This window comes from Phytophthora cinnamomi, assembly GCF_018691715.1.
Source record: "Phytophthora cinnamomi strain GKB4 chromosome Unknown Contig63, whole genome shotgun sequence".
NCBI lineage: Eukaryota > Oomycota > Peronosporomycetes > Peronosporales > Peronosporaceae > Phytophthora > Phytophthora cinnamomi.
The window spans coordinates 194,405-262,961 of record NW_027150996.1 but is presented as its reverse complement, the minus strand read 5'-3'; the positions used below and the strand labels follow the sequence as shown (position 1 = coordinate 262,961).

Genomic DNA, 68,557 nt, shown 5'->3' with positions numbered 1-68,557 from the left:
TCATTTGCTAGTTTTGTAATTCCGTTGCAAGTCCCTTCGTTCTTGAGATCTTCGTCGCTTTATCAATCATTTTGTACAGCTTAGCGTCGCCATAGTAAACGGTCAGTCTCGAGATCGCGGACGTTCCCTTTGCAGGGTTCTTGGCACGCAAATCATCGACGTACTTGAGCCACTGAGTGAAGTCGTCATAGTAGAGCAGATAGTTTCCGGCCTTGGTAAGACTCATGCGAGCGAAAACTACGTCAGCAGATTTCCCCTCGTCCAACCATTTCTGGAGACGCTCTGGGGTCACTTTCGACGACGAGAAGAAGCTTTTGAACTTTTCGGCGACAGGCAAGGACGGTCCCGCTCTCTCCTCAACGTCACTGTCGTCGTCGGTAGCGCTAGTTCTTAACAACCTCGTCCCGGAGACACTGGTTCTGCGTCGATAGGCCGGACGAAAGCGAACAGTATCGCACCGATTTAGTAGGTGGGCGCGCAACGTTCGGCTTGAAGGCGGATGTGCGTGAAGAGCGAGTTGAAAACTGCGAGCGACGTGAACTGCTACATGATGAATTTGATAATAAGCGTAGGCAGTGGTGCACTGCACCGTGCAGCGCAGGGAGGCAGGGAGGCTAACATACAGACAACGACACAGAAATTCGACAGCAGTGAATGCCATTCCCATAGTATTCTCCATAGTAAAATAAAGATGTTTCGCCGTCCACCACCACTGCAAAAGCACTTTAACATCACCTGAAACACACAGGATGTGTCAAAAACCACACGGAAGTTCATAAAGTATACAAAGACCAAGTTAGCTGATCAGTTCTGATTGGCTGGATAGGCCTTGCTGTACATTGCACGACTCTGTCTGCCGGAGTTTCGGATTTCTACGTCGTTGTCTGCGTACAGCACGCACATCATGCAGTGCAATTATTAAAACCACGGCACAATCATGATGAGGCATATCATTATGACTGACGATGGGGAAGGAGGGAGACAAAACATGCCAGCGAGCATCCCATGCAGCCAAGCCCTTCATAAATCGCAGACAAAACCACGAAGTGAACTCAGGGGAGGTTGGGAAAACTGAGTGTGCAGTGCAGCTTTGGCAACGTCGCGGCAAAGACAAGCACCACAGCAGGCAAAGTAATATGTGTACTGGATGTAATATGGGGAATATGATATTCGATCTCTACATATATGCGATAGTTGCACAGGTACACTATGTCGAAGGTTCGTGATATATCCCAGGATTTTCTACAAGGTCGGCTAGTTGAAGGTAGGGACTGGGCCTTTGGTATGCCAATTCAAAATATAAGATAAAAATGTTGAAGATGATAACAGGATCAAACTCCAAATGCAAACCCACCGTCTTTTAGACCAAATCATCAATGGTGCATGGCGTAATCGCGCGATGCTTATGCCATACACCATTGGAGATTTGTCCTAATATACATGTTGGGTGGATTTGCTGTTGGAGTTTGGTAAAAGGGCGAAAAATGCGCCCTTTCGTAGCGAAAGGGTTCATTAAATGAATAAAAACACAAATTTTGTGTTCGCCCTCCACAATAAGGGAGCATTGATTTGAGAGAGAAGTAAAGCTTGATTGTTCATTCTTAGCAAATCACACATACGGATATGTCGGGGTATACCATACGCACATCTCTTCATCGATAGCATCATCGTTATGGAGCCATGCTAGGTTAAGACTCCAGAAACTACCCGTACCACAGCCGATTGACTGTGAATCAAAGAATGCACCGTATGTATCCATTGCCACACCAGGAATTCACCGCAAGCCTCTTCACTTCTGGTCTTCGGTTCTCGACTAGAACGATGCGCCTCCGCTCGCTAGTGGGAGCGACTCTCTTGGCGTTTGCGTTTATCGTGCCTATTGGCGCAGATTTGTCGGCACGAGGATCCCCAGCACTAGCTACTGACTTGTCTAACGAGGATGGTGCTCACACTGCCAGCGAAACTGGTATATCCACAACGATGTTCTTAAGAGTTCTCGCTGCTGACGGCGTTAGTGACGACGAGGAGAGAGCAGGACTGTCCGTCCCTGTGAGCGATAGGATAAAGGCGTTGTTCTCATCTTCAGAAGTAACTCCAGGCACGCTTCAGGAATGGCTCGGCGAGGGTAAATCTGCAGATACGGTGTTCTCTCGCTTGCGTCCGACTAAGGCTGGAGCTTATCTGTTCTTACCAAGTTCCTACGACAAGTTAGTTCAGTGGCTCAAGTACACCGACGACTTCAATGTCAAGAATCCCACGAAGAAAATGTCCGCGATCTCGACCCTGTCGCGTTGGGCCCGAAGAGTGTTTGTCGTTGAAGTGGGTGCGAGTGTTGGTCCTGTCGAGAAGCGCGGTAGTTGTGGTCGATGTGCGGGGTAGACGGTTTATTTAATACTGAATTGCTACTGCTAGCCTAACATGCATGCCTCGCTGTGCTCCTACGCGAGCACAGGGCTCTCTTTGCGTATTTCTAGGGTTTTCCTTGAATATGTACTACTCTGCGCCTTTTTGTTTTCTTTTCATTTCTTTTCTACTAAATGCATGTTCCATGTTTCTTTTTCATGTTTTTCCTACAAAATGCATGTTCACTGTGACGGCTGACCCTCTCGGGTAGCTGCCACAGGAACTTCAAGCCTCTGGCCGCGAGCAAGCAAGCCAGAGCCTTTGCGCCGCATCGCTCTGGCTTGCTTGCTTAGCAGGCCAGAGGTGGGCCTGACATCTCCCCCGGGTTGACTTCGCGTTGGCGGAGTCGATACTCATCCAGGTGTTGACGCCAATGCGAAACGTGCTTGATCGGCGCTTCGCTTTCCCGGGTTGCCTCATGCTCCGGCAACCCATGCCACTTCACGAGCCATTGACGTTTGCGACGTCAAGTTCGTTTCTTGAGCAGCTTCTCCACAATGTAGAGTTCTTCTCTAGTGTCCTCGTCCAAGATTAGAGGTACAACCTTCGGAATCGGTCGATTCGGGAAATCCTCACGATTAGTTTGGTCATGGGTCAGCAACTCCACGTTGAATGTCGGATTAAGACGTTTCATCGTGCGCGGAAGTATCAACTTCGCCACGTTGTCGTTCACCATACGTTCAATCACGAACGGTCCAACCTTCTTAGTCGCTAATTTCGCTTTCTTCAATTCCGTGTTCTTGTTTACGGTTTTCAGCGGTAAGTTCTTCGTGTCGAGCAGCACTAAATCACCGTTTTTAAAGACAACTTGTCTGTGCTTGCGATCGTAGTACTCCTTTTGTCTTGCTTGAGCTTCTTCCAAATTCTTCTGAGCACGTTCTACGATCTCCTGTCGCTCCTTCGCAAAGTTCTTCGCGAACTCCGCGAGCGTCACATCATTCTCCGATTGCAGCAGGTCTTTCATCTCCTCTGCCACAATGTTTGACACCTTACGTCCTGTGTCAAGTTCGAATGGCGCGAACTTCGTAGACGCGTTGACGAGGGACGAATGCGCATATTCGATAGTCTCCAGGTGCTTAACCCAATCGCCACCGTGATACGAGATCATAAATCTCAATGCATCTTCGAGCACGAGGTTCTGGCGCTCTGTCTGGCCATCTGCCTGAGCTCGGTGCGCAGTTGTCATGCTGAGTTTGATACCCATCAACATCATCAGTGACTTCCAAAAGTCCGAGATGAACTTCGAGTCGCGATCGCTGATGATGACCTTCGGCAATCTGTGATGCCGAACAAATGCATTAAAGAACACTTTAGCCGTGTCCTTCGCGTCAGCTGTCGAAAACGTTGGTGCATACTTCGCTCGCTTGGACAACTTGTCCACTGCAATTAGTATTGCATCAAACCCTTCCGACACTGGCAAAACCGTGATGAAATCCATTGACACCACTTCCCGGCATTCCTTTGGCACTGGTATCGGCATCAGTAGTCCTTTTTTCTTCTGGCTGCTGGACTTCCATCGTGCACAAGTCTCACATGTGCGAACGTATTCCCTTACGTCGCGGTCCATAGTCGGCCAGTAGTATCATTGCGCTGCTTTCAGGTACGTACGTCGACTTCCAGGATGCGCGGACGTCTTTCCATCATGAAATTCGATCATGACATTTGTGCGAAGCTCTCTTACCTTCGGCACACAAAGTCGGTAGACAGTTTCGCCTTTCGTCTGTTTGAAAAACAGAAGCCCATTGTGCTTGACGAATTTCTCCTTTCCTGCTCCATTAGACCACTGTTGCTTGAAAGCAAGGTCTGATTCGTATCCTTCCTGCAACGCACTTTTCGTCTCAGGTGCCAAGTGCGGACTTACAAAATGATAGTCGACGCTGTTGACTTGCTGCTGTGCTACGCCAATCAGGCGACCCTCCCCCCGTAAGTCGACATCGTCGAGTAACAGGTGAGTATCATCCGTTGACAAGTTGCGGAACACTGCAGACTTAATACGGTGGTCATGAACTGGTGCGGCGTTCTTCGCTCATTCGTCGTCGCAGTCATGAACCGTATACGTCACATCCGAAAGAGGTGCTTCTTTCTCCTCTTCGTCATCCAGTCCATCCGGTGGAGGCCGTGAGAGCGCATCCGCTACAACGTTCATCTTACCTCGCACATGATGCAAAGTAAACGTGTATTGCGAAAAGTGCGTCAAAAAGCGAGCCATCTTTGGTGACACTCGTGGGTGATGCAACATCCACGAACACGTTGCTTTATCCGTGTAGACGTCGAATGGGCGTCCATTCAGAAAGTGTCTCCACTTCTCCGTAGCCACTTTGATAGCTAGTAGCTCCTTCTCATGCGTAGGCCATCCACGCTCATGTTTATCCAACTTCTTCGAATGGAAGGCAATCCGATGATCTGCTCCGTCATATTTCTGTGACAGAACTCCACCAATACAATGTCCTGACGCGTCCGTCGTCACGATACACGGTCGCTCAAAGTCCGGCAACTTCAGTGTAGGCGCTTGCTGCAGTGCGAGCTTGCGATGCAATACGCGTCCTCCACAGGCTTCGTCCAATTCCATGGGACATCTCTCTTTGTCAAATCCCTCAACGGACGAGCAATCTCGGCAAAATCACAGATAAATCTGCGTTAATACCCTGCCAAACCCAAGAAACTCAGCAACTCCTTTCGATTCGTCGGAGTCGGATACTTGGCTATCGCTTCCGTTTTACGCGGATCAACGCTTACTCCTGCCTGCGAGAAAACATGTCCTAGGAAAGCCACTTCGGACTGACCAAACGAACACTTTGCCATGTGCGCAAAAAGCTTCTCGCGACGCAGTACCATACAAACTGCACGCAGATGCTCCACATGCTCCTCCATACGCTTCGAGAAGACGCAGATGCCATCGAGATACACGACGACAAATTCGAACTTGTCGAACAGCTTGTGCATGAGCCTGGACCATGTCCCTGGTATTCCGGTCACTCCCATGGGCGCTACATACCACTGATACGTTTCCTGTGTGTTCGAAACGCAGTGTACGGACGACTTGACCTCACCACCAGCATTTGATGATATCCCTGCGCAAGGTCGATCAACGTGTAGATGACACAACCTACCATCTTATCGAACAACTCCTCGATTAATGGCAACGGGATCTTGGCAATGACAGTCACGCTGTTGAGATAGCGGTAGTCGAACACCCAACGCAACGGAATCTTCAAATTGCCGCTACGCAACCATTCAGCCCTTTTCGGCATTTGGCCTGTGACTGGGTCCTTCTTCGGAATAGCGAAGATGTTCGAAACCCACGGCGAGTTCGACACTTCAATCCATCCTTTCTCAACTTGTCTTTGACAAATTCTTCGAAAGCATCCTGTTCCATCTTCGACATGCGGAACGGTGCATGAGAGTTTGGTTGAGCCCCCTTCTTCAACGTCACTTCAAAGTTGACTTCACACATCGGAGACAATCCGTCTGGTAATTGCTCCGGAAACACATCCTTGAACTCCTTACCGACTACGTTGAAGATCGGTATTGGAATTCCTTCCACTTCGGGCACAAGTTGTATCTTCACCCAAAACACCTGCTCATACTCGCCTTCCTTCAAGTTGTGCGAGAACGACGGTGCATCGACGTCGATGAATTGCATCCGGTCAGGTATGACAACCTCCTCCTTTTGCCAATCCACTTGAGGGTTGTAGTCCTTAAACCACGGTTTCCCCAAAATGACGTCGTGCGACTCCGGCAACTTCCATTCCACGAACTCGATCGCTGGAAAGAAGTACCCATCCATGCTCACTGGCGCTTCCACGTGTTTGACATCCGTCGCCGGTGTCAACGTGCCATCAAAGCGCTGAGCTTGAAGTCGTCTTGACAGAAGCACATTACTAGCCAAACCTGGCATAATCATGTTCGTGCTTGCACCTGTGTCCAACAGAATTCGGACATCTCTGCCATTGATGCGACCCTTCCTGATGAAAAGGCTACTCGTACGTTCGGACTTCACTGCGTTCACCTTCAAGGTCTCCGTTGTACTTGTTGATTGCGATCCTTGCTGAACCAACTTCACTGGCTGCTACTCATGCAACTCAGCTTCCTGCTGTGGCGGCGATCCGCACACACCAGACTCCAATTCCGGTTGCATCGCATGCAACCTCGGTTTTTCAACTGGCTGTAGTCTACACGAGCCAGCATCATCCGTCATTTCTGACGCTGCAGTGACAGTATCTTCCACTTGTACACGTGGCTTGTCCATGAATGCCTGTAACTCATCCGCTTGTTCCTGGATGTCAGCCACACTCATAGTCACGCGATCCATGACGACAGTATCCACCTGTTCGTCATCCTCGAGGACCATGTTCATCCTCGGCTTACGCCATTGATTACTGCCCGAGTTGTTGTACTTCGGCGCATTCCGCTTAGCCATGTGCGTCTGCTGCGGCTGTATCGGACATTGGCGAGCCCTATGGGCGCTACTCCCGCACCGGAAACCCCATAAGTTTTGGCGCATCCATTCCTCCTTCCACGGTACCATTACGTTGTCGATCTCCATCGGCACTGGTCCATCGTTGTTGCTCTTCGATCGTCTGTTGTCGTACGATCGGTACCTCGGTCTGTCGCGTGCTCCATCCGAGCGTCCATGATGCGCGTGAGACCGGTCATAGTCGAACGCTACGGTAATAGCGTCGGTCAACGTTGCACTCTTGCGATACCAGACTTCCTCCCGAATACTTGACGGCAGGCCACGCAAGAAATACATGATCTTGTCCAGTTCGCTCATCTCCTTGACTTGAGTAATCAAGTGCCTGAACTTGCTGATATAATCGGGCAAGTCTCGACACTGACGCTCCTTCAAGTCATTCATCTGGTCCCGAAGACGTTCTTGCAGATCTGGAGGCACAACCTCTTTCTCAAGCATCGAAAAGTAGAATTCCACACTCTTCACATCATTCTTCTTGACGATGTACCACTGCGCGGCTCCATACTTCAGCGATCCCGCTAACACAGCCAAAATACGTCCCCTCAACTTACTATCCTTCCAGTCTATGCCCTTAGCTAAAAAAAGTACTGCTCCACCTGCTCCCGGTATAGTTGGAACGATTCCTTGAGCGTCCCCCCGTAGCTGGGTATTTTTATCCCATCCAACTTTAGTTGCGACAGCTGCTTTGACTTGCGCAGCTCGTCGATCAATTCTGTCTGCTTCTCCTTGGCCGCCAACATACTATGCATTAGTTGGGCCGGATCCGCCATCTTGAACACGCGAAAACTTCGTACTTTGTGTGTTCACCCTTGAAACTTGATACCGGTGGGAACAATCTACGTTTAGGGGCACTGACTAAAAGAAAGTAAAAGAGAAAACCTGTTAAAGAAAATAGCCTACGCTACTTCCTAAAATTGGCCGAGTTATGCGCTGTGGGAGGTCTTGGCCTTCTTCGACGCCTTTGAAGATGTCGATGACACGTGAGAGGTCGATGACGCGTGAGAGGTCGAGCGGTGACGGTTGTCGTCCTGGTCTTCGCTTCGCCAAAATTTTGCTGTGTCGGGCTACCAAGAACAAAAACTGACTAACCGGCTTTGAGACGAGAACCAGTGCCTTGCACACTACAGTGCCGCCTTCCCACAACAAAACTGCGTCAGCACACGAAACATGTGTGGACACAACACGCTGTGGTGGCAACACAAAAAGATTGCAGGGTCTGCGCGCGCTGGCCGTTTTCTGAGGCGACGCACAAATAGGACGGAGGTAGGCCTCAGTGGCGCATTTACAGCCAACCAGCGCGCTGTAGATCAGGGTGTCGCAGTTCGCTACCATACGGTCATCACGCGAAGCTCTCCCTCGACGCCGTGAAAGTGAGCGACCATGCCAAAGCGCATTCCCTGGCAGGACGTCGCGATCGGCGCCGCTGCTGCCGGAGGAGGTCCTGAGCGACTTGAAGTCATTCGAAATAACGAAGAGTAACACCATGGCATGCATTATATGCAACGACGACGAGCAGCACAAGATGCGCTACCGTCTCCTGGAGTGCACGTCCCAGGCTTGCGAAGCGTGCTTCCACTGGCGTGCTTCTGGCGGGGGAAGACGCTGTCCTGCCTAGAATACGAGCTAGTCTCGATCTACACTGCGGGGGATCGTGCTACAGCGGTGTCGTCTCCTAAAAAGAAGAAGTTGACGTCGACACAGAAGGCATTTTGCCGCGAGCTGGCCGATCACCACCTCAAGCCCATGCGCATTCGAAACCGGTTGTCGAAGAAGTTTGGCATGCTGCAGCAGGACCTTCCAGAACTCGGCGTCGTCCAGAACTTCGTGAACCACTACACCCGAACGACCCTTGGCCGTAACGACCGTGTCGACGACCTGAGGAAGTGGATTCACGCGAGAGCGTTTTCTGGAGGCGAGGCAATGACGCAGCCCTTTTCGTTTGGATGGGATCTAGACCAAGAGGGTAAGCCGGTGGTGGGCAATGGCTCAGATCAGCGGCCTTTCGGAATTGGGCTCACAACGAAAGCGCTCGTTACACGACTGATGCTTCCCCCCGAAAGTTTCATTTTACACGTAGATGCAACCTACAAGCTAAACTATCGCGAGTACCCAGTGCTTGTCGTCGGCGTGTCGGATCGCTCGCGCGGATTTCATCTGGTGGCTCTGTATACTGTTTCCCAGGAGACCCAAGCGGTCGTCCAGCCTGCACTCATGGCGCTGCGGCGTCTGTACTTTTGGATCACAAGTCGGGAATTGGTTGTTCACTACGCTATGGCCGACGCTGACCAGGCCCAGCACAATGCGCTCAATGCTGTCTTCGGGGGGTCGCCTCAGTTTCGATGCATGATGTGCTTTTCCATGTCATGCAAAAGGTTCATAATGCTATTAAGGGATTTCCCTCGGTTGTAGCGGCTGGGATAGTGCACGACATGTATGATCTTCACTTCGCGCGAAGCGAGAACGACTTTTTCCGCATGCGGGACGGTATCATAAGGAAGTGGATGGGGCAACTGGTGTTGGCGGGGTTTGTACAGTACATGTGTGCCCAGTGGCTGTTTGGACGTTACAGTGCGTGGCAGATCTATTCTACACCGAGTGAATTTGCCTCTACTAACAATCCGGTCGAGACCTTTAATGCGGTATTGAAGAGAGACTATACCCTCCGGTGCCGACTGCGTATGGGGGCACTACTGCAAGAGTTGAGCAACTGCTGCGAGGACAAGTCCTTTAGTGACCGGCCGTTCCGCTTTGACGTCGTTCCGTCGCCAACCCTCACGCGCCGTGTGTCTGAGATGATGCGAGAGAACCTACTGGAGACGTGGAACGATGCTGTTGCGGGTATTGAAGGTGCTGGACAGGTTCGAGTAGTTTCGAGACTAGCAAAGCGGATCTTAGTTGCATCGAACAATCGTTCGGAAGAAGGCATCGCAGTGACGGCTCAAATGGGGGCTAATTACGCCCGGATGGAGGTAGAAGGCCAGCCCTGGGGGGGATGGCAGGTGGATGTAGGACGTCAGTGGTGTGGGTGCAATTACTGCTCTATGCAACACGCCTGCTGGATTATATCGACAGCGCTGGCCGAGAAATCCTTGTGAGCCGGAAAAGGCGGAAACGGGGGACTGAAGGTGGTGGCAACAACTCGAGTAACCCAGGAGGAAGGTCCTTATTAGTGGGACCAGCACTGACCTTTTGACTATCCAGGGCTTCGGCAAGCTCAAATTCACACGATTCCGGTATGTTTCTAATATACAGGAGGTGTGTAGGGACTAGTGCAAGCGAGAGTTTAACTCAAAATCGCCCAGAAGTTTAGGAAGCGCTCGTACGGGTGTTATATTTTGTCAAAGCGCTTCAGATACATCACTGCTCGAACGTTCAAGCGCGGTTAAGCGAGAGAATTGGTACCAATGCATTTCATTTATTGCGCTAAGCGTTTACTTTAATTGTGGATCTGTTGCCACACACGTAACGCTAAACTCTTGGACGTGCCCACTACTTGCCGCTCTACTCCGGCTCGACCCAACACTCATCGCACGCGCATGTGAACCATGTTTGGTCTCCGTAATTCACTGTGAGCTTTGCTCCGGGCTTCACGGTCTTTAGCATCCTAGCCACGACTTTTACAGTAGTGCGGTTCTGCACCTCAACGAACTCCACGTTGGGGTCGCATGCGTGGCTCATGAAACGCGTGATAGACCCGCATTCCAGCGCCTCCACATACACGTACTTACCTCTCACTGACTTTGCGTGTAACAACATAGTGTACCCGCTATTTTCTTTCAGTGCTCGGGCAGGTTGGCCCTCCACAATCGCGTCGTACTCGCATAGCCTGCCCGCGTATTCCCCGACCACGTCGCCGACCTCGAGGTAGGCCGTAGTAGAGACACCCAATCCCACCCGACCTGTGTCGTAGATCCTCAATGCAGAAGGCGTTCGCAATGAGTAAAGCGTTCGCGGCGCGTTGCTGCAGGCGGTGCCCAAGCCGCAGCAATCGGAGGTGCAGAAGATCGCCAACTGTGCGTTGGTACAGCTGTCAATAAAACAGTCACCAAAACATCGGCATTTTTCTCCGTCGCCTATATCGGCAAACTTTATTCCCGCAGGCACTTCGGACTCCTCAATGAATTTCACCGACGCAGGCCACTTGACCTCCGCCATAATCGTAAATCCATCGCTGCTGGGCTACACGAACTCAGGTCGACGCAGGTGCAAAGCCCGAAGCCGCTGTTTCATACCGGGAATCTGCATGAACTCCTTAGTACGCTTCGCTTTGATAGTCCAGGCATGGTAAATTTGTGTGCCACTTCTGGTAATAGCGCACCGCTTCTGGTGGCGGCGCTTTCGTGAGCGCGGCACGTGCCAGTCCGCAGGTCGTTTCGTAGGCTGGTGACGGATTTTTGCTCGCTGCCACCGCGTAGGGATCGTCTTTACATATTCGATGGCTTCCGACAACTGCAAGCTTACGCCCGCGCCAGTATTCTGGGGCTCTGCACAGGCGGTAGGAGGAATATCCTCGGTTTCACCGGCATGCTGTGTCGCCGTCTGGACTGGGTCGCTAGACGTCGGGGTCGAAGTGTTGACAAACACCGGGCTGGACATTATCACAGCACCGGTATCATACTGTACCACCTGTGTGGATACTTGTTCGCCTGTAGAGGGGCTTGACGACAAATCCTCGTTTCTCTCGCCTACATCATCCGTCACTGTATCCGCGTTGGTACTGGGACTTAGCATACGGGGCGATCCTACAACGCTGGACGCGGGCGAAGCGTTTGGACGTGCACTGTGTAGCGTCAATCCGGTCATCGCGCCCAACGCCTCGGTTTCGTCACGTGCAGCATCAGCAGCTGCAGCAACTGCCTTCTGCACTGCCGACTGCAGCCAATTGCAGAACTTGCTCGAGCGCTGTGGGGCGTTGAAGAGCCCCGGCACCAACGTCAGCGTTCGCACCTTGCGCCAGTGCCCTTCGCCATCTCCGACGGGATTTCCGAAGCGGTCCTTGATCCGCTTAACCATCATCGTAAGCTCGATGATCTCACCAGTGTCTACACTTACTGGATGCTCCTCGTCGTCCGTGCCTTCGATGCACAGCACGACGGCCTCCCTATAGCCACGAGGATCTCCACAGACGAAAGCCATTGAGTAATACGCGAGTACGTCGCCAGCATGAATCGTCTCTGGGGTGAGCTGTGAGGCGCGGAGTGGAGCCATGAGGTTGCTGCTGCTTCTGGACGCGCGGAGAGAGGTGAGTGCGCTTGCAGGTCAGGAGGGGGGGTTGATCTGGCTTGCGACGCCGCCGCAGTGTGTGCCACACCGTCATCCCCGCACCATATCGTCACATTCAGATCACCTTCGGAGGACCTCTAGCTGGACGCCTCCTGCATCGTGAATGTGGGCTAGATGCGGGGTAGGTGGACGAGCAGCGAGGCAGAATGGGCGTGTGGTTGCACCGGTAATGTGTTTTTGTGTGATGCTTTTGTTGTGTTGGTCAGATTCCAACGTGTGATTATAACGTTTTCTCTTCGAGACTTATAGTGCTTGACTTAAGTGCGGTGCAGTCTTTTGAGAACAGTAGCTACTTTGGCAAACGGGTTGTCACCGGGGCCAGATGCAAAACAAATTTGCACCACGGCTGCCCTCCAGTTATTTCCCACGGTCAGCGTACAATAGTAGGTTGCCCTATTAATGTACCAAAGTCTCCCCAACAGCTGGGTTGGTCACGCTGACGTGACACTTACACCTCAAGCTGAAAAAGCCTCCCCTTGAGTGCCGTGCAGCAGCGAACCTTCCCCCCGCAAGTTCTACCAGATGTCGCGTTGGGCCCGAAGAGTGTTTGTCGTTGAAGTGGGTGCGAGTGTTGGTCCTGTCGAGAAGCGCGGTAGTTGTGGTCGATGTGCGGGGTAGACGGTTTATTTAATACTGAATTGCTACTGCTAGTCTAACATGCATGCCTCGCTGTGCTCCTACGCGAGCACAGGACTCTCTTTGCGTATTTCTAGGGTTTTCCTTGACTATGTGCTACCCTGCGCCTTTTTGTTTTCTTTTCATTTCTTTTCTACTAAATGCATGTTCCATGTTTCTTTTTCATGTTTTTCCTACAAAATGCATGTTCACTGTGACGGCTGACCCTCTCGGGTAGCTGCCACAGGAACTTCAAGCCTCTGGCCGCGAGCAAGCAAGCCAGAGCCTTTGCGCCGCATCGCTCTAGCTTGCTTGCTTAGCAGGCCAGAGGTGGGCCTGACAGACCCTGACTAAACAGTACGGCAACGCTGCTCTGTACGGCGTGATTAAATCCGGGAAGAGCTACCCGGAAACGAAGGAGATCGCCATGAAGTTGCAAGCTGGGCAACTGGAGCGCTGGGTAACCACAGCAAAAGATCTTGACGATGTTTTTCATCTGATGAAGCTCGTCAAGGTAAAGGAATACATTCTCAGCAACCCCGAACTCAGTGTTTGGGCCAAGTACGTGGGCGAATTCAACGAAAAGTATCCCGAGAAACAAGCGTTAATGATCCCGACGCTCATGAAGTACAATAGTGATGCGACTCTGTTCAAAATGTTCGAGTCGGCGAAGAGCGTGGAAAGAACCAAAAGCATCGCCACGATGACTTGATTCCGTTCTGGCTGAGTACTCGAAAAAACCCGATGACATTCTGGAAGAGCTCCGACTTGGAAAGAACTCGATCACCTATTACACCAGTCCGATCGACACTCTTTTAGAGAATCCACGCTTCAGCAGTTGGGCCAAGTACACTAATGCTTACAGTAGAAGGTACCCCCAAGGCAAGGTGACAGTGATTGAGACTTTAACGCGGACATTCGGCAATGAAGATGTGGCGAAAATGCTTGTGAGAGCAAAGACGAAAGATGAAACGCGAAGTATTGCTACGAAGCTGGAATCGGCGCAGCTGAGATGTGGTTCAGTAGCGGGGAATCCGTCGACGACGTCTACAAACTACTAAAACTACCGCGCGCGCATTTAGTAGATGATCTTGCCCACCAATCGCTCCTCGAGGTGTGGATTTCGTACCTGAATGTCGTCGTCACTGCAAATCCTAGCGAGGCGTCTTCATTGTTCTCAGCGTTGGGGTCTCGCTTCCAGGACAGGCCTCTGATCCAAATCCTTGAGGCAGCCAAGAAGTTCCCCAATATGGAAAGAGTTGCAAATAAACTCCTGACGGAAAAAACTCAAGGGTTATTTGGCAAATAACGAATCTCCCAGAGAGGTCTTTATGCTGCTAGCTCTTGACGACGTGGGGGATAATCTTCTCCTTGATGATCTGTTCACAAAATGGATGAAGTACGTTGAAGACTTCAACAAGAACAATCCAAAGCACCAAGAATCCTGAATCCTGGGCCACAACTGTTCTGCATATATATAACTTTCACCCTGGCAGACGAATGATTAAACGGGCGATACAGAATCCAAGCACCGTGAGAATTGGGGAACGGATGGAGACGGAAGAGATCGAGTACTGGTTACACTTCAAGGAGCCTCCCCAGCGTGCGTTCGCTTCCCTGGGCCTAAAAGAAATGGCCGTCGAAACGGTTCTTGTCAGTCCTGATTTCAAAATATGGGTCAAATATCTGGACGCCTTCAATCTTCGGTATCCCAAGGAGAAAACGACGGTGGTCGATGGTCTCCTCGATAACTACAACGATGCAAACCGCCTGGAGCTGATTGATGCGGCGAAGAAAGACTCCAATTCGAAAGAACTGGCAACGAACTTGGAGAGTGCTTTGATCGGCAAATGGGTAGGTAAAAAGGAACCGCTAAAAAGTCTGAAAGCGAGAATTGGTCATATGTCAATCGCCAAGAGCTTCTCGGTAGATACGTCAAGAAGCTCGATGCTTGGCAGGAAATACCTCATAGAATTAGAGCTGGGTAGTCGAGAAGGACTAGGAGCAGTTATCTATGAAACTCTTGTTATTGCTTCGATACAAAGTCGTTGGACAAACGAGCATGAGTCTATGAGCTCAACACTTCCTGCCCAATCCAGGTTCTTAATAATAAGTGTCCAATTGCACACAGAGCAGCCACCGGGAATGGGAGGAACTCGGCTGTAGCTGAGTGTGCTCGCCACAAGAACACACAAGTCCCGTGCCATCGATTGAGTACAAGTTTCCTTGGTTTCCCTCGTCGACCGCATGAACACGCCTTCTTAACCCAGGTCCCATTAATCCTAGTGACTTTCATACTGATAAACGCGCACAACGGCATTAGACCATGACGATGGCGATGGCGATAACGATAGTGAGGCTGATCGTACCTTGTCATCCAAAAGATCACAACCTCTGTCTTGTCTTCGAAAGTAACCCCAGACCAGCTTCGAAGCTGCCTAGCACTTACCGGTGATAAAGAAGTTCAAGCTCTGCTCGTGTACTTTCAACAATCAAAAAGTACTACGAAAAGAGGGCATTATATCAGTACATTTTGGGTCCGGACAGGTTGGCTTGGTTGTGCCAAATATTATTTGGCGACGATGGACTCGACCGACGCCGACGTCTCCATCTCCAAGGCGAAGCTGCACGAGGTGCGCGCCCCTCGCCTTCTGTAGCCTCACGCCCGCCGACTGATCCTTTACCCTACGCACCGCAGACCTTCGACGTGCTGCCGAACCTCATCGACGTGCTCAAGGACGTGCTGTCCGCCAGCTCCACCCAGGAGACCATGCGCATCGGAGACGTCTCGGCCTCGGTAGGGCGTACTACCACCGGCAGATCTGTAGGAGACAGAGCGCTAACGCTGTGCGACTGGTGGTTGGGCAGGCGGTGTCGGTGAAGCACAAGTACGCGGAGGCGCTGGAGCTGCTGCGCTCGCTGCCGGGCACCGACACGTCGCTGGAGGAGCAGGAGACCGCCATCGCCGACGCCAGGGCCGAGCTCAAGCGCATCTCGTACGTGTCGCCCGCGTGCGTGCGTGTTGGTCGTGCTAATAGGAATTTAATTGTGTTGCGTTGTGTTGCTGGTTGCTGCAGGGACGTCGTGGAGCTCTACAGCAACACGCTGTACCGCGGCACGGACGAGCCCCGTGCCGAGATCAACGACGCCTTCTCTCGCAAGAGCCTGCTCAAGTGAGATCAGCCGCTCGAGTAATATATGAGAAGCTTCCGAGGGGGTTTCCAGGTGCAGGGGGCGCGTTCGTTCGCGTCCTGTGTATTTATCAGGTGCTGTCTTGCTTACGCGAGCTTAGTAGAAACCGAAGAAACTCAGGAACTTCTTGGAGAACTCCACGCCCAGGAAGCAGGCGGCGTTGGCCGGGAACGCGCGCGCCATGGCGGGACCCACGCCGTTGAAAAGGGCACCGGGGCCCTCCTGCTTCATGAGCACCTGGAAGCAGTGCACGATGCCGCGGTACGTGCCCTCCGGCGCCGTCTGGATGCGCGACTTGATGACGTCGGGCGGGATGGCGATGACCCAGTTGATGATACCGGCAAAGCCACCCGCGACGAACACGCGGAAGGCGTTCAGGTCCGACGGGTCCTTGCCCTTGGGCGTCAGGCCGCGCTTGATTGCCTCAAAGCCGCCGAAGTATCCCACAGAGCTAAACAGCACACAGGAAAGCAGTTAGTCCTCCACAATATGCAGCTTGTAGCAGCGGAAAAGAAAAATAACTGCAGAGCTCTTACCCAGGGATATCACGCAGCAGAGTGGCCTCCCAGCCGCGGAAGATGCTCGACAGGCCGCCCGTGCGGTAGAGCTTCTTGGCGCAGTCGATCATGCCGTCGTAAAGCTTGGGCTCGCCGCGCTCCACAGCCTGGGCTTGGATCTGAAGCAGGCACTTGATGCGCTCGCCAGGTGCCATGACCACAGTGGCCGGGATGGCCGAGAAGCCGCCGGCAAACATGATCTGCCCCATGGACAGCGGGGCCGTTGGCGACTGGCCCGACGCCTTGATCTGCAGGTGGAGTGCAACACAACGCAATGGGTTAGTTAGAACACAGCCAAAGCTCCAGAAAGGACGGCAGAAGCTCTGGGAGTTGGGTGCACGCACCGCGATGAGCTTGCCCATGTCGTAGCCCCAGAAGCACGTGGCGAAGATGGGGGTCACGCCCACCAGCGGCGCCGACATGCCGCGGTACAGGCCGCGGAACTGCAAGAGGGCACACAGTTGAGTCAGTCAGCCTCTCATCAACGCTACACAGTACACAGCCAGTGGAATGCTGCACACCCCGTCCTTGGCGACCATCTTGCGCGCGCAGTCGACGGCGTTCGAGTACATGGGCGGCTGGCCGGGCAGCGGCTTGGGCTGCGTCTGCATGTTGACCTTGATGAGGTCGAGCGGGTGGCCCGTGGCCACGAGGCACATGCCTGCAGTGCATATACACCCCCTCTCGTCAGTCAGCCACTCGATCCCAACGTGGCGTAGATGCTACAGACGCGGTGGACGTACCGCCGAAGCCGCCGGTCACGAATGACACCACGCCCGACGTCGCTGTGCGCGCGGTCAACAGAGAGGAGAGGCGTCAGTGAACTGCTGGTATCTACAATAGCGGCCCGTTGCCGTACGTTTGTTGGTCGCTTCCTCGCTCATGCTGGCTGGCGGGGGGTGGGCGTTGGAGTGACTAGGGGCTCTTGGCGCGGATCGAGGAGTGCCGCTGACGCTTCACGTTCGGATGTGCGGGGGGACTCGCCGTTTACGTGTGAAAGCTGAAGCGGCTTCAAGTTGCCGCTCACTGGCGCTCAGTATGCGCTGAAATGCAAGATCGCGCGATCGGGTCTCGCAGGTGCGTACTTGGCGTTTGTATGTGTGTTAAATGATGTGCCCTCGCAGGGTATTGCGTTTCGACTGGCTATTGCGTTTCACGGGCTGCTCGAGGCTATCGTTACCGACTCGCCACATAATTCACGTGCACTGCCCCCGACCACATAAGATGAGGTGACGCAGGGCGAGTGGGTCGGTCGCCTGCAGCACTGTCCCTGCCAATGGTGTCTTCGCTGGTCGCGCGTGACGCGCAAGTTCGGTCTATTGGGGTTTCCTTCGTATAATTTCATATGAACCATGAAATCCATGAACACTTTCCTGGTAGCCGCTAGCAAACTATGGGAGGAGTGTATTAATACCCGTCTGATTAAATTTTAAAGTACGAGGGGCTTTTCCACTTTAAACTATAGCGGCCAAACCAGTAATACATGTCATTCTAAATACAGACGAGGGCGTGAATAAGGAACGGGTGTCATCCTATAACTTCCAAAACCTAATGTTATGCAATTATAGAGGGAAGAGATTGAAGCATTGACATTGGCCTTCGCCATTTGCCAGCTGGGCCTCTGGGTTTTGAATCTGGGCGGGAAATTCGATTTGTCACGAACAAGATGGAGCGGCAAGCACGGAGAATGCGCCTCACCAAGCAGCCCTCTGTGCAATGCGCACCCACGAGCCAACGTGGAGCCTCGCGACGCTAGGAGAATGGGCTCGGGAGAAGTGTGCGCTGGACAAGGCGCCGGGCTAATCGTCCGTCAAGAGGATCCTGGACAACGAGAGCTCGCTCAAGCGCATTGCGGTCGACTTTCGCTGCCGCAAGAAGGTGCCGCGGGCGTCTATGGTGGCCCTGGACTCCTGCGATCCAACCCAAGGACCAAGGTGTGATCGCGTGGACCAAGCGGCGTGTACTGCAAGACTGCGGCGAAGAGGCAGTCTGGAGACTGTGCTGCGAGCTGGACCCCTTTGTAATCGAGACATCGGACGCAGTCACGTGGTGCAGCAACGCGTGGAATGCGCTGGACGCCGACACCATCAAATCTTGTTGGCGCCACGCCAGATTATACGTGGACCAGACACAGATTAGTGACATAATTAACTAAATCAAGTATTTTGTCCACATCAATGGCAATTTATGCCCTCTAATTGGCTCATACCACTTGAAAGTTGTTATATATCAGGCGTTCCTTATTCACGCCCTCGTCTGTACTACCAAAATATGTTTGTTTTTTTCGACGTCCCAACTCCACTCAGGACTCGAATTTGTTTTTACGAGACACTTCCTTTAGCTTCTTGGTATCTCTTGAGCAACTCATCGGCGAATAGCATATGATGAAACTTCCTTTCGAGGTCTGCCAGCGGTCCCTTTTCGCTACCCCTTTGTTGACCAGAGCGCTCTCCAAGTTTTTCGACAGCATGGAGGTGTGCGGGATTCTTGGTGCTGATCAAGGTTGATGGGGGCTATCGGATCTCGCAGGTGTGTACTTGGCGTTTGTATGCGTGTTAAATGATGCGCCCTCGCACTGCGTGCGAGTCGCAGGTACAGTATTGCTGGCTTTTTGCGTTTCACGGGCAGCTCGAGGCTACCATCACCGACTCATCACACACTTCACATACGTAGCCACCGACCGCATAAGTTGAGGTGACGCCGGGCGAGAGGGTCGGTCGCCTCCTACTTAAGTACAGTCAGTCCAAGACGCTGAGCGCCGGCAGTGCCTTGTCATGACGCGCAAGTCCGTCAGTGCTGGTCGGCCGGCATCCATCGGGATCGGTGTCGAGGCTCGTCAGTCCTCGATTTGCCGCCACCACAAGAAGAATCAAGCACGGCCTCGGCCGCGTGGTACTCGATGGTCGTCGTTATGAGCCGGCCTGGCCTGGATTGAAGTATATTAGTGCAGTCAGGCGAGGCAGTTGCCGCCGCCGGGTTCAACATGCTGTCGGAACAAACGGTCACCGCGGCAGCTTCAACCTGCTCGCGCGCATGCCGCGTACTGTTCACTTGTGTGAACGGTAACCACCGGCGCCGCCGCATCCCAGGCCGCTGCTGGCCAGCCAGGCCGCAGGCAGGCAGACCGGGCCCGGGTGCATGAGCGAAAGAACCCGCGGCACTGCACGTGAGCACTAGGCCGCGGCAACTTGACTGGTCCTGGCGCGGACTGGTCGGTTCGAACAGAGACGCCAGCTGCAATCTTGCAGGGCCACCACCAACCAGCTCGTCCTCGCCTGTCGCCGCCGCGCGATTCGCCGAAATGAGTCGCGCGTGGCGCGCCGCATTGGCTGTAAATACGGCCTTGAGGGACCGATTTCGACGAATGCTGTGACGCAGTCACACGTTCTGTCGTGTTTTGGCACTGCGACCCACCGCGAACTGCTGCATACCGGGCGGAATATCGTCGCATACTGCTTGCAACGACGTGGCAAATGTATGGCGTGGGCTCCTTTCCACCGTCTTTTGAAACGTGGAAAGCGGCCTGTTTCTGGGTGGGCTGGCGTTTCGATCCCGAGTGCGTTCTCTGCTCTGCTCTCACTTCTCTTCTGCCGATGGCTCGATCATTGCTGAATTTGCCGGCTAGGGCGCAAGTGCTTCCCTGGCAGCCTTTCAGCGGCAGCGGAAGAAGAGCCTCCGAGGAAGAGCCACGTGAGCGCGGCCACCCACCGAAGCCACCTGCGTAGAGCTCGCTCTGTTGCGCCGCCACCCTGCACCCGCGCCCCCACCCTCCCTCTCCCCGCAACTTCTTTTGCGTCTTCCTGCAGCAGCAGTAGCATCAACTGCCCTGTTTGTACCCGTGCAATCTCACCAAGCAGCGCCGGGCTCACTCACGCAACGCAAGCCGCACTCCACGCTTACACAGCCGCCTGGCCCCGTAATGGAAGTGCAGGTGGACACCATGCCGATCAACCAGACCTCCAAGAAGCGCAAGGGCCTCTTCGCTGCCGCCGCGTCACCCCTCGTGTCGGCCTGCGGCTCCATGCGCTCGCCGTTGACCACACCCATGACCACGGCCCCGGCGTCGCCCTCGGCCGCGTCAGCTGCAGCGTCCGACAGCGTCAACCTGTCGGCGGCGCTGACGGCGCTCAAGGTGTCGCTCAAGCGCGACCTCGAGAGCTTCGCACCGCCCACGCCGGCCGTCTCTCCAGCCCACCGCAACATGAACAAGCGCGCACGCTTCGACTTTGGATCGATCGACGAGGAGACGGAAGCGGACGCCGAGGAGCAGCAGCGAGTCCAGGCGCCCGCCACGCCCACGACCACGAACGCATTGCTGGCCGTCAGCAGCCGCATCAAGTTCGAGCTAGAGAAGCGCCGTCGCCGCGATCGCGAACGGGCGCAGAAGCCGCGCAGACGAAAACAGCTGAGCTACTTCGCCATCGTCGGGGCCTTCCAGCGCGCCGCGCACGAGCGCGAGGTCGCCGTGCAGCTTGAGTGCGTCGTTGAGGCGTCGACGGACTAACAACACATCGCCGAGCACCGGCAGCTGGTCGTCCAACCGCCGGACGGCGGCGCACCGAGAGCTGCTGTTTCATGCCTGTCCGCCACCTCCCGTGGCCTCGAGCATTTTGAGCTATCTATTCGAGCCACATAGTCCTGTGCAAATAACTATCGTACCAATACAGAGAAACATACCTATACGCGCGCGTCCGCCCCGCACTTGATTTGCTCCGCATGCCCAACGCCGGCACCCTGTTGCGACCAAGAAGTCATTTCCGCGGTCGCTGCGAGGCCTCCAGCGTCGCATCACATGTCGCGGCATTGAGCGGACATCGCTCCACATCGCCACCTGGCCGCCCATTACACCCGCCAGCGTGGCGCGACGAGACCCTCACACCCTCCAGCCAGGCGGTGGCGTGTGCTCTCGACACTACGCAGCGTCGAAACCGGCAGCAAGGCGCCGAAAAGCGCGAGGAAACGCCATGGGAAGCAGCCCCCGAGGGCGAGACAGTAGCATGGCGCCTCCAGCTAATAGCCAGCGCTCTCGAGCCTTTCACGTTGTTGTTCCGGTCAAATATTTTGGTGGAAAACGGCCAGCAGTCGCGGCGTACTTAGTCGCGACTTCAACGTACATTCGGGGCACACGCACTTCGGCGAACATTCAAGCGACCTCCTTCCTACTGACCCACCAAAAGCGCGTGTTCAAGCGCCGCCGCTGACCAGCCAAATCCGCCAGTATCAGTTCGTGAGTGTGTCATCGCCGCCGCAGCCATGAGCGCCGCCGCCGCCGTCGCCGAAGCCGAGAAGCGCACGCAGACGTACCTGCCCCAGATCGAGGGCGGGCGCGCGCTCACCGCCACGTCGCTGGCCGCGCTGAGCCAGGAGCTGCCGGCCTTCCGCCAGATCACGGGCAAGGTGCGCGACGTGTACGTGTTCGAGGACCGCGTGCTGCTCGTGTCCACGGACCGGCAGTCGGCCTTCGACCGCGCGCTGGCCTCCGTGCCCTTCAAGAGCCGCGTGCTGACGCTCACGAGCGTCTGGTGGTTCAACCAGACCAAGCACATCGTGGCCAACCACCTGCTGGACGTGCCGCACGCGTCCGCCATGCTCTGCCGCAAGTGCACCGTCTTCCAGGTCGAGTTCGTCGTGCGCGGCTACATCACGGGCTCCACCAGCACCAGCATGTGGACCAACTACAAGAACGGCAGCCGCGACTTCTGCGGCCACAAGCTGCCCGACGGCTTCAAGCAGCACCAGAAGCTGCCCGAGAACCTCGTCACGCCCACCACCAAGGACGACGAGCACGACGAACTGATCTCGGGCGTCGAGGTGGTGCGCAGTGGCCGCATGACGCAGGAGCAGTGGGACTACTGCGAGAAGAAGACGCTCGAGCTGTTCGCCTTCGGCCAGGAGCAGGCCGCCAAGCGCGGGCTCATCCTCGTGGACACCAAGTACGAGTTCGGCTTCGACGAGGCCACGGGCGAGATCCTGCTCATTGACGAGATCCACACGCCCGACTCGAGCCGCTACTGGCTGGCCGACTCGTACGAGCAGCGCATGGCCGAGGGCAAGTCGCCCGAGAACATCGACAAGGAGTTCCTGCGCCTGTGGTTCAAGGAGCACTGCGACCCGTACAACGACGCCGTGCTACCCGAAGCCCCGACGGAGCTCGTGAGCGAGCTCTCGCGCCGCTACATCCTGCTCTACGAGCTTATCACGGGCTCCGAGTTCGAGTTCCCCGCCGCGGACAGCAACCCGGAGGACGAGCTGGTCGAGGGCGTGCGCAAGGCGCTGCTCTCCAACTAGACTGTTGAGTAGCGAAAGCGGTCTCCCTGTGTAGATCAATCCATCCATGTGCATACGTACACACCAAGCTGTCTTTTTGTTACCTCTTTCCCATTGTAGAGACACAACACATACTTGGTGATCATCTAGCAACGTCTCTGCATTGACGCCTAACACTTTGGAAACCACACTTGTTCCAGCATTTCAATAGCATCACCACAAAGTCAGCAGAGCTAGAGGCAGGAATGCAACAACGAAAGCCAAATCGAGGACGACAGACAGCTAGGCAAGCAGTTTGGTGGGACAAAAGATGCGGGCATCTTCGGGAAGAATTTTATTCCTTCATGTGACCTGGGCGGTCACCCAGCCAGCTACTCAAGAGAGGCAGTAGATTACTCCTTCTTGGCGGCGGGGGCGGCGGCCTTCTTGGCCTTGCGCTCGCGGGCCGACTTGGCCTTCTCCTTGCGGGCCTCCGACTGCTCCTTGAGCGTCTTCTCGCGCTGGCGCTCGGCCTTCATCTTGTGGATGGTCTCCATGAGCACGCGCTTGTTCTTGAACTGGTTACCCTTGCTGCGCATGTACAGCTCGTGGTAGATGTGCTTGTCGATCTTCTTGGCCTCGCGGTACTTGCGGAGCAGGCGGCGCAGCACGCGGATGCGGCGCATCCAGATCACCTTGAAGGGCAGGCGCGCGTTGGCCGTACCGCGGCGCTTACCGATGCCCGTGTGGCGGCCCTTGCGCTTGGCCTCGTTGCGCTTGGTGAAGCGCGCGCGCGAGTGGATCACCTGCGGCTTCTTGATGACAAAGCCATCCTTCACGAGCTTGCGGATGTTCTGGCGCGAGTTGGCCAGCGCGATCTCGTTCGACTCGTTCGGGTCAAGCCAGATCTTGCGCTTGCCGCACTTGAGCACGGACGCGGCCAGACTGCAGCAGCAACAGAGCGGGGGGCGTCAGCGGACCTGTAAAACCTGTACACCTGCAGCTACTCCTGCGTGTGTGAGTGCACGCACCGCTTCTGGAGCTTCAAGGACACCATATTCTTTCTTCCGATTTGTCCCAAAGAATAAATGGCCGTCGAGGGCGCGGCGCGGCGGCCGGCGAGCCGCTCCACGCCATACAAACCGCAAGACAGCTGCTGCGCGCCATACAGTTTCCAAGATAAACGGGGGAGCCCGCGACGAATGACTGGCCGACGCGCTGACAATCTGACGAACCGGTCCCGGACCGCGGTCCGGACCGGCCACGACCCCCAACCTCCGAATTGGAATACCGGTATTAATACTGTACAGACGAGGGCGTGAATAAGGAACGCCTGATATATAACAACTTTCAAGTGGTATGAGCCAATTAGAGGGCATAAATTGCCATTGATGTGGACAAAATACTTGATTTAGTTAATTATGCCACTAATCTGTGTCCGGATCACGTATAAGCCGGCGTGGCGCCAACAAGATTTGATGGTGTCGGCGTCCAGCGCATTCCACGCGTTGCTGCACCACGTGACTGCGTCCGATGTCTCGATTACAAAGGGGTACAGCTCGCAGCACAGTCTCCAGACTGCCTCTTCGCCGCAGTCTTGCAGTACACGCCGCTTGATCCACGCGATCACACCTTGGTCCATGGGTTGGATCGCAGGAGTCCAGGGCCACCATAGACGCCCGCGGCACCTTCTTGCGGCAGCGAAAGTCGACCGCAATGCGCTTGAGCGAGCTCTCGTTGTCCAGGATCCTCTTGACGGACGATTTGCCCGGCGCCTTGTCCAGCGCAAACTTCTCCCGAGCGCATTCTCCTAGCGTCGCGAGGCTCCACGTTGGCTCGCGGGTGCGCATTGCACAGAGGGCTGCTTGGTGAGGCGCATTCTCCGTGCTTGCCGCTCCACCTTGTTCGTGACAAATTCGAATTTCCCGCCCAGCAGAGGCCCAGCTGGCCAATTGCGATGGCCAATGTCAGTGCTTCAAGCTCTTCCCTCTACAATTGCATAACATTAGGTTTTGGGGGTTATAGGATGACACCCGTTCCTTATTCACGCCCTCGTCTGTACGTTGAAGAGCGAAGAGCCCACTTCAGCTTCAAGTGCGTTGCAAATGGCTACTTGAGAGCGCAGAGGTGACGTGACGCAAATGATGCAGCTATGCAATGCAGGAGTGACAGCAAGTTGAGTTGGATTTCGGAAGGCGGAGTTCAAAAAGGCTAGAACGCTACTCAACTCGCCCGGTCGAGACGGCTGCGCGGACGAGTGCATACGAATGAAGTGGACTTGAGGAGGATGGAGGGCTGCTAGCACTTGGGTCTTGGAACAAAGTGGAGTGATGCATGCTGCTGGCTAGCGCCTCACGACGCGTTGCTTGGTCCTCCCTCAGCTTGGACGCTTACCATCCCCAGCCCCACGGGTGGCCCCAGCCCCATCCCCACGAGTGGCCCCAGCCACCTCCCCAGCCCCATGGGTGGCCCCAGCCCCAGCCGCCCCAGCCCCACTCCTTCGAGTGGCCCCCTCCGTTCGGCGGTCCGACAGCAGGCTGCGTGTTGGCTTCAGCAGCGGGGGGAGCGTCGGCCAGAGCGCGGAGACCAGGCGTCTCCGCGGCGATGACGCTCGTCGTTGCGACCGCCGCGACGACGGCGAGAGCAGTGAACTTCATGGCCGTTGGTGTTGCAGTGCTTGGGAGACTTGGATCAACTTGGTTTCAAGTTTGCTCGCAGAGGCAAATTGCGTTGTGCGCGATCTGGAAGGCAGCGGCGCTTGGGCTGTCAAGAAATGTTTGATGTCGGGCATCGGAGACCATGCTCTGGGAAGCTGCGTGTTCACTGGCCATGAAGTCAAGTTCGTTGGTTAGTTCAGCTGCAAGGTTAACAGCCTGGAGAGAAGACGGCAAGAAGTGTTCGCGAGGAGAATGGCATATCTTGTTGCATGTGCGCGGTTCAATAGCATGTTTTGCTGCGTGTGCACGCCCCCAACGAGCGAAGTTCAAGGAACTCCTTCAACATGGGCTGCCTTTATTTCGCTGAAGCGTATCGGCTGTATGCTTGGTGACCCTGGGAATCTCATTTACGTTTCAAGACAACACGGGAAATCGAAGCAAACACTGGAGTGACTATGCAAATATCATCAGTATTGCTGCTGTTACGAAGGCGTTGGTGAGCAAGCCCCAACTATTTTATCGAGCGTGCGAATTAAAAGAGATTGCGCCACGCACAACATTAATCAGCAGAAGTAGAGCCCACCGAGAGAAACTCCCAGGCTACAGCTGCTCTCAAAGGACTCAGTGCCAAACAGTGTATAGTAGCCGATCGGATAGGCCCAACCGGGGACGCCGCCGCAGCTGAAGCCGAAGCGGTAGGGTCCGAAGCCGCCCCAGCCTCCCCAGTTTCCCCATCCGCCGAGTCCCCAGCCGTAGCCGGCGCCGAGACCCCAGCCGAAGGATTCGTGGTTGTCGCCGTGCACGTCGTGGTGCTTGGTCTGCAGCGCCTCGATGGATTCCTTGGCGCCGGCAGGCTGCTCGATCTTCTCGACGGACCCCGTGAACTTGACGCCATCGGGTGTGGAGGCGGTCTGGGCCAGCTCGAGCGCCTTGGCTGGCGGCATGACGGCCGGCAGTTGGTCGACACCGGCGCCGGCAACGACGTTGGCCATGGCGACGATGGCGGCGATGGCGATGGCGGCGAGCTTCATCTTTCTGGTCGCGGAGTACGAGTTGAACTGAAGGGTTGGTGTCACTGGTGCGGTGGTGCTTGTAGTGCTGGTTGCAAGTTGCGTTGTGTGGGGTGAGGAGGCAAACGCGATGGAGTGGTCGTAGTCACGCACGGTCTCCGCATGCAGGCAGAACTGCGGGTCGATCTGCATCTTTCGTCGGCGAGGGTCGGCTGGTTTTCACTTTCACTTGCTGGTTGATGGTGACCGTGACAACGCACCGCGGACGATTCGGCTGAACTTCGTTCGTTTCTTTGGTGAGTTTGCTGTCTGTCGGTCGGTTGAGTTGACCATCACGCAACTGGGTGCCTCTCATCGGCCGTTGGTGCGATAGCGTAAGGTATCCGTTTGGACTTCGGGTGTTTGGATTTGTGTGGGAGGTCCTCGATGCGAGGTAGCGTGGCTGACGTTTGGCGCAGCTGTGGTGGCAATGCCACCGTGGCATCTATGACGTGATACTGCTGGCGATACGCCGGTTGTAAAGTGTAATTATTGGTGTGGTGGTGGCCCCAGCCAGGTTGGCACGACTGTGATCGACATTCATTACACACCTTCGGCAGTGCATTCCTGATAACGACACCACTGAGTGACAGACCCCAAGGTCAAGGAAGGTGGAGATACGCAGCGGAATACAGAGCAAACGGCTACAAAATGGCGAAGTGAGTGTGTTCATTTCATTTTTGCTGTTGTTACGAATTACGGAATGAAATGGTGAGCAAGGCCACGTAGGTGGTCGCGAGCACGGGTGGAGCCGAATATCGAGTCAAGATGGCCTTGGCCGACAAAAACGAAGGAATGACCGCGAACTCGCGAGCCAACTCCAAACTTGTAGGAGCGAGGTTTGGGCCATTGCTGACCGGAATCTTCGAGGCTGCGTGACATCGACCCGAGTACCGGCCGGCACGTGAGCTTTGCTCAGCAGTAGTAGAGCCCTCCGAACGGCATGCCGAGACTGCAGCTGCCACCGTAGAGGCCGGCGCCGAACATGTTCCAGTAACCGAGCGGATAGGCCCAACCGGGGACGCCGCCGCAGCTGAAGCCGAAGCGGTAGGGTCCGAAGCCGCCCCAGCCTCCCCAGTTTCCCCATCCGCCGAGTCCCCAGCCGTAGCCGGCGCCGAGACCCCAGCCGAAGGATTCGTGGTTGTCGCCGTGCACGTCGTGGTGCTTGGTCTGCAGCGCCTCGATGGATTCCTTGGCGCCGGCAGGCTGCTCGATCTTCTCGACGGACCCCGTGAACTTGACGCCATCGGGTGTGGAGGCGGTCTGGGCCAGCTCGAGCGCCTTGGCTGGCGGCATGACGGCCGGCAGTTGGTCGACACCGGCGCCGGCAACGACGTTGGCCATGGCGACGATGGCGGCGATGGCGATGGCGGCGAACTTCATCTTTCTGGTCGCGGAGTACGAGTTGAACTGAAGGGTTGGTGTCGCTGGCGCGGTGGTGCTTGTAGTGCTGGTTGCAAGTTGCGTTGTGTGGGGTGAGGAGGCAAACGCGATGGAGTGGTCGTAGTCACGCACGGTCTCCGCATGCAGGCAGAACTGCGGGTCGATCTGCATCTTTCGTCGGCGAGGGTCGGCTGGTTTTCACTTTCACTTGCTGGTTGATGGTGACCGTGACAACGCACCGCGGACGATTCGGCTGAACTTCGTTCGTTTCTTTGGTGAGTTTGCTGTCTGTCGGTCGGTTGAGTTGACCATCACGCAACTGGGTGCCTCTCATCGGCCGTTGGTGCGATAGCGTAAGGTATCCGTTTGGACTTCGGGTGTTTGGATTTGTGTGGGAGGTCCTCGATGCGAGGTAGCGTGGCTGACGTTTGGCGCAGCTGTGGTGGCAATGCCACCGTGGCATCTATGACGTGATACTGCTGGCGATACGCCGGTTGTAAAGTGTAATTATTGGTGTGGTGGTGGCCCCAGCCAGGTTGGCACGACTGTGATCGACATTCATTACACACCTTCGGCAGTGCATTCCTGATAACGACACCACTGAGTGACAGACCCCAAGGTCAAGGAAGGTGGAGATACGCAGCGGAATACAGAGCAAACGGCTACAAAATGGCGAAGTGAGTGTGTTCATTTCATTTTGCTGTTGTTACGAATTACGGAATGAAATGGTGAGCAAGGCCACGTAGGTGGTCGCGAGCACGGGTGGAGCCGAATATCGAGTCAAGATGGCCTTGGCCGACAAAACGAAGGAATGACCGCGAACTCGCGAGCCAACTCAAACTTGTAGGAGCGAGGTTTGGGCCATTGCTGACCGGAATCTTCGAGGCTGCGTGACATCGACCCGAGTACCGGCCGGCACGTGAGCTTTGCTCAGCAGTAGTAGAGCCCTCCGAACGGCATGCCGAGACTGCAGCTGCCACCGTAGAGGCCGGCGCCGAACATGTTCCAGTAACCGAGCGGATAGGCCCAACCGGGGACGCCGCCGCAGCTGAAGCCGAAGCGGTAGGGTCCGAAGCCGCCCCAGCCTCCCCAGTTTCCCCATCCGCCGAGTCCCCAGCCGTAGCCGGCGCCGAGACCCCAGCCGAAGGATTCGTGGTTGTCGCCGTGCACGTCGTGGTGCTTGGTCTGCAGCGCCTCGATGGATTCCTTGGCGCCGGCAGGCTGCTCGATCTTCTCGACGGACCCCGTGAACTTGACGCCATCGGGTGTGGAGGCGGTCTGGGCCAGCTCGAGCGCCTTGGCTGGCGGCATGACGGCCGGCAGTTGGTCGACACCGGCGCCGGCAACGACGTTGGCCATGGCGACGATGGCGGCGATAGCGATGGCGGCGAGCTTCATCTTTCTGGTCGCGGAGTACGAGTTGAACTGAAGGGTTGGTGTCACTGGTGCGGTGGTGCTTGTAGTGCTGGTTGCAAGTTGCGTTGTGTGGGGTGAGGAGGCAAACGCGATGGAGTGGTCGTAGTCACGCACGGTCTCCGCATGCAGGCAGAACTGCGGGTCGATCTGCATCTTTCGTCGGCGAGGGTCGGCTGGTTTTCACTTTCACTTGCTGGTTGATGGTGACCGTGACAACGCACCGCGGACGATTCGGCTGAACTTCGTTCGTTTCTTTGGTGAGTTTGCTGTCTGTCGGTCGGTTGAGTTGACCATCACGCAACTGGGTGCCTCTCATCGGCCGTTGGTGCGATAGCGTAAGGTATCCGTTTGGACTTCGGGTGTTTGGATTTGTGTGGGAGGTCCTCGATGCGAGGTAGCGTGGCTGACGTTTGGCGCAGCTGTGGTGGCAATGCCACCGTGGCATCTATGACGTGATACTGCTGGCGATACGCCGGTTGTAAAGTGTAATTATCGGTGTGGTGGTGGCCCCAGCCAGGTTGGCACGACTGTGATCGACATTCATTACACACCTTCGGCAGTGCATTCCTGATAACGACACCACTGAGTGACAGACCCCAAGGTCAAGGAAGGTGGAGATACGCAGCGGAATACAGAGCAAACGGCTACAAAATGGCGAAGTGAGTGTGTTCATTTCATTTTGCTGTTGTTACGAATTACGGAATGAAATGGTGAGCAAGGCCACGTAGGTGGTCGCGAGCACGGGTGGAGCCGAATATCGAGTCAAGATGGCCTTGGCCGACAAAACGAAGGAATGACCGCGAACTCGCGAGCCAACTCCAAACTTGTAGGAGCGAGGTTTGGGCCATTGCTGACCGGAATCTTCGAGGCTGCGTGACATCGACCCGAGTACCGGCCGGCACGTGAGCTTTGCTCAGCAGTAGTAGAGCCCTCCGAACGGCATGCCGAGACTGCAGCTGCCACCGTAGAGGCCGGCGCCGAACATGTTCCAGTAACCGAGCGGATAGGCCCAACCGGGGACGCCGCCGCAGCTGAAGCCAAAGCGGTAGGGTCCGAAGCCGCCCCAGCCTCCCCAGTTTCCCCATCCGCCGAGTCCCCAGCCGTAGCCGGCGCCGAGACCCCAGCCGAAGGATTCGTGGTTGTCGCCGTGCACGTCGTGGTGCTTGGTCTGCAGCGCCTCGATGGATTCCTTGGCGCCGGCAGGCTGCTCGATCTTCTCGACGGACCCCGTGAACTTGACGCCATCGGGTGTGGAGGCGGTCTGGGCCAGCTCGAGCGCCTTGGCTGGCGGCATGACGGCCGGCAGTTGGTCGACACCGGCGCCGGCAACGACGTTGGCCATGGCGACGATGGCGGCGATGGCGATGGCGGCGAGCTTCATCTTTCTGGTCGCGGAGTACGAGTTGAACTGAAGGGTTGGTGTCACTGGTGCGGTGGTGCTTGTAGTGCTGGTTGCAAGTTGCGTTGTGTGGGGTGAGGAGGCAAACGCGATGGAGTGGTCGTAGTCACGCACGGTCTCCGCATGCAGGCAGAACTGCGGGTCGATCTGCATCTTTCGTCGGCGAGGGTCGGCTGGTTTTCACTTTCACTTGCTGGTTGATGGTGACCGTGACAACGCACCGCGGACGATTCGGCTGAACTTCGTTCGTTTCTTTGGTGAGTTTGCTGTCTGTCGGTCGGTTGAGTTGACCATCACGCAACTGGGTGCCTCTCATCGGCCGTTGGTGCGATAGCGTAAGGTATCCGTTTGGACTTCGGGTGTTTGGATTTGTGTGGGAGGTCCTCGATGCGAGGTAGCGTGGCTGACGTTTGGCGCAGCTGTGGTGGCAATGCCACCGTGGCATCTATGACGTGATACTGCTGGCGATACGCCGGTTGTAAAGTGTAATTATTGGTGTGGTGGTGGCCCCAGCCAGGTTGGCACGACTGTGATCGACATTCATTACACACCTTCGGCAGTGCATTCCTGATAACGACACCACTGAGTGACAGACCCCAAGGTCAAGGAAGGTGGAGATACGCAGCGGAATACAGAGCAAACGGCTACAAAATGGCGAAGTGAGTGTGTTCATTTCATTTTGCTGTTGTTACGAATTACGGAATGAAATGGTGAGCAAGGCCACGTAGGTGGTCGCGAGCACGGGTGGAGCCGAATATCGAGTCAAGATGGCCTTGGCCGACAAAAACGAAGGAATGACCGCGAACTCGCGAGCCAACTCCAAACTTGTAGGAGCGAGGTTTGGGCCATTGCTGACCGGAATCTTCGAGGCTGCGTGACATCGACCCGAGTACCGGCCGGCACGTGAGCTTTGCTCAGCAGTAGTAGAGCCCTCCGAACGGCATGCCGAGACTGCAGCTGCCACCGTAGAGGCCGGCGCCGAACATGTTCCAGTAACCGAGCGGATAGGCCCAACCGGGGACGCCGCCGCAGCTGAAGCCGAAGCGGTAGGGTCCGAAGCCGCCCCAGCCTCCCCAGTTTCCCCATCCGCCGAGTCCCCAGCCGTAGCCGGCGCCGAGACCCCAGCCGAAGGATTCGTGGTTGTCGCCGTGCACGTCGTGGTGCTTGGTCTGCAGCGCCTCGATGGATTCCTTGGCGCCGGCAGGCTGCTCGATCTTCTCGACGGACCCCGTGAACTTGACGCCATCGGGTGTGGAGGCGGTCTGGGCCAGCTCGAGCGCCTTGGCTGGCGGCATGACGGCCGGCAGTTGGTCGACACCGGCGCCGGCAACGACGTTGGCCATGGCGACGATGGCGGCGATGGCGATGGCGGCGAGCTTCATCTTTCTGGTCGCGGAGTACGAGTTGAACTGAAGGGTTGGTGTCACTGGTGCGGTGGTGCTTGTAGTGCTGGTTGCAAGTTGCGTTGTGTGGGGTGAGGAGGCAAACGCGATGGAGTGGTCGTAGTCACGCACGGTCTCCGCATGCAGGCAGAACTGCGGGTCGATCTGCATCTTTCGTCGGCGAGGGTCGGCTGGTTTTCACTTTCACTTGCTGGTTGATGGTGACCGTGACAACGCACCGCGGACGATTCGGCTGAACTTCGTTCGTTTCTTTGGTGAGTTTGCTGTCTGTCGGTCGGTTGAGTTGACCATCACGCAACTGGGTGCCTCTCATCGGCCGTTGGTGCGATAGCGTAAGGTATCCGTTTGGACTTCGGGTGTTTGGATTTGTGTGGGAGGTCCTCGATGCGAGGTAGCGTGGCTGACGTTTGGCGCAGCTGTGGTGGCAATGCCACCGTGGCATCTATGACGTGATACTGCTGGCGATACGCCGGTTGTAAAGTGTAATTATTGGTGTGGTGGTGGCCCCAGCCAGGTTGGCACGACTGTGATCGACATTCATTACACACCTTCGGCAGTGCATTCCTGATAACGACACCACTGAGTGACAGACCCCAAGGTCAAGGAAGGTGGAGATACGCAGCGGAATACAGAGCAAACGGCTACAAAATGGCGAAGTGAGTGTGTTCATTTCATTTTGCTGTTGTTACGAATTACGGAATGAAATGGTGAGCAAGGCCACGTAGGTGGTCGCGAGCACGGGTGGAGCCGAATATCGAGTCAAGATGGCCTTGGCCGACAAAAACGAAGGAATGACCGCGAACTCGCGAGCCAACTCCAAACTTGTAGGAGCGAGGTTTGGGCCATTGCTGACCGGAATCTTCGAGGCTGCGTGACATCGACCCGAGTACCGGCCGGCACGTGAGCTTTGCTCAGCAGTAGTAGAGCCCTCCGAACGGCATGCCGAGACTGCAGCTGCCACCGTAGAGGCCGGCGCCGAACATGTTCCAGTAACCGAGCGGATAGGCCCAACCGGGGACGCCGCCGCAGCTGAAGCCGAAGCGGTAGGGTCCGAAGCCGCCCCAGCCTCCCCAGTTTCCCCATCCGCCGAGTCCCCAGCCGTAGCCGGCGCCGAGACCCCAGCCGAAGGATTCGTGGTTGTCGCCGTGCACGTCGTGGTGCTTGGTCTGCAGCGCCTCGATGGATTCCTTGGCGCCGGCAGGCTGCTCGATCTTCTCGACGGACCCCGTGAACTTGACGCCATCGGGTGTGGAGGCGGTCTGGGCCAGCTCGAGCGCCTTGGCTGGCGGCATGACGGCCGGCAGTTGGTCGACACCGGCGCCGGCAACGACGTTGGCCATGGCGACGATGGCGGCGATGGCGATGGCGGCGAACTTCATCTTTCTGGTCGCGGAGTACGAGTTGAACTGAAGGGTTGGTGTCGCTGGTGCGGTGGTGCTTGTAGTGCTGGTTGCAAGTTGCGTTGTGTGGGGTGAGGAGGCAAACGCGATGGAGTGGTCGTAGTCACGCACGGTCTCCGCATGCAGGCAGAACTGCGGGTCGATCTGCATCTTTCGTCGGCGAGGGTCGGCTGGTTTTCACTTTCACTTGCTGGTTGATGGTGACCGTGACAACGCACCGCGGACGATTCGGCTGAACTTCGTTCGTTTCTTTGGTGAGTTTGCTGTCTGTCGGTCGGTTGAGTTGACCATCACGCAACTGGGTGCCTCTCATCGGCCGTTGGTGCGATAGCGTAAGGTATCCGTTTGGACTTCGGGTGTTTGGATTTGTGTGGGAGGTCCTCGATGCGAGGTAGCGTGGCTGACGTTTGGCGCAGCTGTGGTGGCAATGCCACCGTGGCATCTATGACGTGATACTGCTGGCGATACGCCGGTTGTAAAGTGTAATTATTGGTGTGGTGGTGGCCCCAGCCAGGTTGGCACGACTGTGATCGACATTCATTACACACCTTCGGCAGTGCATTCCTGATAACGACACCACTGAGTGACAGACCCCAAGGTCAAGGAAGGTGGAGATACGCAGCGGAATACAGAGCAAACGGCTACAAAATGGCGAAGTGAGTGTGTTCATTTCATTTTGCTGTTGTTACGAATTACGGAATGAAATGGTGAGCAAGGCCACGTAGGTGGTCGCGAGCACGGGTGGAGCCGAATATCGAGTCAAGATGGCCTTGGCCGACAAAACGAAGGAATGACCGCGAACTCGCGAGCCAACTCCAAACTTGTAGGAGCGAGGTTTGGGCCATTGCTGACCGGAATCTTCGAGGCTGCGTGACATCGACCCGAGTACCGGCCGGCACGTGAGCTTTGCTCAGCAGTAGTAGAGCCCTCCGAACGGCATGCCGAGACTGCAGCTGCCACCGTAGAGGCCGGCGCCGAACATGTTCCAGTAACCGAGCGGATAGGCCCAACCGGGGACGCCGCCGCAGCTGAAGCCGAAGCGGTAGGGTCCGAAGCCGCCCCAGCCTCCCCAGTTTCCCCATCCGCCGAGTCCCCAGCCGTAGCCGGCGCCGAGACCCCAGCCGAAGGATTCGTGGTTGTCGCCGTGCACGTCGTGGTGCTTGGTCTGCAGCGCCTCGATGGATTCCTTGGCGCCGGCAGGCTGCTCGATCTTCTCGACGGACCCCGTGAACTTGACGCCATCGGGTGTGGAGGCGGTCTGGGCCAGCTCGAGCGCCTTGGCTGGCGGCATGACGGCCGGCAGTTGGTCGACACCGGCGCCGGCAACGACGTTGGCCATGGCGACGATGGCGGCGATGGCGATGGCGGCGAACTTCATCTTTCTGGTCGCGGAGTACGAGTTGAACTGAAGGGTTGGTGTCGCTGGTGCGGTGGTGCTTGTAGTGCTGGTTGCAAGTTGCGTTGTGTGGGGTGAGGAGGCAAACGCGATGGAGTGGTCGTAGTCACGCACGGTCTCCGCATGCAGGCAGAACTGCGGGTCGATCTGCATCTTTCGTCGGCGAGGGTCGGCTGGTTTTCACTTTCACTTGCTGGTTGATGGTGACCGTGACAACGCACCGCGGACGATTCGGCTGAACTTCGTTCGTTTCTTTGGTGAGTTTGCTGTCTGTCGGTCGGTTGAGTTGACCATCACGCAACTGGGTGCCTCTCATCGGCCGTTGGTGCGATAGCGTAAGGTATCCGTTTGGACTTCGGGTGTTTGGATTTGTGTGGGAGGTCCTCGATGCGAGGTAGCGTGGCTGACGTTTGGCGCAGCTGTGGTGGCAATGCCACCGTGGCATCTATGACGTGATACTGCTGGCGATACGCCGGTTGTAAAGTGTAATTATTGGTGTGGTGGTGGCCCCAGCCAGGTTGGCACGACTGTGATCGACATTCATTACACACCTTCGGCAGTGCATTCCTGATAACGACACCACTGAGTGACAGACCCCAAGGTCAAGGAAGGTGGAGATACGCAGCGGAATACAGAGCAAACGGCTACAAAATGGCGAAGTGAGTGTGTTCATTTCATTTTGCTGTTGTTACGAATTACGGAATGAAATGGTGAGCAAGGCCACGTAGGTGGTCGCGAGCACGGGTGGAGCCGAATATCGAGTCAAGATGGCCTTGGCCGACAAAAACGAAGGAATGACCGCGAACTCGCGAGCCAACTCCAAACTTGTAGGAGCGAGGTTTGGGCCATTGCTGACCGGAATCTTCGAGGCTGCGTGACATCGACCCGAGTACCGGCCGGCACGTGAGCTTTGCTCAGCAGTAGTAGAGCCCTCCGAACGGCATGCCGAGACTGCAGCTGCCACCGTAGAGGCCGGCGCCGAACATGTTCCAGTAACCGAGCGGATAGGCCCAACCGGGGACGCCGCCGCAGCTGAAGCCGAAGCGGTAGGGTCCGAAGCCGCCCCAGCCTCCCCAGTTTCCCCATCCGCCGAGTCCCCAGCCGTAGCCGGCGCCGAGACCCCAGCCGAAGGATTCGTGGTTGTCGCCGTGCACGTCGTGGTGCTTGGTCTGCAGCGCCTCGATGGATTCCTTGGCGCCGGCAGGCTGCTCGATCTTCTCGACGGACCCCGTGAACTTGACGCCATCGGGTGTGGAGGCGGTCTGGGCCAGCTCGAGCGCCTTGGCTGGCGGCATGACGGCCGGCAGTTGGTCGACACCGGCGCCGGCAACGACGTTGGCCATGGCGACGATGGCGGCGATGGCGATGGCGGCGAACTTCATCTTTCTGGTCGCGGAGTACGAGTTGAACTGAAGGGTTGGTGTCGCTGGTGCGGTGGTGCTTGTAGTGCTGGTTGCAAGTTGCGTTGTGTGGGGTGAGGAGGCAAACGCGATGGAGTGGTCGTAGTCACGCACGGTCTCCGCATGCAGGCAGAACTGCGGGTCGATCTGCATCTTTCGTCGGCGAGGGTCGGCTGGTTTTCACTTTCACTTGCTGGTTGATGGTGACCGTGACAACGCACCGCGGACGATTCGGCTGAACTTCGTTCGTTTCTTTGGTGAGTTTGCTGTCTGTCGGTCGGTTGAGTTGACCATCACGCAACTGGGTGCCTCTCATCGGCCGTTGGTGCGATAGCGTAAGGTATCCGTTTGGACTTCGGGTGTTTGGATTTGTGTGGGAGGTCCTCGATGCGAGGTAGCGTGGCTGACGTTTGGCGCAGCTGTGGTGGCAATGCCACCGTGGCATCTATGACGTGATACTGCTGGCGATACGCCGGTTGTAAAGTGTAATTATTGGTGTGGTGGTGGCCCCAGCCAGGTTGGCACGACTGTGATCGACATTCATTACACACCTTCGGCAGTGCATTCCTGATAACGACACCACTGAGTGACAGACCCCAAGGTCAAGGAAGGTGGAGATACGCAGCGGAATACAGAGCAAACGGCTACAAAATGGCGAAGTGAGTGTGTTCATTTCATTTTGCTGTTGTTACGAATTACGGAATGAAATGGTGAGCAAGGCCACGTAGGTGGTCGCGAGCACGGGTGGAGCCGAATATCGAGTCAAGATGGCCTTGGCCGACAAAAACGAAGGAATGACCGCGAACTCGCGAGCCAACTCCAAACTTGTAGGAGCGAGGTTTGGGCCATTGCTGACCGGAATCTTCGAGGCTGCGTGACATCGACCCGAGTACCGGCCGGCACGTGAGCTTTGCTCAGCAGTAGTAGAGCCCTCCGAACGGCATGCCGAGACTGCAGCTGCCACCGTAGAGGCCGGCGCCGAACATGTTCCAGTAACCGAGCGGATAGGCCCAACCGGGGACGCCGCCGCAGCTGAAGCCGAAGCGGTAGGGTCCGAAGCCGCCCCAGCCTCCCCAGTTTCCCCATCCGCCGAGTCCCCAGCCGTAGCCGGCGCCGAGACCCCAGCCGAAGGATTCGTGGTTGTCGCCGTGCACGTCGTGGTGCTTGGTCTGCAGCGCCTCGATGGATTCCTTGGCGCCGGCAGGCTGCTCGATCTTCTCGACGGACCCCGTGAACTTGACGCCATCGGGTGTGGAGGCGGTCTGGGCCAGCTCGAGCGCCTTGGCTGGCGGCATGACGGCCGGCAGTTGGTCGACACCGGCGCCGGCAACGACGTTGGCCATGGCGACGATGGCGGCGATGGCGATGGCGGCGAACTTCATCTTTCTGGTCGCGGAGTACGAGTTGAACTGAAGGGTTGGTGTCGCTGGTGCGGTGGTGCTTGTAGTGCTGGTTGCAAGTTGCGTTGTGTGGGGTGAGGAGGCAAACGCGATAGAGTGGTCGTAGTCACGCACGGTCTCCGCATGCAGGCAGAACTGCGGGTCGATCTGCATCTTTCGTCGGCGAGGGTCGGCTGGTTTTCACTTTCACTTGCTGGTTGATGGTGACCGTGACAACGCACCGCGGACGATTCGGCTGAACTTCGTTCGTTTCTTTGGTGAGTTTGCTGTCTGTCGGTCGGTTGAGTTGACCATCACGCAACTGGGTGCCTCTCATCGGCCGTTGGTGCGATAGCGTAAGGTATCCGTTTGGACTTCGGGTGTTTGGATTTGTGTGGGAGGTCCTCGATGCGAGGTAGCGTGGCTGACGTTTGGCGCAGCTGTGGTGGCAATGCCACCGTGGCATCTATGACGTGATACTGCTGGCGATACGCCGGTTGTAAAGTGTAATTATTGGTGTGGTGGTGGCCCCAGCCAGGTTGGCACGACTGTGATCGACATTCATTACACACCTTCGGCAGTGCATTCCTGATAACGACACCACTGAGTGACAGACCCCAAGGTCAAGGAAGGTGGAGATACGCAGCGGAATACAGAGCAAACGGCTACAAAATGGCGAAGTGAGTGTGTTCATTTCATTTTGCTGTTGTTACGAATTACGGAATGAAATGGTGAGCAAGGCCACGTAGGTGGTCGCGAGCACGGGTGGAGCCGAATATCGAGTCAAGATGGCCTTGGCCGACAAAACGAAGGAATGACCGCGAACTCGCGAGCCAACTCAAACTTGTAGGAGCGAGGTTTGGGCCATTGCTGACCGGAATCTTCGAGGCTGCGTGACATCGACCCGAGTACCGGCCGGCACGTGAGCTTTGCTCAGCAGTAGTAGAGCCCTCCGAACGGCATGCCGAGACTGCAGCTGCCACCGTAGAGGCCGGCGCCGAACATGTTCCAGTAACCGAGCGGATAGGCCCAACCGGGGACGCCGCCGCAGCTGAAGCCGAAGCGGTAGGGTCCGAAGCCGCCCCAGCCTCCCCAGTTTCCCCATCCGCCGAGTCCCCAGCCGTAGCCGGCGCCGAGACCCCAGCCGAAGGATTCGTGGTTGTCGCCGTGCACGTCGTGGTGCTTGGTCTGCAGCGCCTCGATGGATTCCTTGGCGCCGGCAGGCTGCTCGATCTTCTCGACGGACCCCGTGAACTTGACGCCATCGGGTGTGGAGGCGGTCTGGGCCAGCTCGAGCGCCTTGGCTGGCGGCATGACGGCCGGCAGTTGGTCGACACCGGCGCCGGCAACGACGTTGGCCATGGCGACGATGGCGGCGATGGCGATGGCGGCGAGCTTCATCTTTCTGGTCGCGGAGTACGAGTTGAACTGAAGGGTTGGTGTCGCTGGTGCGGTGGTGCTTGTAGTGCTGGTTGCAAGTTGCGTTGTGTGGGGTGAGGAGGCAAACGCGATGGAGTGGTCGTAGTCACGCACGGTCTCCGCATGCAGGCAGAACTGCGGGTCGATCTGCATCTTTCGTCGGCGAGGGTCGGCTGGTTTTCACTTTCACTTGCTGGTTGATGGTGACCGTGACAACGCACCGCGGACGATTCGGCTGAACTTCGTTCGTTTCTTTGGTGAGTTTGCTGTCTGTCGGTCGGTTGAGTTGACCATCACGCAACTGGGTGCCTCTCATCGGCCGTTGGTGCGATAGCGTAAGGTATCCGTTTGGACTTCGGGCGTTTGGATTTGTGTGGGAGGTCCTCGATGCGAGGTAGCGTGGCTGACGTTTGGCGCAGCTGTGGTGGCAATGCCACCGTGGCATCTATGACGTGATACTGCTGGCGATACGCCGGTTGTAAAGTGTAATTATTGGTGTGGTGGTGGCCCCAGCCAGGTTGGCACGACTGTGATCGACATTCATTACACACCTTCGGCAGTGCATTCCTGATAACGACACCACTGAGTGACAGACCCCAAGGTCAAGGAAGGTGGAGATACGCAGCGGAATACAGAGCAAACGGCTACAAAATGGCGAAGTGAGTGTGTTCATTTCATTTTGCTGTTGTTACGAATTACGGAATGAAATGGTGAGCAAGGCCACGTAGGTGGTCGCGAGCACGGGTGGAGCCGAATATCGAGTCAAGATGGCCTTGGCCGACAAAAAACGAAGGAATGACCGCGAACTCGCGAGCCAACTCAAACTTGTAGGAGCGAGGTTTGGGCCATTGCTGACCGGAATCTTCGAGGCTGCGTGACATCGACCCGAGTACCGGCCGGCACGTGAGCTTTGCTCAGCAGTAGTAGAGCCCTCCGAACGGCATGCCGAGACTGCAGCTGCCACCGTAGAGGCCGGCGCCGAACATGTTCCAGTAACCGAGCGGATAGGCCCAACCGGGGACGCCGCCGCAGCTGAAGCCGAAGCGGTAGGGTCCGAAGCCGCCCCAGCCTCCCCAGTTTCCCCATCCGCCGAGTCCCCAGCCGTAGCCGGCGCCGAGACCCCAGCCGAAGGATTCGTGGTTGTCGCCGTGCACGTCGTGGTGCTTGGTCTGCAGCGCCTCGATGGATTCCTTGGCGCCGGCAGGCTGCTCGATCTTCTCGACGGACCCCGTGAACTTGACGCCATCGGGTGTGGAGGCGGTCTGGGCCAGCTCGAGCGCCTTGGCTGGCGGCATGACGGCCGGCAGTTGGTCGACACCGGCGCCGGCAACGACGTTGGCCATGGCGACGATGGCGGCGATGGCGATGGCGGCGAACTTCATCTTTCTGGTCGCGGAGTACGAGTTGAACTGAAGGGTTGGTGTCGCTGGTGCGGTGGTGCTTGTAGTGCTGGTTGCAAGTTGCGTTGTGTGGGGTGAGGAGGCAAACGCGATGGAGTGGTCGTAGTCACGCACGGTCTCCGCATGCAGGCAGAACTGCGGGTCGATCTGCATCTTTCGTCGGCGAGGGTCGGCTGGTTTTCACTTTCACTTGCTGGTTGATGGTGACCGTGACAACGCACCGCGGACGATTCGGCTGAACTTCGTTCGTTTCTTTGGTGAGTTTGCTGTCTGTCGGTCGGTTGAGTTGACCATCACGCAACTGGGTGCCTCTCATCGGCCGTTGGTGCGATAGCGTAAGGTATCCGTTTGGACTTCGGGTGTTTGGATTTGTGTGGGAGGTCCTCGATGCGAGGTAGCGTGGCTGACGTTTGGCGCAGCTGTGGTGGCAATGCCACCGTGGCATCTATGACGTGATACTGCTGGCGATACGCCGGTTGTAAAGTGTAATTATCGGTGTGGTGGTGGCCCCAGCCAGGTTGGCACGACTGTGATCGACATTCATTACACACCTTCGGCAGTGCATTCCTGATAACGACACCACTGAGTGACAGACCCCAAGGTCAAGGAAGGTGGAGATACGCAGCGGAATACAGAGCAAACGGCTACAAAATGGCGAAGTGAGTGTGTTCATTTCATTTTGCTGTTGTTACGAATTACGGAATGAAATGGTGAGCAAGGCCACGTAGGTGGTCGCGAGCACGGGTGGAGCCGAATATCGAGTCAAGATGGCCTTGGCCGACAAAACGAAGGAATGACCGCGAACTCGCGAGCCAACTCCAAACTTGTAGGAGCGAGGTTTGGGCCATTGCTGACCGGAATCTTCGAGGCTGCGTGACATCGACCCGAGTACCGGCCGGCACGTGAGCTTTGCTCAGCAGTAGTAGAGCCCTCCGAACGGCATGCCGAGACTGCAGCTGCCACCGTAGAGGCCGGCGCCGAACATGTTCCAGTAACCGAGCGGATAGGCCCAACCGGGGACGCCGCCGCAGCTGAAGCCGAAGCGGTAGGGTCCGAAGCCGCCCCAGCCTCCCCAGTTTCCCCATCCGCCGAGTCCCCAGCCGTAGCCGGCGCCGAGACCCCAGCCGAAGGATTCGTGGTTGTCGCCGTGCACGTCGTGGTGCTTGGTCTGCAGCGCCTCGATGGATTCCTTGGCGCCGGCAGGCTGCTCGATCTTCTCGACGGACCCCGTGAACTTGACGCCATCGGGTGTGGAGGCGGTCTGGGCCAGCTCGAGCGCCTTGGCTGGCGGCATGACGGCCGGCAGTTGGTCGACACCGGCGCCGGCAACGACGTTGGCCATGGCGACGATGGCGGCGATGGCGATGGCGGCGAGCTTCATCTTTCTGGTCGCGGAGTACGAGTTGAACTGAAGGGTTGGTGTCGCTGGTGCGGTGGTGCTTGTAGTGCTGGTTGCAAGTTGCGTTGTGTGGGGTGAGGAGGCAAACGCGATGGAGTGGTCGTAGTCACGCACGGTCTCCGCATGCAGGCAGAACTGCGGGTCGATCTGCATCTTTCGTCGGCGAGGGTCGGCTGGTTTTCACTTTCACTTGCTGGTTGATGGTGACCGTGACAACGCACCGCGGACGATTCGGCTGAACTTCGTTCGTTTCTTTGGTGAGTTTGCTGTCTGTCGGTCGGTTGAGTTGACCATCACGCAACTGGGTGCCTCTCATCGGCCGTTGGTGCGATAGCGTAAGGTATCCGTTTGGACTTCGGGTGTTTGGATTTGTGTGGGAGGTCCTCGATGCGAGGTAGCGTGGCTGACGTTTGGCGCAGCTGTGGTGGCAATGCCACCGTGGCATCTATGACGTGATACTGCTGGCGATACGCCGGTTGTAAAGTGTAATTATTGGTGTGGTGGTGGCCCCAGCCAGGTTGGCACGACTGTGATCGACATTCATTACACACCTTCGGCAGTGCATTCCTGATAACGACACCACTGAGTGACAGACCCCAAGGTCAAGGAAGGTGGAGATACGCAGCGGAATACAGAGCAAACGGCTACAAAATGGCGAAGTGAGTGTGTTCATTTCATTTTGCTGTTGTTACGAATTACGGAATGAAATGGTGAGCAAGGCCACGTAGGTGGTCGCGAGCACGGGTGGAGCCGAATATCGAGTCAAGATGGCCTTGGCCGACAAAACGAAGGAATGACCGCGAACTCGCGAGCCAACTCAAACTTGTAGGAGCGAGGTTTGGGCCATTGCTGACCGGAATCTTCGAGGCTGCGTGACATCGACCCGAGTACCGGCCGGCACGTGAGCTTTGCTCAGCAGTAGTAGAGCCCTCCGAACGGCATGTCGAGACTGCAGCTGCCACCGTAGAGGCCGGCGCCGAACATGTTCCAGTAACCGAGCGGATAGGCCCAACCGGGGACGCCGCCGCAGCTGAAGCCGAAGCGGTAGGGTCCGAAGCCGCCCCAGCCTCCCCAGTTTCCCCATCCGCCGAGTCCCCAGCCGTAGCCGGCGCCGAGACCCCAGCCGAAGGATTCGTGGTTGTCGCCGTGCACGTCGTGGTGCTTGGTCTGCAGCGCCTCGATGGATTCCTTGGCGCCGGCAGGCTGCTCGATCTTCTCGACGGACCCCGTGAACTTGACGCCATCGGGTGTGGAGGCGGTCTGGGCCAGCTCGAGCGCCTTGGCTGGCGGCATGACGGCCGGCAGTTGGTCGACACCGGCGCCGGCAACGACGTTGGCCATGGCGACGATGGCGGCGATGGCGATGGCGGCGAACTTCATCTTCTGGTCGCGGAGTACGAGTTGAACTGAAGGGTTGGTGTCGCTGGTGCGGTGGTGCTTGTAGTGCTGGTTGCAAGTTGCGTTGTGTGGGGTGAGGAGGCAAACGCGATGGAGTGGTCGTAGTCACGCACGGTCTCCGCATGCAGGCAGAACTGCGGGTCGATCTGCATCTTTCGTCGGCGAGGGTCGGCTGGTTTTCACTTTCACTTGCTGGTTGATGGTGACCGTGACAACGCACCGCGGACGATTCGGCTGAACTTCGTTCGTTTCTTTGGTGAGTTTGCTGTCTGTCGGTCGGTTGAGTTGACCATCACGCAACTGGGTGCCTCTCATCGGCCGTTGGTGCGATAGCGTAAGGTATCCGTTTGGACTTCGGGTGTTTGGATTTGTGTGGGAGGTCCTCGATGCGAGGTAGCGTGGCTGACGTTTGGCGCAGCTGTGGTGGCAATGCCACCGTGGCATCTATGACGTGATACTGCTGGCGATACGCCGGTTGTAAAGTGTAATTATTGGTGTGGTGGTGGCCCCAGCCAGGTTGGCACGACTGTGATCGACATTCATTACACACCTTCGGCAGTGCATTCCTGATAACGACACCACTGAGTGACAGACCCCAAGGTCAAGGAAGGTGGAGATACGCAGCGGAATACAGAGCAAACGGCTACAAAATGGCGAAGTGAGTGTGTTCATTTCATTTTGCTGTTGTTACGAATTACGGAATGAAATGGTGAGCAAGGCCACGTAGGTGGTCGCGAGCACGGGTGGAGCCGAATATCGAGTCAAGATGGCCTTGGCCGACAAAAACGAAGGAATGACCGCGAACTCGCGAGCCAACTCCAAACTTGTAGGAGCGAGGTTTGGGCCATTGCTGACCGGAATCTTCGAGGCTGCGTGACATCGACCCGAGTACCGGCCGGCACGTGAGCTTTGCTCAGCAGTAGTAGAGCCCTCCGAACGGCATGCCGAGACTGCAGCTGCCACCGTAGAGGCCGGCGCCGAACATGTTCCAGTAACCGAGCGGATAGGCCCAACCGGGGACGCCGCCGCAGCTGAAGCCGAAGCGGTAGGGTCCGAAGCCGCCCCAGCCTCCCCAGTTTCCCCATCCGCCGAGTCCCCAGCCGTAGCCGGCGCCGAGACCCCAGCCGAAGGATTCGTGGTTGTCGCCGTGCACGTCGTGGTGCTTGGTCTGCAGCGCCTCGATGGATTCCTTGGCGCCGGCAGGCTGCTCGATCTTCTCGACGGACCCCGTGAACTTGACGCCATCGGGTGTGGAGGCGGTCTGGGCCAGCTCGAGCGCCTTGGCTGGCGGCATGACGGCCGGCAGTTGGTCGACACCGGCGCCGGCAACGACGTTGGCCATGGCGACGATGGCGGCGATGGCGATGGCGGCGAACTTCATCTTTCTGGTCGCGGAGTACGAGTTGAACTGAAGGGTTGGTGTCGCTGGTGCGGTGGTGCTTGTAGTGCTGGTTGCAAGTTGCGTTGTGTGGGGTGAGGAGGCAAACGCGATGGAGTGGTCGTAGTCACGCACGGTCTCCGCATGCAGGCAGAACTGCGGGTCGATCTGCATCTTTCGTCGGCGAGGGTCGGCTGGTTTTCACTTTCACTTGCTGGTTGATGGTGACCGTGACAACGCACCGCGGACGATTCGGCTGAACTTCGTTCGTTTCTTTGGTGAGTTTGCTGTCTGTCGGTCGGTTGAGTTGACCATCACGCAACTGGGTGCCTCTCATCGGCCGTTGGTGCGATAGCGTAAGGTATCCGTTTGGACTTCGGGTGTTTGGATTTGTGTGGGAGGTCCTCGATGCGAGGTAGCGTGGCTGACGTTTGGCGCAGCTGTGGTGGCAATGCCACCGTGGCATCTATGACGTGATACTGCTGGCGATACGCCGGTTGTAAAGTGTAATTATCGGTGTGGTGGTGGCCCCAGCCAGGTTGGCACGACTGTGATCGACATTCATTACACACCTTCGGCAGTGCATTCCTGATAACGACACCACTGAGTGACAGACCCCAAGGTCAAGGAAGGTGGAGATACGCAGCGGAATACAGAGCAAACGGCTACAAAATGGCGAAGTGAGTGTGTTCATTTCATTTTGCTGTTGTTACGAATTACGGAATGAAATGGTGAGCAAGGCCACGTAGGTGGTCGCGAGCACGGGTGGAGCCGAATATCGAGTCAAGATGGCCTTGGCCGACAAAAACGAAGGAATGACCGCGAACTCGCGAGCCAACTCAAACTTGTAGGAGCGAGGTTTGGGCCATTGCTGACCGGAATCTTCGAGGCTGCGTGACATCGACCCGAGTACCGGCCGGCACGTGAGCTTTGCTCAGCAGTAGTAGAGCCCTCCGAACGGCATGCCGAGACTGCAGCTGCCACCGTAGAGGCCGGCGCCGAACATGTTCCAGTAACCGAGCGGATAGGCCCAACCGGGGACGCCGCCGCAGCTGAAGCCGAAGCGGTAGGGTCCGAAGCCGCCCCAGCCTCCCCAGTTTCCCCATCCGCCGAGTCCCCAGCCGTAGCCGGCGCCGAGACCCCAGCCGAAGGATTCGTGGTTGTCGCCGTGCACGTCGTGGTGCTTGGTCTGCAGCGCCTCGATGGATTCCTTGGCGCCGGCAGGCTGCTCGATCTTCTCGACGGACCCCGTGAACTTGACGCCATCGGGTGTGGAGGCGGTCTGGGCCAGCTCGAGCGCCTTGGCTGGCGGCATGACGGCCGGCAGTTGGTCGACACCGGCGCCGGCAACGACGTTGGCCATGGCGACGATGGCGGCGATGGCGATGGCGGCGAACTTCATCTTTCTGGTCGCGGAGTACGAGTTGAACTGAAGGGTTGGTGTCGCTGGTGCGGTGGTGCTTGTAGTGCTGGTTGCAAGTTGCGTTGTGTGGGGTGAGGAGGCAAACGCGATGGAGTGGTCGTAGTCACGCACGGTCTCCGCATGCAGGCAGAACTGCGGGTCGATCTGCATCTTTCGTCGGCGAGGGTCGGCTGGTTTTCACTTTCACTTGCTGGTTGATGGTGACCGTGACAACGCACCGCGGACGATTCGGCTGAACTTCGTTCGTTTCTTTGGTGAGTTTGCTGTCTGTCGGTCGGTTGAGTTGACCATCACGCAACTGGGTGCCTCTCATCGGCCGTTGGTGCGATAGCGTAAGGTATCCGTTTGGACTTCGGGTGTTTGGATTTGTGTGGGAGGTCCTCGATGCGAGGTAGCGTGGCTGACGTTTGGCGCAGCTGTGGTGGCAATGCCACCGTGGCATCTATGACGTGATACTGCTGGCGATACGCCGGTTGTAAAGTGTAATTATCGGTGTGGTGGTGGCCCCAGCCAGGTTGGCACGACTGTGATCGACATTCATTACACACCTTCGGCAGTGCATTCCTGATAACGACACCACTGAGTGACAGACCCCAAGGTCAAGGAAGGTGGAGATACGCAGCGGAATACAGAGCAAACGGCTACAAAATGGCGAAGTGAGTGTGTTCATTTCATTTTGCTGTTGTTACGAATTACGGAATGAAATGGTGAGCAAGGCCACGTAGGTGGTCGCGAGCACGGGTGGAGCCGAATATCGAGTCAAGATGGCCTTGGCCGACAAAACGAAGGAATGACCGCGAACTCGCGAGCCAACTCAAACTTGTAGGAGCGAGGTTTGGGCCATTGCTGACCGGAATCTTCGAGGCTGCGTGACATCGACCCGAGTACCGGCCGGCACGTGAGCTTTGCTCAGCAGTAGTAGAGCCCTCCGAACGGCATGCCGAGACTGCAGCTGCCACCGTAGAGGCCGGCGCCGAACATGTTCCAGTAACCGAGCGGATAGGCCCAACCGGGGACGCCGCCGCAGCTGAAGCCGAAGCGGTAGGGTCCGAAGCCGCCCCAGCCTCCCCAGTTTCCCCATCCGCCGAGTCCCCAGCCGTAGCCGGCGCCGAGACCCCAGCCGAAGGATTCGTGGTTGTCGCCGTGCACGTCGTGGTGCTTGGTCTGCAGCGCCTCGATGGATTCCTTGGCGCCGGCAGGCTGCTCGATCTTCTCGACGGACCCCGTGAACTTGACGCCATCGGGTGTGGAGGCGGTCTGGGCCAGCTCGAGCGCCTTGGCTGGCGGCATGACGGCCGGCAGTTGGTCGACACCGGCGCCGGCAACGACGTTGGCCATGGCGACGATGGCGGCGATGGCGATGGCGGCGAACTTCATCTTTCTGGTCGCGGAGTACGAGTTGAACTGAAGGGTTGGTGTCGCTGGTGCGGTGGTGCTTGTAGTGCTGGTTGCAAGTTGCGTTGTGTGGGGTGAGGAGGCAAACGCGATGGAGTGGTCGTAGTCACGCACGGTCTCCGCATGCAGGCAGAACTGCGGGTCGATCTGCATCTTTCGTCGGCGAGGGTCGGCTGGTTTTCACTTTCACTTGCTGGTTGATGGTGACCGTGACAACGCACCGCGGACGATTCGGCTGAACTTCGTTCGTTTCTTTGGTGAGTTTGCTGTCTGTCGGTCGGTTGAGTTGACCATCACGCAACTGGGTGCCTCTCATCGGCCGTTGGTGCGATAGCGTAAGGTATCCGTTTGGACTTCGGGCGTTTGGATTTGTGTGGGAGGGTAGTCGTCAGTATACATACCATTCGTCGCCTCATGCGCTCGCACAGGGTGCTGCGCTGAAGAAGTTGATCATGATGATCGTGAAACAGAAGCTCGTCATTGAGCACCAATTTCAGAGAAACTATTGCCGTCCTGTGCTACAGTACCATGCTCCGCACCTGCTCGCGGTTACCTCTAACAGCGTAACCCTGGTGATGGCTCGTACACTTAAGCGAGCGGATCGACAACTGGATTCCATTGATTTAGTTGTGAAATGCCTTCAGTAATGTCATTATGAAGTAGGAATACAAGATCATGCACCTTCTACCCTAGTCGGGTTGCTGATATAGTGTTGCAGCCGCTTCTCGAAGTGCTTGGCGCCGTTCACGTGTGCGAGCGTTGTGACTTTCTGTTAGCTATTCCGCCGGCCTGTAGTGTCTGCAGGGAAATCGAAGACACGCTGGGGGAGTCGGCGAAGCTCCCGGAAGTTTAGCTGTAGCGTATTGCCAAAGGTAAATAGCAAAGTGAATAGGACACGAGGGACTCCTAGTACTGTGGCTAGTGAAGCCGCAGCTACTGTAATCTAGGCTAGTCATCAAGTTTGTCGTTGTGGCGCACTGGATTTCTGGCTGGTCATCAGCTTTGCGTTATGCTCCGCCTGCTTTTCGTTATGCACACGATTTGTTGTCGCAGTCATCACGTTTGCCGTTATTGACTGCGACCAGTTGGTGCTGAAGCTGCTAGCTTGGACAGGCTGGAGATTTCCTCCACTACACGGCCCGATCCTACGAGAATTGATTAATCGATCTGTGGGTACGCTTTAGTACCGGTAGAATTGCAACGCGACCAGCAGGGGGAAAGTGGCACGCCGTCTTGGCGGGTGACCACCATGGTAACTACCAAAAGCACGGGAAAGTCGGTGGTAGAAACCAACCCTCCCCGAAATTCCTCGACGTTGTCCTATGCGAGTAATTTTGCATCTGAATAGGGATACGCTTCAGTGAAATGTACACTACGACGCACCAACCAAGTGGCACGCCAAACACGATGATTAAAACATAACCATGAACCGACGAGTAGACCTGAAGCTCACCCCACACCGACCGCACCCCCGCTATTCGTGCATCCATTACTGAATACACCGGGCTAGGATCCCAATCGATGACCTGAACTCTACAAGCTAACCCCGACTCATCGATTACAACTACTGATATCAACAATGTCCGTCAATCTACTCGCAGGAACAGGACACCTGAAAATTCGCGCATCCACTTACAACTAAAAAGAAGACGAAAATTCGGAGGTCAAAACGGTGGTGCTGTTGAACAGCGTACAATCAACAGACCAAAAAACACGGCGAGCAAGAAAAAACGGGATTAGTAGTAAACTTTGCTATGGAACTCACAGAGAGCAACCAGACCTTCATCGGTCTCAAGTATACCGTGGCCACGGGGATCCGCGACAGTTAAGTCGCGGACAAGTACTGTAAAACGATAGATCCCTAAATACATAAATATATTCTCACTAAATCCGCGCTTCAGATTTATAACGTAGCTCTATCTGTTGCAACGTAGCTATAGCATCCCCACGTAGCTGTACCAGTTTTCACGTAGCTCCAGTATTTTCACATAGCTCTAGTATTTTCACATAGCTCTAGTATTTTCACGTAGCGCTAGCAGTTTTCATGTAGCTTAAGCAGTGATCAAGCTTTAGGAATGATTATCATGTACTTCTAACACTCAGCACGTTGCTCTGGTAATGACTGTCACTTAGTTCTAGTAGTTAATCGCATTGCGATGGTAATTGATCGCGAATGATCTGCACACCTGCGAGACCTCTTGCGCTCAGTTACCGATTCTCGTGTATGAAGACAAAAATGCTCCATGTTTGACATACACGCGAAGAGCAGCCGACTTTACTGATTAGCATTTCCCTAAAAAAAATATTTGGAAGAATCAGGAATCATTTCTCGACCTATTTCTTACGATCTGCACGTTTTTTCCGGACTTGTAGTTGATGCCTCTCTTTGTTTTAAAGCAAAAGTGAAGCTTGGCACATCTATCTAAAAGCGCCTTGGATCCACGAAGGCACCTGGCTTCTTAGCTGAATCGTAGTACGTCTTGAACTTGGCTGCAATTGCATTCTGCTCGTCCGTCGCCCGGTGGACGTTGAATACAGACGAAAGGAAGGTGTTCGGCTGTACTCCGTCCTCCACCCAGACTTTAAATTGTTTTTGCTGTATCTTCTCGGCTAGTACGGCTGTTGATGGGTTTGTGGTTGCCTTCTCCAAAGCTGTTGCAAGATTCATGTCGCCATCGAAATGTTTCAACTGTTGAGGTTGCACTTCGCTGTCTGATCGACTGGATCCCTACCGCGAGGCAGACGGACTGCGCGTGCTGGCACGTGCCACCGGGGTCTGTGATTGAAGATGGGAAGATCTCGCAACCTGATTGGCTGGACTATCTCTGATACTGGAATGTGATTGGACGACAACTTCAATTTGGGTGCTTATGATTTGCATGTGTTGAGTCAACCGTTTTGAGCCGCAGCCGTGACTAGGCGGATCAGTCTTACGACTGGCAACTTCGTTTGGACCGCAGCCGAGATCGTTTGGACCACATCTACAAGCCTCACCTACTAGGGAACATTGCATACAGTAGGGACTGCTAGCTGGCAAACACACTAACCTAAATCGAGCTCACTTTCGGATTTCCTTCCAACTACTCACTCGACTACCAAGCCTCATTCGCACACTCTCAATTGGTTATGAGCCCAAGCTACGCGGACACCGTCAAGCTCGTGGAAGATAACTACTTCCACTGGGAGTTCAACATGCGGATGAAGCTCTCGCGCAAGGGACTGCTGCCCTACATCATCAAGGCAGAGTTCGACCCGGTGAGCAACCGCACCACGGATGCATGGAAGACCGACGATCTGAAAGCCCTTGGAGTGATCGCTGGCGACGTCAGCCTCACATTCCAAGTCTACATCCGTGGTGCGATGACTGCGATGGATGCATGGACCATGCTCCAGGAGCAGTTCAACCGGAGCACGCTCAAGAACCGACTCCTCGTCACCAAGAAGCTGCATAACTTCAAGATGGAGCCCGGTACGCGGTTCACGACGCACGAGGACCGATTCAAGGAAATCGTGCTCCAAATGGAGACGATTGGTGAGCCTCTCGACGAGACCCGCCAACTCGTGCTACTGCTCGGCAGTTTGACCGATGAGTACCGGATGATCAGTACCGTGCTCGAGAACACGCCGAACATGACGCTCTCGTACGCAATCCAAGCGCTAGCTGGTGTTGAAGCCTCGGATGAATCGTCATCGGCTCAAGAGAAGGCGTTTGCTACGAAGAAGAAGGAGAATTTCAAGCATCGGTTCAACGGCAAGTGCTTCTACTGCAAGAAGACTGGTCACAAGGAATTCGAGTGCCGCAAGAAGAAGGTCGACAACGAACGTGGGCAAGTCGCGCAAGCTGCGTCCGACTTCGCGTTTACGGCAACGGGTGCGATGGACAAGTCGGAGTGGCTCGTGGACTCCGGTGCCAGCTCGCACATGACCAGCGTCCGGGACAAGTTCGTGTCCATGAAGGAGCTGAAGACGCCAGTCCGCATCACGATCGCGGATGGCACGAAGATCGACGCAGTTGCAAAGGGCACCGTCGGAATGAAGCTGATGGACGGAACGTCTGTCACGCTGTCGGATGTGCTATACATCCCTGAAGTTGATGGAAGCCTCATCTCGGTTGCGAAGCTGGCCGAGAAGGACGTCGTCGCGCAGTTCAGCAAGGACAAGTGTGTCTTTCGCTATGGCGATGCTACCGTCATGGAGGCCAATCGTTTTGGAAACGTCTACAAGTTGAAGACAGTGGGGGGCGAGGTGTGTCGTGCGGCGACGGCATCTCGTAAGGAGCCATGGGCCGTTGTGCACGCCCGTCTCGGCCACATCCCGTTCAAACGTTACGAACAGCTGTTGACCATGGCAGACGGAGTGCCTTACGTTTCGGATGGTGTCACAAGTGGTACCGTCTGCGCAGGCTGCTGCATGGGCAAGATGAGAGCGGACGACTATCCGCGCCACCCGGAGAAGCTCGTCAAGAGTGCAGGCGTACTGGATCTGGTCCACACGGACGTGATGGGTCCGATGCAGACCAAGACACCCGGTGGCTGCACGTATGTGGTAACCTTCATTGATGACTACTCACGTCACGTGACCATCTACTTCATGAAGGCCAAATCGGAAGTGCTGTCGAAGTTCAAGATCTTCAAGGCGGCAATGGAGAACGCAACAGGCAAGGCGATCAAGCGCCTACGTTCTGACAATGGTGGCGAGTACACGGGCAAGCAGTTCAAGGCCTACTTCGACCGCAGTGGCATCAAGCATGAAAAGACGGTGCCATACACGCCTCAGCAAAATGGACTGGCTGAGCGCATGAACCGAAGTTTGGTGGAGATGGCGCGCTGTATGCTCTACCACGAAGCCATTGAGAAAAGTGGTGGGCCGAAGCCGTAAACACGGCTGCGTGGATCATCAACCGGCTCCCCAACTCGGTGAACGTCAAGACGCCCTACGAAATTGTGCATGGAACCAAGCCGCAGCTCAAGAACATGAAAGTATTTGGTTCAGTTGGCTACGCGCACATTCCCGACGAGAAGCGCCGCAAGTTGGATGCTAAGGCCTTCAAGTGTCGATTCGTGGGCTACGAGGATGGTGTCAAGGGATACCGAGTTCTCAACGTGGCGACGGGAAAGGTGCAAATTGTGCGCACCGTGAAGTTCGTGGAAACAACAAGTCTGGATGACTTGGTGGAGAAAATGGAGCTGGATGACAATGAAGTCAAGGTGGAGCAGCCCAGCCATGGTGGGTATCAACCGGACGAGTCAGGACAAGTCGTGCCAATGGATTCTGAAGTTGGGGACGTTATCCCACTTCAACGTGACATGGGCGTAAACGATGCGATCGTGCCATACGGATCGACACATCATATGATTACCCGATCGCGTGCTCGCCACATTGACGAGACAACGGATCCTGAAGAGGCAGGCGCTCACAAGAAGCAAGTCGTGGCACCCTCGACTACTGGCACGAAGCGCCAGAAGATGATTCAAGGCAGAGTTCAGGTTAACGAGGACCAATATGCAATTGAAGGTGGCCAAGCAATGGCTGCAACGGAAGAGGTCCCGACGTCATATGAAGAAGCTATGGCGAGTGCGGACCAAGTGGAATGGAAGAGGGCTATGCAGAGCGAGTTGAAGTCGCTCGTAGCAAACAAGACATGGAAGTTGGTGCCGAGACCAGCTCACCAACGACCGATCGGCTGTCGTTGGGTATTCGCATTGAAACGCAACGAGAAGGGACAAGTCATTCGTCACAAGGCCCGTCTCGTAGCCAAGGGTTACTCGCAACGTCACGGCGTGGACTACGAAGAGACGTACGCCCCGGTGGCTTATCTCAACTCGATTCGCGCCAAACTGGCGAAGTGTGTCGCAGATGGATACGACATCGAGCAATGCGACGTCGACACCGCGTTCCTGTACGGCAAGCTGGAAGAAGAGATCTACATGGACTTGCCAGAGGGACTCCGAGATCTCTTGACACTTGCCGAAGAAGATGGTGAAGAGGACGTCGTCTGTATGTTGCTGCAAAGTTTGTACGGACTCAAACAGGCGTCACGAGTATGGAACGAAACGATTGACGCGCACCTCAAGGTGATGGGATTCAAGCCTGCTGACGCCGACCCGTGTGTGTACACAAGAGGGGATGGAGACGACCACTGCATTGTGTGTCTCTACGTGGACGACATGCTGATCGCATCGCGGGACAATGCGGTGATTACATCGGTGAAGGCTGGAATCGCGGAGAAGTTTCGAATCAAAGACCTCGGGCGCGCACGTTTCATTCTTGGAATTGAGATCGACTACAACATGGATCGCAAGACACTGAGGATCTCTCAACAAGCTTACACCGAGTCGATCATCAAGAAGTTTGGGCAAGAGAACGCGAAGCCGTGCACATCGCCTATGGAAGCTGGAGTTCATCTGACCAAGGCCGACGAACCGCAGGCGGAAGAAGAGAAGGCCAAGATGAAGTCGAAGCCCTACCGATCGCTGGTGGGCAGCCTGATGTACCTGGCATGTGGAACACGACCTGACATTTCGGTCGCCGTTGCCAAGTTGAGTCGTTTCCTGGAGAACCCTGGCCAGAAGCACTGGGACGCCGGAATCAAGGTAGTGCGCTACCTACTGAAGACCAAGGACGTGGGCATCACGTACGATGGGTTATGTGGAACCGAGCTCGTCGCCTACTCGGATGCGGACTGGGCCGGCAGCCGCGACGACCGTCGTACCGTAAGCGGGACGATGTTAATGATGTGCGGCGCTCCTGTGGTGTGGCGTTCGACGTATCAGAAGACTATCGCGTTAAGTTCTACAGAGGCCGAGTATATGGCGCTGAGCGAATGCGTGAAGGAGTGCGTCTGGATGCGCCGTCTATTGAAGGACATTGGCACTGAACAAGTGGGGGCTACGGTGATCTATGAAGACAACCAAGGCGCGATGGCATTGGCGAAGAATGTTGGATACCAAGCTCGCACGAAACACATCGACATACGCTACCACTTCATTCGCGAGAAGGTGGTGAGCAACGAAGTCGCGCTGGAGTATGTGGAGACCAAGAACCAGCTCGCTGACTTCATGACAAAGGGTCTATCGTCGAAGACGCTCCGCTACTTGATGATGTGTAGCAACGTTGGACCCAAGCTCGAGACATCGAATTGAGTGGGGGTGTTGAGGTTGCACTTCGCTGTCTGATCGACTGGATCCCTACCGCGAGGCAGACGGACTGCGCGTGCTGGCACGTGCCACCGGGGTCTGTGATTGAAGATGGGAAGATCTCGCAACCTGATTGGCTGGACTATCTCTGATACTGGAATGTGATTGGACGACAACTTCAATTTGGGTGCTTATGATTTGCATGTGTTGAGTCAACCGTTTTGAGCCGCAGCCGTGACTAGGCGGATCAGTCTTACGACTGGCAACTTCGTTTGGACCGCAGCCGAGATCGTTTGGACCACATCTACAAGCCTCACCTACTAGGGAACATTGCATACAGTAGGGACTGCTAGCTGGCAAACACACTAACCTAAATCGAGCTCACTTTCGGATTTCCTTCCAACTACTCACTCGACTACCAAGCCTCATTCGCACACTCTCAATTTCAACAACGTCTTGATCAAAGATTCGTCCAAATCGTGGCGATTCAAGAGTTTAATGTACGCTGTCATTGTCTCCAGTTTCCAGTTCACAAATGCTGCAGTTCCATCCCGTGGGAGCTTCAGTAACGCGTACACATCGTCAACAGTCTTGTCGCTCTTAAACCAACCCAACAGCTGCTCCCCCAACAACAAATTCGCAGTGTCATCCCCGCGTACCATTACCTTAGCTGCTAGCGCATGTACCACTTCCACCTCGTTATAGCTCGCCGTCAGGATCTTAATTGTTGAAAATTTCTGGGAGGGGTTCTTCTTGTTGAAATCTAAGACGTACGTTCTGAAAACGTTAAGGTTATCGGACCGGAATGCGTAGCTGTGGTCATTGTCCAGCTTTAACATCTTGAAGACCTTCTCCGGCAACTCATCTTTCGCCAGCCACTTCTGGAGTAGCAAGGCCTCCAACTTCTTAGCTTCTTTCATCGTACGCACTTCCTTTTTTGCACGCGTCAACATCGTTAACAACTTGCTTTCACCACCAAGCCCATTCGTCAAGGCGTCGAGTAAAGTTGTCGGGTGGGGGCTCTTTCTGTTCATATACTTGATGTAGTCTTCCAGTACCTTCATCTTCTGGGAACTCAGGACTTCGTATCCGCCTTCTCGAAGTTTCAGCAGATTAACAACATCGTCGGCGGACTTGCCCTCCTTGAACCATACTTGCTGTTGTTCTTTTTGCAAAACTTTCATTTCATCTGCGACCTTTTTGTTTTGCGTAGAACTTTGGGCACTCGCGAGAGCCGTCGCCACAACATCGTCACCGTATTTGGCTGACAGAGCTCCGGTCACCGTGATCTTACTCTCCGGGTACTTGTTGTTGAACATCTTGACGTACTCGGACAAGGTTTCCAGTCTTGAGTTGCGCAGTGTCGACGATATCATCGCCTAGTTTCAACTTGTTCAGCACCTGTACTCCGTCGTCGGCGGAGTGCAAATATGACTGCAACATTCCGACGTCGTGGGCCCTCACCGCGCCCTCCTTGACCTTGGACGCGCCCGCCTTAGCCAACTCCGTGATCTTGTCAAGAACGCCAGCCCTCTCCTCCTCATTGTTGTCATGACTTCGTAGCAATCTCATGGATGGTGTGTTGCTCACGTGGTCAGACCGATCTGTGGTCAGGTAGGCGACTGACGTCGCAGCGGAGGCTGTGCTCGTACCGATGCATGCAAGAAGCAGAGCAACAGCCGAGAGTACGACGAAGTACGGATGCATCGTACACAACGCTGTCGTACCAACCGTACGGGTGCTTCAGAAGAAAATCGTAAAATGGTGAATTGAATCAATTCAATTGATCATCTAAGTGGTGAGGTCCAGGATGGTGACGTGCTGTACGGTTCGTACGTGATGAGTAGGCTAAGCTGGTTCGGATGGGGGGGGGGCGCTCAATTCTACATGGATAAAGTACAGTAATAACCACTGGTTATTAACCAAGCATCACCAAGGATTTAGGACTCAGTAGGAAGGGGCTTGCGTCGCAAATCCCATTTCTTTGAAGGCGAGACCTGCGGGTTTGAAACCCATCACACAAGTCTGGACATTTTGACGAAAAAACATGTGGCACCTCCTTTTTTTCACAGGATGAACATCCGGGAGATTGATAACTTCATATCGAGGCTGTAAAACACAGTACCTCATATCATGGCAAAACTACTAACTCCAGGCATGAGCGTCGTGCTCTCTTTTCCTTAAAAGTACATGTACACGCTACTGAGACCGTGGCTCACAGGATAGGAGCGCCGCAGTGGAGGTGTCCTAGAGTATGGCCATCTGTCACTGGAGCGACAGATCCGGACCTTCACATCACAATCTGCTTTCATGAGGGTACAGTACCGGTAGTACTTTGAAGTACTCTACCGACGTTCCTTTGTAATAGGGCACCCCCCTCACATCCTAAGAAAAGCAGATTGGCCAGGGAGCTCGTACGACTGGGATAATCCTTTGTCAAAGGGCACCCGAGTACATACTTTGCACATGTGTAGGTAGAAACAGTGACATCCTCCCACACAGTTTCCTCAGAATTATGTTATAACTCTTGTTTCTTGGTGAAATATCAGCATATAAACGACCAGACTCCATAAAAAGCATCGACGGGATGATGTAAGCGAGACACTGATTACACGGCTAACAAACATAGGTCGAAATTCACCAAATCCGAAGAAAAGGAGTGCTAAACACAAAACAAACAACAAATCCGATCAAAGACAACCAAACATAGCTCTACTGCAGGGCTCGTAAACGGACCAAACCGAAATAGGAGGTATGGAGGGACAAACTGTAGTTAAATGCACAAACATTATATGATTTTTAATAATTACCAAACAAATCTGCAAAAATGCTATCACATTGAACAGGATGATAAATTTTAGGGCTGTGCCCCGAGCTCTACTCTTGTATTTCAAATCCTTGCATCTTTTTTGGGCACGCTGTAACGGGGTATCCCTATTACAAAGGAAATTCGGTAGTACACACACGATGTTCTTTGCTTTGGTATCCCAAATAGTGATACCTTCTTCTTAGTAGAGCTAGGGTGCTCTCCCGACGACACATGATATACTATTTCAAGTTAAAACATCCTCTAACCTTCAAATTGAGCAATTCCCGCTGCATTTATTCCAGATCTAAATCCCGAGAAGGTATCGGAATAGAATGGGAGTCCCCCTCCGCCAGATTTTTCATTGGCTTCCAGACTGACAGATGGCCCTTTTCTGGTGTACTCCCAACCAAATTTGGGATTTGGTCCGTCCAAAACGTTGCGGCAATCGCTCCATTATCATCCATCACGTCATGACTACCGAATTTGAGAATTCCTATATGATACCCCAGGAAGCTTGAAGTTGTCACGTTGTACTTGTACACGAGATGTACAGGTGAACTGCACAAGAACGCAAATGCAACGATGCACGTGTTCTCATGTAGTTAGGCTTCTTCCTCGTCGGTAGTCAGTGTATCGATGTTGCGAGCAGGATCAACCGATACGTTCGCAAGCGCTGTCACTCACTTCGCTATGTAGAGTTGGTACAACGAACGAGCTGTTCCTCTACCTCCGGCAGCAGTGTAGCTCTCGCCCCCATTGCACGAGCATTAGGGCCGTTCTTAACGGAGCGGGTGTGCGGTAGGCTCGGTAGGCCCGGGTAGGCTGCGCACCGGCTCTATGCAGCAGTCGGGACTACCTCGAGGGAATTTTCGATCATGGATCGGTAGGCTCCCTACGCACACCACGAGGGTGTGTGTGTGCGCTGTCCGTGGTAGGCTGCCCAGATTCTGACTCTCCATCCAAATGGAACGCCCTCGAGGGTTGCTGCGCACCATTGTCCAGCCCAGCGCGAGCTCCTCTGACTTGCTCTCGGGTCCCAGCGCTGACGACGTGTCTACCTCCGACACCCAGGACACGACCATCGCATGCACCTTCCGTCCTCTCGCTCAAGCAGACGAGTTGTCTGGCCGTAGTGGCGGCAGTCATTCTCCCCGCCTAGCGCAGTATGCGAGCAGCGAATCCACGCTCCCCCCACCAGCGCGACACGAGTATCACCAGGCAGAGGAGGAGAAGTGTGAGGATATCGTCGAAAGCAGTGGACGCGCTGATGCCCTGCTCGCTGGCCATGATTTTGTTCGCACGTCGGCGTCGGCTTCCGCTGGTGCTGCTTCTCTATACCCTGAACTGGACTCTATCACTCTCGGCGACGTTGAAGTCATTATGGAGGAACTCACATCTAGCGAGCGTGCAGGTGATGATCAGTACACGGAGCAGCACACGGAGCAAGTGCAGAACGAGAAAAAAATATTCCTGTACATCAAAGATCTACCCGGGTCGTCGTTTCAGTACAAGCAACTACGATTTTTGTGCAAGAAGCTAGGTGTCCATTGCTACAAGAACAAGACCAAAGCAGCTATGGTCGACTTGATCATTCAGAGGAAGATTAACGAGACTTCTTACGATGCGTTGTTTGAGAAGAAGAAAACTCGAAGTGATCCACCCCTGAAGCAGAAGCAATGCCCTTTTAGACTTTTGAACGTTTTGTTTTCTGACGAATTTGCTGGACGATTAGCCAGTCTTGGTGACGTGAATCCTGCTATTATCGTGTACCATTGTGCGGAGAAGCTGCAGTAGATATGGAAGAATCTGCTAAAGGACTACAGTCAGCCATGCATAAACTTCAAATACAACTTCAAATACAGCTTCGTGACTACACTTTGCAAACTCGGCTGCTGTCCTCTCGATCTCTTCGTGTGTTCTCGGAAGCTTGATGGCCAGAGCAGGGCATGTGGTTATTGCGTTAACCCCCTTGTAGAGGCAGCGATAAAATGAAGCGTGGCTAATGTGGCCAATAGTGCAAATGTCGAGGTAAGATCCGCCAGCTAGCCATCGCAGTGTATAGTGCAAAACTACCTCGGTAGAAATCGGGGCTTCGCCCGTGCGAACCGTCGACATGAGCGCATCTACCTGCAGATTTGGGCGCAGCAACTCCAACAGATGATAAAAAAACCTTCATCCATCCGATAATTCCTCTCAAACGAGCTTCGCCGCCGTTGGACTGCTACGTGGTCGCTCCAAATGATCCGCTGCTGACAGAAATAATCTTCTCTAATGGCAAGCGCCTGCGTCGCTGCAGCGACAAACACGACAATGTCATTCATCTCTTCATCACTGGACGAACTGCTCCATTCCTCGTCGTCCGTATCGATTAGCTGAGGGAACATACGTAGTATCTGCCACAGGGGGTTCGGGGCGTTTTGTGAATGAGACAATTTCTCGGACACAGGTACAGTCTGGTACAGCGGCCTACCGCCCTACACTCCGTCATTCTTAACGACGACGCGCAGAGTGGTACTCTCTACGCACACCGCACACCCAACCTACCGCTCCGTTAAGAACGGCCCTTAAGATGAATGGCTGTCCCCCACTCACATTGCTTAGCTACGAAGTCACGCTACATGAACCACGAGTAAATCTGCCGCTTTTTCGGAGGACCTCGGCGTTCTGCTCGCTCTTTGCAAAATAACTGGCTGTTTTGGCTCGGTTCTTATGGCAAATCCAGGTGCTGCTTGTTGCTTTTGTTGCAAATTGAATTGTGTCTGCTATTGTCTTGCTTATCCTAATCGGTTCAATCCTCTCTGCTCGTCTTCTATATGTAGTGCCCCTGGGTGCGGACCTGTACCCGAAGGAAGCCGCTCTGGGCTGCCAGAATGCATGTCGATTACGCTGTGCTGTTTACCCCAGCAGTTGGCTGCAGAGTGCTGGTGCGGTGCCACGGAGTGCTGGTCTCGATTGCTAGAGCTTGCCAACCTCTCCGGGATGCTGGTGGTGGTTGTTCTTGGTTGTTCTTGCAGCCAAGGAATGTAGGTAGTCGACGAAGTGTTGCATGCATGCGATGCGGGAGGAGCATGGCTGTGAGAATCCCCACAGTGCCCCCCAAGCCGCGCTTACTCTTGCAGAGCAGCAACTGCGGCGCGAAGTCCGTCGGACGAGCTCTCGGCAACATACTCAGCCACTTTGGCTGGCACATCGTTGAACAGTTCTTCCAGACCTTCGTAAGAGTTCTCTGCATCCTCCAAACCTTGCCACGATACCTCCAATTCCCAGCGCGATAGCTCGTCATTGTAGCGCGCGCCGCAGAATCGCTCGACGTTGAGGAGAAGCCCTTGGTTGGAGACATGGTGCATCATTTCCTCAGTGATATCGAGGCTTGAGTCAGCGTAGAATTTCAAACGGGAACCGTGTACATCATGACGGGCTTTGGTGATGAGATGTTCAATGATGAACGAATGCGAGAGGGCATCAATCACCTTGAAAGGCCCGACCCAACGGACCATGAGTTTATTCCCTGGTAGTCGAGCATCCACTCGAGACCATAAAACAAAGTCTCCTTCCGAAAAGTTGCATGGGGCCCCTTTCTTTGCTGCCATTTGCTGTAGTTGACGGCGCTCACGTATGTCCGCAACCTCTTTGTGCATTCCTGGAGGCTGCGGCGTAGCTCATCAATGCGCTTCACAATGGCCGGCTTGCTCAGATCGACCGCAATCGGTTCGTCGTCGTGGCTGCGATGCGGATTCCAAATCACATCCAGTGCACTAGTAGGTGGCAACCCCGTGAAAAGCTCCACAGGAGCCTTGTCACCCAATGATGGTAGCTCCGTGTGGTTCAAATTAGCTTGGACTACCGGAAGCAAGTATGGCCACTCCTTCGTGTCCAGCTGATACTTCATAAGGAGCACTCTGAGCACCTGCAGGACATCGCGGTTCACTCGCTCAACAGTGCCGTTGACCCACGGACTGTACGGCGGCGTGAAGCCCTGCTTGCTTTTCAACCGGCTGCTAAGCAGATTCAACACCGAGTTGCGAAAATGGGTGCCACAGTCAGACTGCCAGGTCTCCGGAGATCCGAATCGCTTATACCAGTCCGTGATGGCTTCAGCGGCTACGAACGCAGTCGGGGAACTGCAAGCGACCAACTCGCAGAAATGCGTCAAATCGTCCTTCAACACGAGTACGTAGCGCAGGTCCCCATGGCTTGGAGTCAATGACAAAAAGTCCCAGTGCAAAACCTCATTACGTCTGCTGCACTTTAGCGTAGGTCCCCACGGGCGCTGAATCACATGCGGTCCCTTTACGTGCTTGCACAATAGACACGTTCTCACGAATCGCTTGATAATACCAGTGGCATCATCCAATGCAAAGCGACTCATTGCGATCAGCATTGCCTGCTCTCCTCGATGTCCTTGGGAGCCAGCGTGGGCTACGACCAATATGCGAGCCAGCAAACGCTTTGCTGCTGCAGGAATCCATGGCTTGTCGTCAACACACACCAAACCATCCACCACTGTGTGGTCAGGTGGTGCTGATCGTACATGCCTCTGCTGAGCGTCTGCAAGACTTTCGTTTGAAGGCCAGTGAAACGCGCTGTCCTCCAATGGTCGATGCTGCGAGATTTCTTGCGCGCTGCGGGTACGCACAAAGTTAATCTTCTTCACGGACTAACTGCTGTCCCGCACATGCCACCACCTCGACACGATGTCCGCCCATAGGTTATTCGCTCCGGGAATATGCTCGATTGTGTAGATGTACTGTAACGGGGTTACACGTACAAGTGGCTACAAGCCACTTGTGACTTTAACAGATAGGATATCTGTTAATAGTTTTAGATACTTCCTCACCTTGGTGTAAGTTACACCAATGGATACATTGAAGTGGGCCACCACAATGAGTGGTCCACACATACCCAAAGATCCTATTGGTAGAAAGCAGCATCTTTCTACCAATCAGATATATGCATATTAGCGGGGCTCTGACAGCCAGCCGCTGTCAACCCCTTTCATAGACGATAAACACTTTTAGCAGATTTAGGAGGAAGATCAATTTACAAACAATACAGTTCTCATTTTACCTAATCGAAGTCACTTGGAATCCTTTCTGATTTAATTTATATTTGTGTATTCAAATATAATTAACCTAAGTAATTACTAAGTACTTACGCTTCCTCATACACGCAGCGCGACGTGTAAGCTAAAGTAGTGAGTCAAGTTAGACCAAAGCACTTTGTAGTCCGTCCAACGACCGACTGCTTGACGTTCGTACTCGGTGTACGAACGCGGAGCCGAGGACCACATGAGCACGGAGGTGCCCATGGAGAGCTCCAACACGCCTGCAACGCATGTTGCACGCGCTGACTGCCCCCACCTGTCTGACCCAGAGTGGGAAGCCCTCCAACGACTGTCAACAGTCATTGGAGAAGCGGCGATAGCTACGATGCTGCGCACGCTATCGCCGACAGAGCAACATGGTGTTGATCTGGGATTCATCATGAAGGAGAAGCGTGATGCTGCTTCCTCAGTGACGGCGTCATCAGGGACGACACCGCGTGCTCAATCATTAAAATTGAGCGTAAGCAATTACCTGGGAAGAGAGGGCGAGCCTCTCCTCCGGTGACTTGTCGAGCTCGACACAGCCATAGCGGCTCGACGCATCGTCGACCCGCTGTCGAAGGTCGCGTTCGCCATGTCCTGCTTTGGCGGACGCGCAAGGTGTTGGGCGTATGGACGCCGACTCTCTGATCCTACGTGCTTCAGCACGTACGATGTGTTCAAAGAGGAGCTCAAACAAGCGTTTGAGCCCCCGCAAAACGAGTTCCGGTCGAGGGCGGAGTTCCTCGACCTTCAGCAGGGTAAGCATGACGTTCATTCTTACTCGCAGCGCGCACGATACTTGGTCTCAAATATCGTGGCGAATCCAATTGACGAAGCGACTAAGGTCGTCACGTTCATGAAGGGGCTTAGAGATGGGCCTGTGAAGACCTATCTCTTCCGAGAGTACCCGAGTACTCTCGAAGCTGCAATAACTCTTGCCATGCAAGAAGAGTTTAGCCTGCGGCAGGCTAAACTCCATGTAAACGTACCGAGGCCGCAACCGCGCCCGGTAGCGAGGACGGGAGGTCCAGAACCAATGGACCTCTCGAATGCAACAACTGCTGGTTACCAGCAGCAGGGAGGTAACGTGCGATGCTTCCGTTGCGGAAGGATCGGTCACTTTGCACGGGAGTGCACAGCTCCCATGCCCCCTGGAGGAGGCCGTCGTGGAGATGCTAGGCATCGCCGCGGACCAACAAAAAACGCGAACATCCAGTAGGCGCGGGGCGCCCTACTGGTAATGCAGTCACGCGTGCCGACATCGGGCACGCGACACTGAGGACTGCAGCCCCCAGTGAGACTAGCTCTCGCTGCAAGAAACAAGATGACAGGCCGAACCTAGTCATCTTGAAGGTTTACTCGAAGAGAGCGAGTGACTCTCTTCGAGCTTTGGTAGATTCAGGCGCGTCGAACAACTTTGTTCGACTACGAAGCCTGCCGAGACTTGACTTCGAGGAGGTCGATACACCTCGAAGTCTTCTGGAGGTACTACTGGCAACAGGTGCCATCGTAAAGACCGAGAAGCGCGTCGTGAACGTGCGCTTCTCGTACAAACAACGGGTGTTTGTCGAACACTTTATCGTCCTGGACTTGGACGATAAGTTCGACGTTGTTATGGGCATGCCGTGGCTTGCACGGCATGATCCGGTAATTGACTGGAAGAAGCGCACGCTCGTGCGCTTCGGTCGCGACTGCGGAACAGAGAGCGATGGTCCTGTTACCGCAGCGCACGCACCGGCTGGTGCGCGCGGCTCACCAGTCGAGACAGCGCTTAACGCTGCTGTCCCGGAGTGCCCAAGAAGTGCGCGAGGGCGCGCACAAGTGAGACCAACGTCGGCAATGCTGCCGACGTCGGAAGAAAAAGATGTGTTGGTTCCGGGAACCAACACCCACGTTCAAGCGTGTAAGGGACAGTCCCTGGCCCGAAGAGGTCAGGTCGACAACGACGCGTCGGCTGCGGGAGCCGACGCACCCTCGGTCATGAGGGACTCCGCCAATGAATGGCGTCGAGGCGACGAAGGTGTGTCAACTCCGGGAGTTGACGCTGCAAACAGTGCGGGCGGTTGCAAACGTACCGCACTGACGCAATTTGCATTCTGTCGTGCAGCCGGGCTGCACGATGAAGCGCCATGCGATCAAGCCGGGCTTGATATCGCGCGCCCGCAGACAGGGTCTGCCGGCGAAAGGTCACACTACCGTGCAGCCGGGCTGCACGAAGGAAAATGCGGTCAAGCCGGGCTTGATACCGCGCGCCCGCGGACAGGGTCCGCCGTCGAACAACTGTCCACGGCCAGGCCTGGACCAGAAGGACAACTGTGTGGAGCCGGGCTCCGCACAACAAGAAGATGGCGCATGCGAAGAACGCTGCTCAAGTCTCGGGCCGGGACCGAGACGCAATGAGAACAGTCTGCTGGGCAGACTGAGGCGGTGACGCCGGATGTCGAGACGCTAAGCGCCTTGACGCGCACCGATACTGGATTCCAGCATCGTGACATGGAACTCGCTAATCCTCCGACAACGGCGTCGGAGTTGACTTCGCTTCCAGCCATGAGCTGGAAGCGCTTCACACGCGACTTGCACGATGGACGCATCGAGCAGGTTTGCGTTCTTTCGAACAGCGAAAGAACGGAGAGCGAGAGCGAAGAGCTGAGACAGCTCTTCATGGGAAGTACCACTGAGAGTGAAGACACTCTCAGTGCGAAGACGAAGCGAGAGCGCTTCGAGGAACAAGGTTGGGACTCGCTGAAGTCGAGTCCCTATTACGAATTGTTGAGGGAGTACAAAGACGTACTCCCGGAAGAGATTCCTGCGGAGCTTCTGCAGGATAAGGGCATTCAGCACGAGATTGATCTCGTGCCGGGCACGAAGTACAGTGTCACGCGGCAGTGGCCACTGCCGCGAGAGCAAGTGAAAGCGATCGACGACTTCTTTGAAAGTCGTCGTAAAGCAGGACAAGTGCGGGAATCAAAGTCCCCGCACAGTGCTCCGACGTTCTGTGTCAAGAAGCCACAGGGCGGATGGCGCATCGTTCATGCCTACAACAAGCTGAACGATGCGACGGTACCGGCGCAGACGCCGATACCACGAAAAGATGTTATCATCGATTCGATGGCCGGGAGCACCGTTTACAGTGCTCTCGACTTGCGAGATGGATTCTATCAGATCCTAATGCGTGAGAGCGATATCCCTCTCACGGCAGTGAGCACGCCAAGCGGCATGCTCTGGGAATGGCTAGTGATGCCACAGGGGCTTAAGAACGCCCCTGCGACTTTCAACAGGTGCGTGACGCACTTGTTGCGCTCGGTGCGCGACTTCGCACCGAGCTACTTCGATGATGTATTCATCCACAGCCGGGCTGTGGACGGGAAGACCGACGTAGAGATGCACAGGGTGCATCTCCGGCAGCTACTTGAGCTTATGCGAAAGCATATGCTCTACGCGAACCTGAAGAAGTGTATCGTCGGGGCGAGCGAGATACCCGTCCTCGGGTGTCTCGTAGGGAAGAATGGCGTTCGCCCTGACCCGGAAAAGGTCAGAGTGGTTAACGAATGGCCAACGCCTTCAAGTGTTAAGGAACTGAGGCAGTTCCTTGGCTTGACCACGTACTTGTGCAAGTACGTGGAGGACTATGCGGGCAAGATCCGCCCGCTGTCACAGCTTCTCAAGAAGGAAGCTGTGTGGAATTGGACAACCGATTGCCAAAAGGCATTCGATGCAGTCAAGCGGGGCTTGACTGAGGCACCGATCTTGGCAGTAGCTGACCAAGATCGCCCATTTCACGTAGTGTGTGACGCATCCGATTTCGCGATCGGATGCGCGTTGATGCAGCACGATCACGAGGGCCGTGATCGTGTCGTCTACTACCAATCGCGTCAGCTGAAGCCAGTTGAGCGCAACTATCCGGTACATGACAAGGAACTCCTTGCCATGAAATACGCACTCGCAAAGTTCCGAGTGTATTTGCTTGGAAGTAGACCGTTTGTGGTCTACACCGACCATGCATCACTGCGCACTGCCGTGAAGTCACCACACATATCACAAAGAATGGCGAGATGGCTCTCATTCTTTGCGGAGTATAACTTCCGGATCGAATACAAACCCGGAAGATTGAATGTGGTGGCCGACGCGTTATCACGTCGGCCGGACTACGCAGAAGCTGCTGACGTCAATGCCATTGACGCCATGCGATCGAGCAAACCCACATCGTCTCTGTTGGACGATGTGAAGGCCGCGTACGCACACGACGCGGTCGCGAAACTCTTGCTGGCCTATGACACAGCACCTTCTGACAAGGCTCGTCAGAAGTTGCCCAAGCAACTTCGTGCACGTGCACACCGATATCGGGTGCACGACGGACTGCTTCTTTATAATGTAGTCGACGACAACGCGGATCGCGTTGTCGTGCCGAATGACCATGACCTGCGACTCAGGATCATGTACGAATATCATGATGCCCCGACTGCGGGACATCTCTGACGTAAGAAGACATACGTTCGTCTCACGCGCGACTTCTACTGGCACCACCAGTATAAGTGGGTGCGCAAGTACATCCGTGCTTGCGACGTATGCCAACGCGTAAAGCCTGCGCCATTCGGGCAGGCTCCTTTACAATCACTACCGACTCCGTCGGAGTGCTGGAAGTCCATGTCTTTGGACTTCATCTTTGGTCTTCCCCCGGATAGCGGCGGGAATACCGGTGTTGTGGTCTTCGTCGACCGCTTCACCAAGATGGTACATCTTGCTGCGGTGCCGGCAGAAGTGACCGCGAAGCAGACGGCCCGTCTGTTCGTCGACATGGTGTTCAAACACCATGGCATGCCGACCGACATCGTGTCGGACAGAGACCCGCGCTTCACAGCGCACCTGTGGCAAGAAGTGTTTACACTTCTTGGGAGCCAACTTTCAATGTCAACTGCGGATCATCCGCAGACGGACGGTCAAAGTGAGCGCGTGAATCGCGTGCTCGTCGACATGTGAAGAGCTACGCTCACTCGTTCCAATACTGGAGCGAGTGCTTATCGATGGCAGAGTTCGCCATCAACAACTCAGTGCATACCTCGACCGGGCATACACCGTTCTACGTGAATGCCATGCGGCATCCACGTCAACCGAGTTTACTCGGAGTGATGGCTCCCACTTTAAGTGGGGGAGGATCTACGACTGCAATACAGTAGCCGCAGAAAACCGCTGACACTTGCACAGTGTCAGCTGCAACAATGGACAAACCACATGAGTCTGCGCCCTGCGCAGACTCCCCCAACAACAAGGCCAACGACCACGGGTCTGCGCAGGGCGCAGACACCGCAAAGAATCACGCAGAGGCCGGGCCTCTAGCGGAGAGCGAGCTGAATGACTTCAGCTCGGATGCAATCAGTTTCATCACCAAAAGACAAGCCGTGATTCGGTTTGTCCAAGACACAATAGCAGCTTCTGTTGACCAACAGAAGTTGAACGCAGACAATGTGGGCAGAGGCAACACAAATGAATTCAAAGTTAGTTCATTGGTTTTGTTAGCTACGCAAAACCTGCCTAAACATGCCGTTTCGGATTTCGGAGCAAGTAAGCTTGCTCCGCGCTCATCGGGCCGTTCACTGTGTTGGCACGGCACGGCAACGCTTACACGCTAGACATACCGTCTAGCATGCGCCTCCATCCGACCTTTTACGTCGGACGGCTGAAGCCATACCTGCAGCACGAGCCATCTAGCTCGGCTGACCCGAAGCCTCGGCAGGAGCCGAGGCAGAAGCGGAAGCCTTGGCCTCGGCGACGAGCAGCCTCTCCTCCAGCGCGCGGACGCGCTGGAGCAACCCCTTCATCTGGGTCCCCAACTCGACCTGGATATTCGAGGCGGTCTGCGAGACCGCCGCGACTTGGGCCTTCTGGTTCGCCAGCTCCTGTTTCAGGGCGGCGAACTCAGCGCCCTGGAAACGCTCCACGGCGGTCACCCGGTCGTGGAGAGACGCGTACTGATCAGCCCGGGGCTGATCATACCCGGGGCGTGTTCCCACCCCCGCCACCGCCGATCCGTGACGCCCGCGGCTCAACCCGCTGGATTGTTGAGC

The 68,557-nt window shown here is 55.6% G+C and overlaps 14 protein-coding genes across 15 annotated transcripts; 4 read left to right on the top strand and 10 right to left on the bottom strand.

Moving 5' to 3' along the window:
* Window positions 1-15,357: 15,357 nt before the first annotated feature.
* Window positions 15,358-15,952, top strand: IUM83_13179 (60S ribosomal protein L19-1; the record flags this gene model as incomplete). The annotated part of the gene is made up of 4 exons (XM_067937839.1): window positions 15,358-15,408; window positions 15,474-15,572; window positions 15,644-15,771; window positions 15,853-15,952. The coding sequence occupies 4 exons, from the start codon at window positions 15,358-15,360 to the stop codon at window positions 15,950-15,952; spliced, it is 378 nt and encodes a 125-aa protein (XP_067786987.1).
* Window positions 15,953-16,063: 111 nt separating this feature from the next.
* On the bottom strand, window positions 16,064-17,408 carry IUM83_13178 (Mitochondrial carnitine/acylcarnitine carrier protein; the record flags this gene model as incomplete). The annotated part of the gene is made up of 6 exons (XM_067937838.1): window positions 16,064-16,418; window positions 16,504-16,772; window positions 16,869-16,967; window positions 17,046-17,185; window positions 17,268-17,309; window positions 17,384-17,408. 6 exons carry the CDS (start codon window positions 17,406-17,408, stop codon window positions 16,064-16,066), a joined length of 930 nt encoding a protein of 309 aa, XP_067786941.1.
* Window positions 17,409-20,443: 3,035 nt separating this feature from the next.
* IUM83_13177 (Phospholipid-transporting ATPase 3) lies at window positions 20,444-21,028 on the top strand (the record flags this gene model as incomplete). The annotated part of the gene is made up of 1 exon (XM_067937837.1): window positions 20,444-21,028. One exon carries the CDS (start codon window positions 20,444-20,446, stop codon window positions 21,026-21,028), a length of 585 nt encoding a protein of 194 aa, XP_067786930.1.
* A 749-nt stretch (window positions 21,029-21,777) lies between these two features.
* Window positions 21,778-22,812, top strand: IUM83_13176 (phosphoribosylaminoimidazolesuccinocarboxamide synthase; the record flags this gene model as incomplete). Of its 2 annotated transcripts, none has more annotated exons than XM_067937836.1 (1): window positions 21,778-22,812. In XM_067937836.1, the coding sequence occupies one exon, from the start codon at window positions 21,778-21,780 to the stop codon at window positions 22,810-22,812; it is 1,035 nt and encodes a 344-aa protein (XP_067786989.1). The 2 variants fall into 2 exon arrangements, with proteins under 2 accessions (XP_067786989.1, XP_067786988.1); XM_067937835.1 differs by having other exon boundaries at window positions 22,189-22,812.
* Window positions 22,813-23,183: 371 nt separating this feature from the next.
* IUM83_13175 (60S ribosomal protein) lies at window positions 23,184-23,827 on the bottom strand (the record flags this gene model as incomplete). The annotated part of the gene is made up of 2 exons (XM_067937834.1): window positions 23,184-23,715; window positions 23,802-23,827. 2 exons carry the CDS (start codon window positions 23,825-23,827, stop codon window positions 23,184-23,186), a joined length of 558 nt encoding a protein of 185 aa, XP_067786991.1.
* A 14,758-nt stretch (window positions 23,828-38,585) lies between these two features.
* Window positions 38,586-39,053, bottom strand: IUM83_13174 (uncharacterized protein; the record flags this gene model as incomplete). The annotated part of the gene is made up of 1 exon (XM_067937833.1): window positions 38,586-39,053. The coding sequence occupies one exon, from the start codon at window positions 39,051-39,053 to the stop codon at window positions 38,586-38,588; it is 468 nt and encodes a 155-aa protein (XP_067786990.1).
* A 932-nt stretch (window positions 39,054-39,985) lies between these two features.
* On the bottom strand, window positions 39,986-40,453 carry IUM83_13173 (uncharacterized protein; the record flags this gene model as incomplete). Its single annotated transcript, XM_067937832.1, has 1 exon — window positions 39,986-40,453. The coding sequence occupies one exon, from the start codon at window positions 40,451-40,453 to the stop codon at window positions 39,986-39,988; it is 468 nt and encodes a 155-aa protein (XP_067786992.1).
* Window positions 40,454-41,384: 931 nt separating this feature from the next.
* On the bottom strand, window positions 41,385-41,852 carry IUM83_13172 (uncharacterized protein; the record flags this gene model as incomplete). The annotated part of the gene is made up of 1 exon (XM_067937831.1): window positions 41,385-41,852. One exon carries the CDS (start codon window positions 41,850-41,852, stop codon window positions 41,385-41,387), a length of 468 nt encoding a protein of 155 aa, XP_067786960.1.
* A 930-nt stretch (window positions 41,853-42,782) lies between these two features.
* Window positions 42,783-43,250, bottom strand: IUM83_13171 (uncharacterized protein; the record flags this gene model as incomplete). The annotated part of the gene is made up of 1 exon (XM_067937830.1): window positions 42,783-43,250. The coding sequence occupies one exon, from the start codon at window positions 43,248-43,250 to the stop codon at window positions 42,783-42,785; it is 468 nt and encodes a 155-aa protein (XP_067786962.1).
* Window positions 43,251-44,181: 931 nt separating this feature from the next.
* Window positions 44,182-44,649, bottom strand: IUM83_13170 (uncharacterized protein; the record flags this gene model as incomplete). The annotated part of the gene is made up of 1 exon (XM_067937829.1): window positions 44,182-44,649. The coding sequence occupies one exon, from the start codon at window positions 44,647-44,649 to the stop codon at window positions 44,182-44,184; it is 468 nt and encodes a 155-aa protein (XP_067786993.1).
* A 931-nt stretch (window positions 44,650-45,580) lies between these two features.
* Window positions 45,581-46,048, bottom strand: IUM83_13169 (uncharacterized protein; the record flags this gene model as incomplete). Its single annotated transcript, XM_067937828.1, has 1 exon — window positions 45,581-46,048. One exon carries the CDS (start codon window positions 46,046-46,048, stop codon window positions 45,581-45,583), a length of 468 nt encoding a protein of 155 aa, XP_067786852.1.
* Window positions 46,049-46,978: 930 nt separating this feature from the next.
* Window positions 46,979-47,446, bottom strand: IUM83_13168 (uncharacterized protein; the record flags this gene model as incomplete). The annotated part of the gene is made up of 1 exon (XM_067937827.1): window positions 46,979-47,446. The coding sequence occupies one exon, from the start codon at window positions 47,444-47,446 to the stop codon at window positions 46,979-46,981; it is 468 nt and encodes a 155-aa protein (XP_067786928.1).
* A 7,579-nt stretch (window positions 47,447-55,025) lies between these two features.
* IUM83_13167 (Secreted RxLR effector peptide protein) lies at window positions 55,026-56,172 on the bottom strand (the record flags this gene model as incomplete). Its single annotated transcript, XM_067937826.1, has 2 exons — window positions 55,026-55,979; window positions 56,065-56,172. The coding sequence occupies 2 exons, from the start codon at window positions 56,170-56,172 to the stop codon at window positions 55,026-55,028; spliced, it is 1,062 nt and encodes a 353-aa protein (XP_067786885.1).
* A 2,200-nt stretch (window positions 56,173-58,372) lies between these two features.
* On the top strand, window positions 58,373-59,203 carry IUM83_13166 (uncharacterized protein; the record flags this gene model as incomplete). The annotated part of the gene is made up of 1 exon (XM_067937825.1): window positions 58,373-59,203. The coding sequence occupies one exon, from the start codon at window positions 58,373-58,375 to the stop codon at window positions 59,201-59,203; it is 831 nt and encodes a 276-aa protein (XP_067786929.1).
* Between the last annotated feature and the right edge of the window lie 9,354 nt (window positions 59,204-68,557).